A 64320-nucleotide genomic window follows, 5' to 3' on the forward strand; every position below is an offset into this window, starting at 1 on the left:
AAATGCCAAGAGTTTTATTGGAAGTGGCGCCGGGTTGTTATGCAATCTTAGCTTCTCTCTCCAACACACTTTTTTTTTTTTGCACTGTTAATGTGTAACAAGATGTGTTTTCCTTCCCTGACATTCTCTCGGCGTCTACTCCCTCTCCTCACACTCCCTCTCTCAAGGTCATCAGCCAATTGTGCGCAAAAGCCCCTCCCTGGTTTAGGTGGGTGCCCTGATATAAAAGTTCTCGGACTGAGGAGGGTCCATCTGCCTGACTCTCATCTCCAGAGTCGTTCTACCCTCCTCGCATTCCCATCACTGCTGCAGACGACTATACCACGCAGAATGTCTGTGAGAGCCTTGAAGACCACCACCCTCTCCACCTCCTCATCTTCCAGGGGTCCATCTCAAGGCTTCAGCAGCCGCTCCTTCTCTGGGTATGGTAACAGAGGCGTGTGCGGGGGCCGCCAGAATTATGCTGTCCGCAGCTCCTATGGTGGGGTTGGCAGCAGTGGTGCTGCCATGGGTGCCGGGGGCTTCAAGGTGGTCGGTGGTTATGTAGCCGGAGGGTCCGGACAGAGAGGCGGCGGAGTAGAATTCGGCTACGTGGGCTTCGGCGGAGGAATGGCAGGTGGTATGAGCCATGACTCAGCGGCTCCCATCACGGCGGTGACGGTGAACAGGAGCCTACTGACCCCTCTGAACCTGGAGATTGACCCCAACATTCAGGAAATCAGGACTCAAGAGAAGGAGCAGATCAAGACCCTCAACAACCGCTTTGCATCGTTCATTGACAAGGTCAGACCATTAATCTTGTTTTTATGTGGAAATCTTTCCTAAAAGTAGCATTAGTACTTACGTTTACCAGCTGATGCTGAGACAGAAGAGTCATCGTCACCTTATTAAACATGCTTTTATAACAACATCGTTCTATAAACCTTCCAGACAGTAGATTTTTCTTAAAGGATGCAGTTTTTGACATGTTAGGAGCATGTCAATATTTACGATAGAAGAATTAGGGTCACAGAGGTGGTGGGCGTGTCCTTGTTATTCTTTTTAAAACAATGTACTGATCAATTAATCAGAAACAAAAACGAAAAATGAGACATCTTTAAAATTCAGGTGGTTATTTTAATCTGTATTTTCTCAAACACGTTGTCTTTTGACAGAATGAATTTGATAAGATCACAGTATGTAGTGGAAAAAAAGGTTAAATATAGTATATATATATATATATAAATATATATCTCAGAGAGTCAGGCATATATATATATATATATATATATATATATATATATATATATATATATATATATATATATATATATATATGTAATCAATGATAGTCAAACTAAAATAATTAAAAACACAAGTGTTTGTATTAGTTATGATTTGTATGTAATAGAAAAATTATACACAATTGTTATTGATATTGTTTTCGCCTTAACCATTATAGGTTTTGTTAACTACACAAAAACATTCCTTAAAAGTCAGTAACTCACTAAATCACCGTAACATGCTGCTGTGAGTGTAATAATGCCTCCATCAATCTTATCATCAGGCAGACATTTGCTTTTTTTCACATTATTGATCGGATGCTTATCGTTCATACTAGTGTAGGACTGAAGTTAACCTGCAGATCAACCTAAGCTGTAAAACAAAAACTCCACCTCTACATACCATGATGATACTGCAATCACACACGGCACACAGTGACCCCCCCCCCCCCCCGCCCCCATCCTATTTGCTGAGAGGTACCCCACCCAGCGTGAGCACACTGAATGGAGTGGTTGTAAATGGATGGAGTCAAGATTAGGAAACAATGTGATGTGGTGTTCAAAAGTTCCATCGTGGGTCAGAATTGATTGACTACACATTGATGGGACATCGAGAGTTCAACTGAGGGGAGAAGGTCAATAAATCTTTTTGTCCCTGACAGTTGATTCTCGTGTTTCTTTGTTCAAAGGCAAACACACTGAGTCCATTCATACCTCTAAAAAGACCGTCCTCTTAATCCCAATGTTGGCACTTCCTTTTTCAATTGATGTGACTGACATGATTTATGGACATTTTATGACAGAGTTTGTTTATTTTTATCTGCAGGTACGCTTCCTGGAGCAGCAGAACAAGATGCTGGAGACCAAGTACAAGCTAATTCAAGAGCAGACGCCCTCTCGGTCAAACATAGATGCCATGTTCGAAGCATACATCGCAAACCTGCGCAGGCAACTAGACAACCTGGGTCAGGAGAAACTCAAACTGGAGTCTGACCTTCTTCAGATGACAAATGTAGTCGAGGACTTCAAAACCAGGTGCGTACAGTTTAAAGGTGTCAAACTCAATAACCTTAATATTTTTTAGCTAGTCTAAATAAAGAGCCGAACAAAATGTATATCTAGCTTTTGGATTTGAGGGTCAATTCATCTTTACTATCTTCGTGTTTTTTCACCAAACACCATCAAATTCCTTTTCAACAACTTATCTGCTTGAAAGGCTTCGTTTGGTTTTTGACATCCATGATCTCTGAAGGTCACAACATCAACATCAACTTTGATTTTGAGACAAAATAATAAAATTACTTGGCAGGCCGAATTAGGCCCTCAGGCCAAGTGTTTAAATCGTGTGTTTGAAGATATTAACAGAATTTTAAAGTGAAACTACATGCATTGCAAAGTAAATGAAATAAAAAAACACAGACAAATTTTTAATTATTTCAGGTTTGTGATGCGCCTTTTATATCTGAATAAACATCTTTGATATAGATTAATTATAGGTTTCTAAAAATACTTTTTCAAGTCAACATTAACACTTAAAGGAAAGTAGATTTGGTTAAGTGACTCATTTCTAGTTTGTCTTTGTTAGTTGAAACAGCATGTTAGCAGCAGCGGTTAGAAGCCATACGGGTGAATGACCAAACTCTAAAAACATAGTCAATCTAGGAAAAAACACCACAAATCTAAGCACCTGTCCCTTGTCTTTTTAATCAACATTTCCTTTCTATTTTTCGAATAGACTCATTGGTTTTCTTTCTTCATCAGTTTTTGAGTTATTCTTGCCAACAGACAGACACACATGATGATCAGATTCCTCTGATGAGGTCAATATTAGATGTAGCTATTGTATAGTATTATTGTTTTTACAATACAATACTAATTACTATGGCCAGATTTAAACTAAGTCTCAACATTTTCCAGGTATGAAGACGAGATCAACAAGCGCAACGAGTGTGAAAACAACTTCGTCCTCATGAAGAAGGTTAGTTCATCTGATTCCTCACAATATCACGGTCAATTTGTCAGAAGAACAAGATGTTTCTCTCGTCAGGACACCGACGCGGCTTACATCATCAAAGTGGAGCTGGAGGCCCAACTGGATGGACTGTCGGATGAGATCGACTTCCTTCGACAGATCTATGATGCTGTAAGTAAAACACAAAAAGAAGAAAATGGAGAATACACTTAGATCTCTCACAATCTGCCACGTCTGTTTTAGGAAATCAACGAGCTTCAGTCCCAGATCAAAGACACATCTGTGGTGGTGGAGATGGACAACAGCCGAAACCTTGACATGGACAGTATCGTTGCTGAAGTACGTGCTCAGTACGAGGACATCGCAAACCGCAGCAGAGCTGAAGCAGAATCGTGGTACCAGAACAAGGTGAGGGTTCGAGGTGAACGGGTTGTGTTTATGTGTTTTCTTCTTGTTCTTGTATCACAATCAGTTACTTTGAGTTTGCCATGTGAACTTCTTTCCATTTATTTGATGGAATTATGTCTCACCTATTTTCAAAATACAAAACAACCAGAACTACTTGCATGTTAAGGTAGCTTGTCTTCCCTTATTTGGTTGACAATATCTTCCGGATATTTACAGAAATAGCCAGTAAAGATGACAAGGCAAACTCTTAGCCACAGCAAGTATCTTCATTTGTGCAGACCAATTAAATAGTAAGTAAAGTAAGTGAGTATAGTAAAGGTTATTTGTAAAGCGTCTTTCTAGACCAGGGTCACAAAGTGCTTTAACAATAAAAAAAAAAGCACAGTTAAAATATATACTTTAAAAAATCAAGACACATAAGACAAACACAGGAAAAGTCTGCACAAATAAAACGTCTTAAGATGTTTCTTGAAGGAGTCAGTAGATCATCAAACACAGAGGGAGAGGAAGATCGTTCCAAAGCTTAGGAGCAACAGCCTGGAAGGATTTCTCTCCTCTGGTCCAGAAGCGTGTTCAGGAACCATCAGTAGATTCTGATCCACAGACCTCAGAGCCCGAGCTGGGGTGTAAGGCTGGATCAGATCACAGAAGCCTGACCATGAATAGTTCTGAAAGTAAGAACCAGAATTTAAAAAATTGATCCTGAAAGAAACTGGCAGCCAGTGAAGAGTTTTAAAGATCAGGGAAATGTGAGTTCTCCTACTAGAGCGGGTCAGAATTCTCGCTGCAGAGTTTTGTAACAACTGCAGGCGAGACAGCTCCTTCTTGATTAGACACGAAAATAAACTGTTACAATAGTCCAGACGAGAAATCACAAACTCATGGATTACAAGCTCCAGATTGTGTTGTGACATAATTTTAATAAAGTTTAGAGATTTTTCAGACCAGTTTCTGGTCAGTTTTTGCAGTTACTGCAGTGTTGTACTATATTACTAAATACTGGCTTTTCTAGGATTTCAAGTCCTTTGATGTATGCAAAATGTACAAGTCGAAATCTCAGACCTCAATTTGTTTTCTTTGAGCACTTATTTCAAACGTATACCTCAATTGAAGTGGATCAAGGGATTCATGAGCTCGGATGATGATACTATGCACTGATCCGGAAACAAGTGAAGCATCTTTCTACTCTGCTATAATTCTGTCCAGTACGCAGAGATGGAACAGTCGGCGGGAAGATATGGAGACGATGTAAAGTCCACCAAGGCAGAGATTGCTGACATGAACCGCAGAATAATGAGGCTACAGTCTGAAATCGAAATGGTGAAAGCACAGGTGAGTGGACAGCATGTGCGAGCGACAATCTGAACGGTGGTGTCCCCTTTTATGAATTCATTTTTTCGTTCTTTTCAGAGGAACAATCTGGAGGCTCAGATCACAGAGGCGGAGGAACGAGGCGAGATGGCGGTGAAGGACGCTAAGCTCAGAATCCGGGACCTGGAGGAGGCTCTCCAGCGGGCCAAGCAGGACATGGCACTGCAAGTCCGACAATATCAAGAGTTGATGAACGTGAAACTCGCCCTGGACATTGAGATCGCCACCTACAGGAAACTTCTGGAGGGGGAGGAGGACCGGTAGGAAATTCAATAATCAATCGTGTATTTGATGAAGGAGTACACAATAACTTTGTTCCATTAAAAAAAATGATTTTGTCTTTACAGGTGGGCAACAGGAATCAAGACAAACATCTGCAAGAGCACATGTAAGTATGAGAAAGCAGAAGTTTGGATGAAAGATGATTTCCTGATGCTATAAACATCCATCAAATGGACAAAGAGCTTAATATTAAAGTTAAAAAAGGAGACCAATTTAAGCATTTGTGTCCTTAAGGTTGTTACGCCTGAAAACACAGCGGAAAAAATCAGAATAAACTCTAAAATCTTAAATTTAAACAACCAAACTTTGGTTAAAGAAATGACTACTTAAGTTTAAAACAAAGCGTTCACGTGTCTTGTACGTTGTTTAGGAACTAGAAAACAACAACATTAATCTGGGTGGAAGAAAAATGCAGTTTTGCTTTTGTAAAAAACACAAACTCAACTATAGACCTAAAAGCGAGTATATTATACAGTATTATATCATAAGAAAATCCTGTATTTGTTCCAGAGTGGCGACATCGTGAATACGTTTTAACAAAATGTATTCATAAAAATCAATAATTATTACAATTTAAAGTGAATATTGTAACACATTTAATATAATAGATCTGCTTAAACTGATTTTTTAAATGGGAAAGTATGATATACGTGTTTCTTTTCTATCAATGACAGTTCCAATATCGTTCTTCGTCTTTGGCTAGAGCATCAATATTTGATTTAAAATACAAGAATATAAACTTAATAATAATAATAAAAAAGAGACTTTTGCTTTACACAAATACGTATTAATGATTTTGGCCACATGGGGGCAGACAAGTTAAAGGTACAATATTTCCTCCACCACACTGCTATCCAAGAATACGATTTCATGCATTTACTTTCTTTTTTTCTCAAATTAATATTGAAGCTATGAACTAGAAAACAACGACATTAATCTGGGTGGAAGAAAAATGCAGTTTTGCTTTTGTAAAAAACACAAACTCAACTATAGACCTTAAAGCGAGTATATTATACAGTATCATATCATAAGAAAATCCTGTGTTTGTTCCAGAGTGGCGACATCGTGAATACGTTTTAACAAAATGTATTCATAAAATCAATAATTATTACAATTTAAAGTGAATATTGTAACACATTAAATATTTGAAAATAAATAAAAATGTATAGATTATTATACTTAAAGTAATTTTTTAAATGGAAAAGTATGTAAGTAAGTAAGTAAGTCATTTTTATTTATATAGCGCTTTTCCAGACCAGGGTCACAAAGCGCTTAAACAATCAAAACAATATTCAATAAAGTATATACTTTAAAGATCAAGATAAAACTGAGAACACAACAGGAGTTCCAGAAAATCAAGGGAAAGCCTGAACAGTCTTAAGATGTTTCTTAAAGGAGTCAGTAGAATTTAGGTCTTTTTTTCTATCAATGATCGTTCCAATATCCTTCTTCGTCTTTGGCTAGAGTATCAATATTTGATATACAATACAAGAATAAAAACTTAAGAATAATAATAAAAAAAAAGAGAAATACAGTTTTGCTTTAACCAAATACGTATTGATGATTTTGGCCACATGGGGGCGGTCAAGTTAAAGGTACAATATTTCCTCCACCACACTGCTATCCAAGAATACGATTACATTCATGCATTTACTTTCTTTTTTCTCAACTTAATATTGAAGCTATGAGCTTCAACACCTACGGACTGGAGAGCTCCCGAACCCCTGCCTCCTACGTCAGCGCCTCCTACGGCGGCGTCCAGGTGGTGTCGCTCCCAGAGGCCGCAGACATCAAGAGCTCCACCACCACCATCACCAAAACTGAAGCTGTGGTCGTCAGCAGTGAGGAGAAGAAGAAGGCGGATGAAGGAGAGCAGGTAGCGACGGAAGAACCTGCCGCAGAAGAGGAGGTGAAGGAGCAGGAGCAGGTGGCGACGGAACCGGTGCTGGAGGAGTAACGTCAGAGATGGAAAAGTTCAACGATCACTGCACTTCTCGAGTTTGGCGGAAGGTGGCGCACAGGATCCATTTTCTGAGAGCCTGACAATAAAACCAAATTCAATGGAACGACAGAATTATTTTATACTGGTCATTTCTTCAATGGAGTGTGGGGGCCACATTTATACAGCCTTATTCATATCATGGAAACACAAAGATCTTGAAGAAAAACAACTTTAAAAACTAATGAAGCTAAAATTATAACGTCATTGTATTTATTTTCCAACATACAACGTTGTTTATTTGAGAGTAAATATATAGAAAACAGATGGAGGACAAAGGTGCTAAAACAAAAAGCATACAATCGTATTTAGAGTTGAACTAGTATAAATAATAAAAATAAATACAACATTAAATTAGTTTGTGAACTTTCTTTGGTACTCACAATTTGCTCAGGGCTAATAAAGATGTAAAAACAACATCTGAAATTTCCATATACTGATGATAATCAGTTGGTTTTTTTTAACTTAGGGAGGAACCATGAGCGCTTGTGTGAAACTCACAAAGGCATGGTTAGAATTTAGACAGAAAGGTGCGGCTGCACTTCTTTGTTCATTGTAAAAGTGCAACCATTTTTTTTCAATTGGAAATTTCTTTCAACCATTTGACTTTGTTTGCATGTATGATGAAGAACAAATTTGGATGAGTCCAATAACCTGTTGAACTGGTTGGAGACCAGTTTTTTACCCTGAGGGCGTTTTAATGTCCTGTTGTGTCATCTTACACACAGACATGACGAGAGAGACATTTGACTTTTTTTTTTTTTATTTGGCCGAGGAAGCGAACATTTACTTCACATGCACTGAGAAACACAACAAAAATGTAACACATTGATCGGAGAAGTCACACAATGATCATCTTTTCTTTTTTTAATTTGGTTTTTACTAGTCATCATAGGGAGAAGTCTTTGTCATGCTGGGAGTCTCAAAAGAACAATTGTTGTATTTGTGTACACATTAAAGAAGAGGATTACTTCACTCAGTATATTTTGGCTCCAGAGAGACACGTCTGAACGTGAGTTTGGGTGGGGGCGCCGCGCCCAAGGCTAAACACCGACTGCTGAATAAAAATAAGGAAAACGCACGAATCACGTCATACCACCCACAGCTTTACCGGCTTCTCATCCGGGTTAATGGAAGTCAAAAGAAAACAATCGATTGATTATATAAATGGATATATAAAAAAGGAACGAATATTGTTACCGAGTAGAAAACACCTGGAATGTCAGGAGTGGACTCCAACATGCATGTTGCTTCATGTTTAAATGCTTGGCTCAGACCTTAGTGTCGAACAATCTGGTGGCTTTTTTTTTCCTGCAACGTTGTTAACCCGGGCCGATGAAATAAGTGACTCACATGAACTTTCGTTTCGCGAGAAAGCGAAAAGGAAACGACTCGTAAGATATAAAGCAAACATCATTTGTCAGTTAAGAAAGTTATATTTTGTAGTTTGTATACTGGTTAACACTTTCTTTTGTTTGTGCTGAATGCATTGTGTTTAATTCACCCTCAGTAGAAACTCACAAGCTCGTGTCAAACTCGTAGAACGACACCGGTCATCTGAAGGGTAGGATTTAATGACCACCAATTTAATGGATTTGCCACATTCATGAAATCGCTGGGACACGAAACTGACAATTTTCTTCTTTTAAGAGATAAAGCAAACAGTTTTTACATATTTTGTCCTGATTAGTGAGTTAAGCCTGTTTATTTTAGGGATAACTCCTAAAACACGTGAAGCACAAACAGACCTGGTGTTTATTATGAGTCTTGATCTTTATCTTTAAAACGTAACATAATCAGAGAGTCTAGGGTTATAACTATTTGTAAAGTTTGAAGTCCATTGTCACCGTTTCTAAGGAAAACAAACACAGATATGAGCTGCATATTTTCTTAATCTCACTTCTTTAAACTTAAACACATGTATGTCTGTAGTTTGTGTGTTGCTAGATCCCAATCATCACTTTGTAACACATTATTCTACTTTCTCTGTGCGTGAAAGGTTTTGGACCACTAATAAAATCTTACATATTTTTAGTTAATGTCAGTTTAATGAACTTGTCTCTCCAGCTGAAGCAATGCTTCCAGCAAATTAACCAGACAAACCAAACTGGTTAGTCCTGGTCAGTCGACCTCAGACTTGATGTCGGCCAACTTACAAAAAATGCTAAAGGTGGCTGTAAAGTTTCTGCTTACAATTTAAGCTGAACATATGTTATAAACCTTCACTTGAAAAACATTATTTTTGTTGAGTTTAAAAAGAATTAACATTCTGCAGCTTTACTTTGATCAAACGTGATGTTGTTTCACAAGAACATCTGTGACTTTTGTAGAGAAGCGATCAGACACTGATCATTTTGTTCGTTATATTATTAAAACAAGCTCATAATTCCTTTATATCTTCTCTGAATTGCGTGAAATAGTGGATTAAAATATTCAGTATAAAACGATCAATGTTGTCTTAATAAATACAGATAATGAGTTTAGTGAATGAGAACATATTTATGCAATTGTGAATAATTTAATATCCACTCGTGTAACTGCGAACACATGTGTGTGTGTTAACTTTTGATCAATATTGATTGTTAATGTAACTATGATGTGATGCATATGGACTTTGGCGTAGAAAGGCTCCAGGTTATTTTCCTACACTCTATTTAAGGATCTACAAATAACCACAATTGTAGTAATATATTAATGCATTCATCAGCCAACATTTTTCTAATTTACTAAGGGCCAAACATTTCTCCTGAGGAGTTGTTGTTCCAACACCCATTGGAGGAATCCAGTCACAACAACTTCATGCTAAGATAGTTTCTCTGGCTGGTTTTTATTAGATTCCATGGGCCGAGCATTCTTAAACCCTCATAATCAACGATCTTGAAATACCTTTGTAAGCCTTGATAGTGTCACGATGGCCTGATGTTGAGTCTGATAGAAGACTGAAGGGCATTCCTTCAAACATGATGAAAAGTGAAAATGTCAAAGACATATTTGGCATTTCATTTTAGTGATTGATGTTTCCTCTCGTGGTGTTCTATGACAAGAGAAATGTGTGTACTGTTATGCAAGTCCCAAAATACAGTAATTCTTCTGTTTAGATGTCTGGAGAGCAAGTATGTCAAAGCAGTGAGTGGAGTTTTTTTATTTTGCCTGCAGCAAATAGTTGTAATGTCATAAGAAAAAAGAACAAAAAATACGACAGTTTACATATCAAAATAGCTTTGGAAAACCTTTGTATGAATCATGTAAGCTCAGACACACAAGGTTGCCAACACGGATTATTAGAAAATGCTGCCTTTTGAAGCCTTTCCAAAACAATTAAACCAAGTGTGTAAACTGTCAGATTTTATAGTTTGACTACTAAACAAAAAGAAAATGTATCGCCGGCGGCTATCTCGTTAATCATGTCAAAAAGGGATGTGTTTTTACACGGCTCGGCTTAGTAAAAGGGAAGACAAGTGAATAGATTGACAAGGTCTGTAAAGCCCTAAAATAAATTACTAAGGTGTAGCTGCAGGTGTAGTTTGAGCAGTGACTCGTGACAGGTGCAAGATGGAAACGTTTAGAAAAGTCGAGCATTTGACAGCAAAGATGCCTGGATGGGGTGTGTTCTGCTCTTTTATATATCTTATGTATATCTTATATATATGTATATATTTTATTTGATTCTTGTTGAAGTACCAATATTTCTTACCCCTAAAAATGGATAGAAAAAACATGCAACAATAACTAAACGTTTCATCCACAGTCTTTTTATGATATACATTGAGAACCTTCCAATAAAATAAATATATATAAACACACAATGAAATAATTGGCAAACAACAAATGCAGCTTAGCTTTGCTAATTTGTGTCATATTGACAATTTTCTTCATCTGAAACTTTCTTTCGTATTTTTGTCGTTGTTAAATTTATTTATTAGTCTAATTATATAACTGTCAGTAACTTTGTTGTAAAATAAAATGCCCTGATCTGTTCTAGAGCCACAAAAACCTTAAACTATCAATGGAAACATTTTAATAAATACACTGCAAAGGCACACATAGTCTGAGTTACTTTATATAGGCTTTACATTAGCATTTACATGTTTAATATAACAAAAAATGTTCTAGCCTTTAAACACTCTTAGTTTGTAATACTGTACATTCACTTTTCCCTTTTGTTTTACTAAAGCAGCAATATTTGTGAAGTTGGGCGTTTCCCACTTAGCAACATTCCATGACAACGTGTGAAAACGTGTGAAAAACCTAACAAAGAGAAGGGAGATTTGATCTCAGGACCTTCTTGTTTCAACAGTAGAATAGAATATATATATATATATATATATATATATATATATAACCACTTGAAAATAAGTAGGGGCTGTCAGATAAATCTAGATAAGCTCCAAAAGACTTAGTTACTTGAATAAAATAATTGATAATGTGTAATCAGAAAGCATCATTTGTCAGAATAGAATGGCTGTTCTAGTAAAATTAAATTTAAAAAAGGAATTCACTAAAAGCACCTGATTATTCATGTCAGAATTGGACAGCACTTTACACAAAAACATCTACTCAACAAATCTTAAATGGGTCATAAATTATGCTCTTAAAAGTCATTGTGAAATAACATAAACATATATAGCCTATACACTATACTTTAAAATACATATAAATGAAGTTAAAAAGAAAACATTTTTACATCTTTTTCAACCCTCTGCTGTTACACCTCTCCCAACCATTCTAGGTATTTGTGTTTGCTAGTTAACCTTTCACTCACTAGCCGGAGTCATAATGCAATTGTCATTCCACACTGACACTGACTGACAGGGTTGAGACAACCACTGTGGTTGAAATACTCACTGACCCAGAAGTTCACCGACATCTAACCTGGCGTCAAATTCATATCTAAGCTACGATCTGACAAGTGCATGCTAAGATTTCGAGAGTGCCATGTCTAGGTGGGTGTGTATTGTAAAAGACTAACTCATGTGTGGCCAAAGTGCTGCCTGTCTTTTTTCCAGGTGACATTTCGATTTCCCAAATGCTTTCAGAGGATGATATGCTAACTGAGAAACAAAGGCTTTCTAAATAAAATAGATTAAATCAATTCCAAAGATGAAGGATTGAACTCCCTTTGCGTTCACAAATTCAAATGCGTTTCCCCTATGTGGCCACTAGGAGTGAGCAAGAGCCATCTTGACGCTTGTGATGCAAAAGCAAACAATTCTAACCAGAAATAATTATTGTGTGATAGTTTTGCAAACAACCAACCCAAGTGTTGTTTTTTAAATCATTCTGACAGACCTGTCACAACAACGTTGAGAGTTAAATATCCTCCATAGCCATGTATTACATATTTTTCTTCTAGTTACTGTCTGAAAGGGTATATTTATAATGCTATAATGTTCTTCTTTGACTGATAAACAACGACTTTATACCCTGCTAGTGTTTCCAAGGACCATTCCTGTGTATTAATACAGTCCAGACCCGTGTGATTTATATCGAAACCAACAGGTTGGCATCCTGTCGCCCCACCCTGGACCACAAATGTAAGTTAATGATCGTCTACTATCAAAAGCCTTGATGTCTTGGGTGGGGCTCGCAGAGCAAATGTCTCTCACTTTTCATTGTTTCAGTCGGCGAGGCTGCAGGTATGATTGAAGCTAGTTAATAGTCTCTGTCCTAAGTACAGCTCAGAAAGCGAGTTTTACACACACACACATACTTCTCCACCCACCTACGCTTGCACATTCAGGTGGCTGGAGATAGGGGTTGCTAGGGGCAACATAACAAAAACATGAGCTGGCTCAAGGGGTGGTGTTATGAATCGTGGGAATATATGTGCCGGATGGTGAGTCCCTGAATTCTCTTTCCAAACTTTTGCAACATTCTTTATGCATCTGAAATCTGCCTTTTTTCTACTCTCAGATGCTACTTGAGACTTATCTGGTGTACTCCACAGACGTCACAGTGACCGGGAGGGCACGCCCAATATCCGCCCCAAAGGCAAACTCATTCATTTGCGGAACATTTAATCAATTATTGATTATAGATTTGAGATACAGCCATCTTAAGTAGGCCACCATAAAATGTTTTCAAGGTTTAAACGTGCAATGGGAGTTTGAAGCTGCAGTTGTAGTGAAGGGTCTCCATGTGACCCGGAACTATCCCGAAGAGGAGTCCAAATCTTTTATTCATGTGCAGGAAATGCCAGAGTCAATGTGGGGACATCCAGAGGAAATCACTCAGGTTACAAATCTACACTAGAAGTAATAGCATAAAAAATAAAACAAATAAAAATACCCAGAGAATACAGAGGACATACTGGAGTCCTTGGCCAAATGGAGAGTTTCTACTTGGGACAGGATTTCTGTTAACATGAGATTTGGTCATGGTTTGAAAAGAAAAAAAGAAACAATACTTCTTTGTTTCACAGTACATCCAAACTATCAGTCATTGTTTTCCTTTCAAATAGATCTTTATCCTGTTTCTAAAAAAGAGCATTTAAGAAGAACAATTTCAGGTTCTCCTTTTTGTTCCAGGCTGTTCAGGTTTATGGTATAATCATAAATACCAGGCTGTTGGATTCTAATCAGTATATAAAACAACAGCAAAGAGGTGTTGTTAATTCAAAGAAAATGAAAAGGACTTAAAGCAGTGTCGCTACAGTAGGTCTCAAAAGTCAGTGACAGAGTAAGTAAAGAGTAACAGCAGAAGTATTTTAAAGAAAGAGTTAATACAATATTGGGCTAAATTCTAAATACAGTAATTAAAACAAAATAAAACATATCATGACTTTTATTATACACAGCGTTACTTAACAATATTTCTGGTGCCATTGCTGGTCATCAGGACCACAAACTAAACCAACGTTGATTGATCATGTTATTCATCCACTCAAGGAAACCCAAGAGCACTTTTCAAAAACCCATCCTTACCCAGTAGAACAGTGAACCCATTCATACAAACACGAACAAAACCAAGTTTTGAAATACAACTACTCGGCTCCGGAGGTTTACTACGCTTGAGCACAACTAGCAGCACAAGCCAAACAAACTCTTCTGTGCAGGGTGTGGTGCGGATGTAAAGTCTGCTGACCTACAGCAGAAGGTTAAGCTGATGAAACCCCAAAGGCTTTTTGTCACAGTAAGTCTTAAACTAAAGAAAGAGTACACAAAAAACAGTAAAACTAAAAATGATACATTTCATTCTTGCATTCAAAATGAATAAATAAAACTCCAAAAGTGTGATTCAAGACACATAAATAGTCTTCCATGATCACATTTGCTAAACACTCTTCAACAAGTGAATCTGTTATCGTGTTGCTAGGTTGCCTAGACAGACATCTATCGTTGCTACCACTGTCTGAACCAGTGTGAGTCATCAACTGTTCCAGAAGTTCCCATGTCTGATCGTGTCTCATATTTACAGCACAGCAACCATGAGTAAGTGTGTGTGGCTAAGCACAAAGTGTCAAAGTCCAGAACAGTAAACCGATATATCATCGGAATAGTCATGAAAATAGTTTGTAGATGTGTATTGGAATGTGAACTGCATGTTGACTTTACGACTCAGTGCAACCTCAGTAAATACTCACACCTTAGCTACCAGGACGAGCTTGTTAGCATTCTGGGAGTGAGTTATAAAAAGGAAAAACGCTTGTCTTACATTTTACAAATCAATGCAGAGGAACCACATTCTCTCTGGTCGCTCACACAGACTCGTTCATGGCAGGACTTGGCCTTGGTGTTTCAAGGGTGTGTCTACCTGTGGCAGGTGGTGAAACTACTCAGATTAATGTCCAAACCAACAACACTCCCTCGTGTACACGCCCCTGACTCTGACTCTTCAACAGCAGATCAGGGTGCGTCAGTTTATTTAACTGTTCCGATTTACTCTTCAAGTATAAGCCTGTCTGTTCTCTTTTTTAATAATTAAGTTAATTCTTTAATGATCGCACTATTGTGCACATTATTTTTGATCTACTATATAATTACACATCTTAGTAATGTTGAGCACTTGTATTGTATTTTTGATTTGCTAGAATAAATAACCCAAGACTGCCAAATATATTTTTTCATTTGATTTCTATGACTAATAAAGGAGCACATGAATGGTAGTAAGTGCTTGTGCTTAGGAATGTATGAGTACTATAATAAAAGTCTAATCTTATCTTCTTTAGACTTTTTTGAACACTAACAGGAGCTGCTATACATCAAACCTCAGAGATATGGAGACGCCCACTTTGATTAGCTGGTATTTTTCATCTGTTAATAGATGCTGTTTCGAAACCAAAATAAGGTAAGGTAAGGTAAGGCAGAACGAAATTGTTTTTTTTCCAAATTATCCACAGCAAATACAGCAATTTTCATAAAAAACAATAAAAATAAAATAAGAACAAGAACAAAGGGAAAAAAAGAAAGAACAAGATGATACCATTTAAGTCCAAACAACTATTGAACAATAAAAAAGTACAATGAATGTAATGCTTGTAAGTATAAAAAGATTTATTCTCTCACTGTTAAGTAAAAATAAGGTTAGAAATGGTTAAATCAGGTGCTGCAATGATTTATTTATGTAGATATGCTCTAAAACAGAAAAGAAAGCACATTAGCGATTAAAGATTTGAGTTAACTAACGCATTTTATACAAAATATTACGTTTATTTCCTGTTCGACAAAGGGGTCATTGTGCTTACAGATTCATAGGAGCTAACCGTTCTGAGCCTGTGGCTTATTTCGGCAAGAATGTGCTCCACCCTGAAAGGATGCACATTAGATAAGGAGTCAACTGAAAAGGATTTGCAAGAGTTATATTCTCAGGAAATTCATGCTGCTGACCAGATATTATGCTTCAGAGAATATTAGTTTGAGATGCATCAGTAGTAACAGAGGGGTAGAGTCATATGCTCTGGTTTACCATGATGTATCAATGCGTTTCGTCATCAAATTAAAAAAAATCAAACTAGAAAACAATATTTTGAGATGCAGGAATTCAAAATGTTGCTAAAAGTCGGAACATCTATTTACCTTTTTTTTTACAAGATGGTTTGTATTTAACAAGAATTCTTCCAATTGCTGCAGAGGGAAGGATACAGCATCTATGATTAAAACAAATATATACAATAACAATGAAATATTATTTGTAACCGGACAACTGATGACACTACTTTACAGCTGCATGTTGTCTATGAGTAAGTGAGGACGGATTCATAAAACAAAGTGACGACAGAGACCTGGATTAGAGAATACATGATGACAAAGTCTAATTGAAGCATTATTAAAAAAAACAGAGGCGACAATGAATTAACCGTCGTCAAGTGTTGAACTCATATTCCAGAATATGCTACCTCTGTGTCTTATAAAGGTTAGTCAGCATAACTGTGCATGTGTGACTCACTATGCTGTCTTTTTGACATAAAATCCTATATATACCAATTAAGCATCATGACAAATCTAACATTTTTTTTGTATGGCAGAAGCTGTTAGTTTACAATATACTTGAGAAGGTTTTTACTAAAATGATTGATGACTGGAGAGACTTTAGTTTGTTCTATCATGGTGATAATTTACTTCTGCATATACAACAATGCAACAAAAAACAACTGGAGCTGGTTCAACAACCAATCGTTCATCACGGCTGGGACTCGCCCTAAAGGATCAGGTGTTGAGTGTCTCTCTCATGTCGTGTTGAGAGGACATGACAGCAAAGGAAAAAGACCTGGGTCACTTGCTCTGCCCACTAACCAACTATCTCATTCTGCCATCTGGTAGTCCTTTGTTTTTGATCGCCTCTGAAATCCTACCTAAAACAGTCCACAGAGTCCACTGATTTTATCCACAACAGAAGATGCCGTATGATAAATGGTGATCCAGAGTGACCACCTTTTGGTAGGATGAGAAAAAAAGCACTAATAGAAAGTGTTCCCATTTGGTATTTGACGCAATGATTGACGCATTTTAATATTCTCAGGGAATTACTTTTTCCCTGACCCTCATAACTGCTCAGCATGAACATTTGAAGTAGTATGATAAAATAAACAATACCAATAACATAATTTATGGCACTAAAAAAGAGTTTTAAACATTATACAAGGAGCAGTTCAATCTAAGGCTATTTCTTTCTTCATCTTGAAGTTCTCCTAAAGACTCACAAAGGCTATTATGCAACGGTATTTGTTCAACGTTGTTGCTCAAGTTGCTTTTTTTTAACTGAACAGCCTAATTTATGAGGTAAGACTGGTGGTATTTTAAACAAGCTCAGACAAAGACCTGCTTCTAGCTCATGTTACAACAAAGTTCAACTACTCATTTTATTTTCTAACCAGCTCCTATGGATTCCAAGCTCTTTAGCTAACTGATGTTATTGTGATTTATGATTCCCAAGTTGCACTCAAATATTTACTCATAGGACTGTTAAAATAAGGTGCTAAACTAACAGGGGCAGATGTTCAGTGGCTGTTGTGAACCGTCACACAATGAAATCACAGTTACTCTTTGTATTTTGTGTATCCCTTTAAAGATTCTCAGAAGCCAATGTCGCACATATATTTGCCTGAAATCCCTGATGGACAGCAAAGATTTGAGCTTTAGGGTAAAGTTCCACACCATGGTAGAAATGAAAGGCATGTGCTTGTGAAAAGTTGGGGAATGAAAAAAAAGAATGCAGGCCTCAACTACAGCAAAGGTGAAGGAAAAAAATAACAACCGAGCAACGAGTGCAGTAAACTCATGCACACAGACGGTTAATGTGCACAGTTTCATGTGTGCAAGATTGATTGTTTCAGTGTAATAAACAGAATATTCTTTCAAGACTATAAATACAGAATTATCACAAATACTTTGATATCAAAATAGTTGAATCAGATATTTTAGATAAGTGCTACATGTCTCTAATGCCACCCCTTCCTGATTAAAACTTCAAATTAATTAGGATATATTTTTATATTTTTGAAAATGGGATTAATGTCATTGATCCCAATAATCATAATAGACACACATTTGTTTTGTTCTTCTGGAGATCTGAGCACATTTGAGACTCCATCTTGAAATATATTGGTGCAAAAATGTATTGATGTTGTATTGATTGATGTTGGAGACAATCTTCTGTTCATAATTTTGCAATCTTGATTGTTCCACAAGACAATTTCAAGTGGGACACAGAACCCTGGATGAAGGACTTCAAGTTGCTTAGGTCTACTTACCGATTGATAGGAAAGATTTATCCTTACATTAACCGATGTCTCTGTGTGGGATTTTCAGTAATGCATCTGTTGGTGTGAACTAAGCACAGGTTAGGTATTTATAGAACAAACAACATCATATACCTTGGCTTTGAGGGACAGAAAAATAGCAGTTAAAAATGGGGCTGTACTTATTGGATTCTCTTGGATCTCCCCAGGAGGTACGAAAAAAGTTTTCCTGCTGATTTAAATTGAGGTAGCTCAAGCCTTTACCTGCCATTTTAACTGGGAGGATGCCCAGGGCGTGATGAAATCCTTGGTGTCCTAAAGAAAACTGGAGAAAGGATGACAGTGGTTCCATGTATTAATTGTTGCCCTTGTAACCAGACAAGGATATGAACATGGACTGGTCTGGGTTTAGAAATCTATATATAAACCAATTATTGTTTTTGGTGTCTGTTTTCTAACACTTGTGTTATCTCAGGATCAAGGTGACCCAAAGGCCCGAAAACAAATGTGTTTGTGGTATCCGTTGTTGTTGTGTTCGGGCCTCAGGGTCACCTTGACCCTGAGATAACACAAGGGTTAATATTGAACATCTAGTCGTGTTGCTGACCTGTAAACCTCTTCAAGGTATCGGAGTAAACATAATAACGTGGGATAGAAGTCTGTAATCTGGTGAATGAGCTTGAGGTATATATTTCGGTATTAAATTCACTTTTTTTTACACACTCAATGAGAAAATATACATCTGAGGAAAGCATCAAAATGAGGAGACATTACGTAACCACAACCCTTACTCATCTGCCTTGTCTCTTCACGTCTGTGCCAGTGCAGGGTGTGTCACGGCTTACGTACAACTTGGCTGTCTTTCCCTACCTGTTGAAAGGGATTGGCTGCTCCTGTTCCCCGCTACATTTTAGGGAGGAAAAGGGAGATGACAGGTAAAAAGTAGGAGGACACAAATTGGACAAAGCTATAAAAGTTTGTGTTTGCAGGAAAACACTCTGAGGGACTTCGCTTGCCTTTTGAATCATCCTTCACATCACATCTTCAATTCTCTGCAAACAGCTTTCATCTTTAGCAAAGATGATCAGGTCCTACAAATCCTACTCTGTCTCCAGTGCTCCCAGGATTCAAATGTCAAGCAGCAGCGTAAGGTTAGGGTCTGGTTTTGGTTCAGGTTCAGGTTCAGGTTCAGGTTCAGGTTTTGGTTCAGGTTTTGGTTCAGGTTCAGGTTCAGGTTCAGGTTTTGGTTTTGGTTCATGTTCAGGTTCAGGTTCTGGTTCAGGTTCAGCCTTTAATCGCACATATAGCCAAAGAAATAATGCTGGCTTCGGAACGGGTCTCTCCAGCATGGGCGGTATGGCCAGAGATTATGGCGATTGTTTTATTGCCCCAATCAAAGCTGTTACAGTGAACACCAGCCTCCTGGCACCCCTAAACGTCGAGATTGACCCCAGCATCCAGTCCGTCAAAACACAGGAGAAGGACCAAATAAAGACCCTCAACAACCGGTTTGCATCTTTCATCGACAAGGTTGGTTTTATTACCCATATCACCTTTCAAGTGTACTGTGAATATATATTACCCTGTAGTAAATATGTGGTTTCCTAAGACGTTGTATATGTAACTGTATAAAGATGTACAAATCTTTTTCACTACTATATCTACAATACATTTGTAAAGGAATGCTATTTTTGTTGCTGTCATTGTTCTGTGCACAAATACTAGGTACTGTAAATAACGGAGAATATGGAAATCCATCACTTCTTTCAGGTGTTTGCTCAGTGCTCCTGATGCTTCTTGACCTGATCAACCAATAAAATGAAACACACTTTTGTAATCCTAAATTCATCCATCGTTTTCACACATTATTTGTATTATAAGTTACATTATTTTTTACAATCTACTGAAATGAATGTGTTATCAAAGCTAACGTTGAGCAAAAGATTGTGTAATCCTGCCAAAAGCCATCCCTGGATCATCGGCCACACCTAGTCTGGATGGCAGGACTGACTCATAGATTAACATCGCAAGCAACAAATAACAAGAGACTGCAATGAGCAATAACTAAAAATAATATATTTGGTACAAAGTCTTTGTTTTGAGTGTAGGAGATTCTTTAAAAAACAAGACTTCCATGAAAAGGTTTCATTTAAGGATAGCAGAGAGACTTAATTATGAAGAGAAAACAATTGAATATCTTTATATCACTTTGATAAATCATATAAATCCACACATCATATACTCTGGCTATGTTTATCCGCAGGTGCGGTTCCTGGAGCAGCAGAACAAGATGCTGGAGACCAAATGGAATTTTCTCCAAGGTCAGACCGAAGCTAAGTCAAACATCAACGGCATGTTCGAGGCCTATATTGCCAACCTGCGCAGACAGCTGGATGGTTTGGGTAATGAAAACATAAGGCTCGACGGAGAGCTGAGGAACATGCAAGGCCATGTTGAGGACTTCAAGAATAAGTAAGTGGATAAAACATGACAAGATGTTATTAAGTCTTTAATAAATTAATATAAGTGGACTTCTCCAGGTATGAAGATGAGATCAACAGACGTGCAGCTGCAGAGAATGATTTTGTGCTTCTGAAAAAGGTAACTAAAAATAACAATGAAAGATAGAATACATTAGGTTTCATTATGGAAATGTTTATCATTTCTACAAAACAGGATGTAGATGGTGCATACTTGAACAAGGTGGAGCTGGAAGCAAAGGTTGATGGTCTTCAGGATGAAATCAACTTCCTCAGATCTCTCTATGAGGCTGTAAGTATGGCCACATTTTTTCCCACCAGGAATGAAATACTGATGATTTAAGATATTTAATGAAATGCACATATGATCCAGGAGCTTTTTGAGCTTCAGTCCCAGATCAAAGACACATCGGTCATTGTGGAGATGGACAACAGCCGCAACCTGGACATGGACTCTATTGTTGCCGAAGTGCGTGCTCAGTACGAGGAAGTCGCCAACCGCAACAAGGCTGATGCTGAGTCCTGGTACAAACAGCAGGTGAGTAACTGTTGAGATTTTTTTTTATCTTTGAATGCCTTTGTAACTCTGGCCGACGTTTTCTAATGCAGTATGAGGAGATGCAGTCCTCAGCTGGACACTATGGCGATGACATTCGCAACACCAAGAATGAGATTGCTGACCTCAACCGCATGATCCAACGTCTTCAGAACGAGATTGACTCTGTCAAAGGCCAGGTATAGTTCATTCACATCTCAGGTTAACCTACTAAAGGACAATAAACAAATCATCTACCATGCAGAGGGCCAACCTGGAGGCTCAGATCGCTGAGGCTGAGGAGCGTGGGGAGCTGGCAGTGAAGGATGCCAAGATGCGTATCAAGGACCTGGAAGACGCTCTTCAGAGAGCCAAGCAGGACATGGCTCGCCAGGTCCGGGAATACCAGGAGCTGATGAACGTCAAGCTTGCTCTGGACATTGAGATCGCCACCTACAGGAAACTGCTGGAAGGAGAAGAGAGCAGGTTTGTGGAATTATAAAACATTAACTGATACTACTGACACATAACAATAACAAATTCTCCAATATTAGACTGGAAAGTGGAGGAGGCAGCGCAACAATCCACGTGCAGCAGATCTCAGGAGGCTGTAAGAATATTTTCTGACTCTTAACTTGTGGATGTAGACTGTAACACTTGCTCTTCTTTTTACAGCATTGTCTTCTGGATATGGCTATGGTGGTGGCAGCGGCATGGGTGGTGGCAGCGGCATGGGTGGTGGCAGCGGCATGGGTGGTGGCAGCATCATGGGTGGTGGCAGCGGCATGGGTGGTGGTCCTGGCTCAACCATCACTATGTCCAAAGTCTCGTCAACCAACAGCAGGAGATTTTATTAAAAGGAAGAGCAGTCCCTCCAACCTTCAAACTCTTCAACTTGATCTCGACCAGTTTATTCCTTCTTGGTGCAACATCATTAACAGGGCAACATATATCACAAAAATATTGCCAAATGGTATATAATGGTAAAAAACCTGGTGTTTTTCTTTATATCTGTACTCTGTTCAGTTCAACATTAACGAGTTTCTGCAAGTAAAAATGACCTTAGAACATCGAGAGGTCTGATGTGCAACAACCAATGACCACAACTGCCTGCACTGACAACCAAGAAAATTTGTAACAGCACAAGCAACACAATTGATATCAAAACTTCAGAAAACTATATTATTTTCAGGTATTTACGGAATTTTTGCCATAAAGAGGACAAGACACAATCAAACATAAAATATAAATAGCAATCATTGTCTTGTTTTTCTTTTGCGATATTCATGTTCAGTTTCATATTCCATAAGCCCAAAATGATAGACAATTTATTTGACATTAAATAAATCTTTACTTGGAATATACCTTGTGCTTTCGTCTTTTCAAAACCAACTTGTGACCTTTCTTTGTGGAGATTTTCATGTTATGTTTATGTTTTTTTGTGTCGCATTGGTTTCCTCCCACAGTCCCAAAAATTACAGAGATTGATTGGGAACTTGGGGAAATTGTTTGTACATATGAGTGTGTGTGTTAATGGTTGTCTGTCTTTGTGTGCCCTGCGTCAGACTGGCGTAATAAGCGTATAATACTGGGGAGAGGTGGATCCCCGTGACCCCCATAAGGGATTAAGCCAGGGGTGGGAAATTAAAATTCTTTAAGGGCCACATTAAATTCTGTGAATGTTGTTAGGGGCTGTCAAGCAAAAAGAAAGACTAAAAACTCCCTAAAAAAAGGACATGCATCATTAGGCCGTGACATTTATTAAGCTAAATAAGCTTCAATTTTATTCTTGTATATATGAGTTTTTTTCAAAACATTTCGTCAATTTACTTAAAAAAAACAGGGAGAATTAATATACACTCAAAATATTACACTCAAAAAGGAGGGAAGTGTTAATAAATTATATTTAGAACCATTTATACATGATCATACTTTGCGAGGGCCGCATGTGGCCCCAGGGCTGCACTTTGCCCAGGTCTGGATTAAGCGGTAAAGAAAATAAATGAATGAATAGACAGTAAAGACTAACCTTACATCAAAACATTATCATCTTAATTTAGAGTCGCTGCGTATATTTTGGACTGTGGCAGGAGAACAGTGGTGATGACCATAAGGATGATGAAAATGACCATGATGATGGAGATGACAATGATGATTATGGTGACCATGATGACCATGATGAAAATGATGATAATGATGATAAAGATTATTATGATGACCATGATGACAATGATGATGATTATGATGATTATGATGACCATGATGATGATTATGATGACCATGATGACAATGATGATGATTATGATGACCATGATGATGATTATGATGACCATGATGACAATGATGATGATTATGATGATTATGATGACCATGATGATGATTATGATGACCATGATGACAATGATGATGATTATGATGATTATGATGACCCTGATGACCATGAAGACCATGAAGACCATGATGACAATGATGATTATAATGATTATGATGACCATGATGACAATGATGATTATGATGATTATGATGACCATGATGACCATGAAGACCATGATGACAATGATGATTATGATGATTATGATGACCATGATGACCATGAAGACCATGATGACCATGATGATTATGATGATTATGATGTTGATGATGTTGATGATGATGATTATGATGACCATGATGACCATGAAGGCCATGATGACAATGATGATTATGATGATTATGATGACCATGATGACCATGAAGACCATGAAGACCATGATGACAATGATGATTATGATGATGATGATGATGATTATGATGACCATGAAGACAATGATGATGATTATGATGAACATGATGACAATGATGATGATGATGATTATGATGACCATGATGACGATTATGACAAAGACGAAGATGATGTTGACACCAATTACAACTTGGATGATGGTGGCGATGATTAGGATGATGATGCCTGCAAACCAATTCAGGAAAATCTTGAATCTGGCACACAGGATACCTAATTTCCCGAAAGAGATCTGCAGAGGGATTGATGAAGTCCATCCAATTTAACGGGTCTTGACTCAGGTGGTTGAGGTTGGTGTCTTGATTGCTGATGAGACCCAGCCTGGTGCCATTAGTTGACTGAGAGGTATGTGAACAGGACGTGAGAGAACAAAATATGAAACCAAATAAAAAAAAACCAATTGTATTACTAAATAACTTAGTGTTGTTTATTATGCTATCAACACAAGGTTTCAAATATAACTTCACTCAATTTGTAGTTAATGGAATGATCAGAAAAGACAGTAAAAATTGTTTTAGATAAGAAGAACTGTTCATGTGGAGCAGTCATCTGGAAGAGCTGGTAAGTCCTTCGCTAACAGGATTAATCTCCTACTATACCAGAACAAATAGCTAACATTCATGATCTTTTCCTGAAGAGGGATGATCCAGCTCTTCAGGCTATGGCTTTTCTGGGAGCAGCTTGGTTATGGAGCATCTGTTACCAGGTCATCATCAGCATCAACCCGTTCAATGAGAATGTATTAAAAATTAAAATAGTCCTCATCATTAGGATCCAACAATGTCAATAAGTGTTAAAAAATATTATAATGTAAACTAAATTTGAACTCACGCAAACAACTTGCTTAGTATTTTTTTGTATTTCTGGAGACAAGAACCATATGATACCATTTGAGATCATTATGATAAAATATAATGTTCAAGATGATACCATATTTAAATTCTCTTCATTTTTGGACGTATCATTTTGCAAGCATTACGTTAAGTGAGAATGAAGGCAAGTGAGCAAATAACATAAACCATTCTGCCTGTATGTTCTTAAATTGTACATGCATGAGGAAGACTCAACAAACGGCAACAGCATTTAAGAAGAAAAAAAAATTCAATCAAGTGCAAAGGTTTTGAGACACATAGGCAAATCGGTTGATAACTAGACTTGGAATCTGATATCCTAAATATTTTGAAATTAGATTTTTGTAAGAATCTCTCGAATGCTATAGTAATGCTTTCGTTTTGCATATGAAGCAGGATTACCTTTGCTACAACCATAACCATCAGTAATCATCAGTAGGGTAAAACTACACTGTATCACAATGGTCTCATCCCAGATCACTGTCCCTATTAGTGGTGGAAACCACAAGGACGTAGCTCATTAGGCAGACTTCCTGTTGAGTAAACACATCACAAAAGAGGAGAAATATAACCGTTGTATGTCATGTGAAGGTGTTAGGTTGAAGAAAATGTAGTCCACATGCATGTGACGTCAGACGCCAGCTTTCTTATGTCCTGATTAGCAGGTGGCTAATAAATAATGGTGGGCTGTTCAAGAACACTTCGAGTGCTCTTTTAGCCTGACAACGTCACATGGTGTCAGAACTAAAAACCTACTATGGGCAGACAAATGGAAACTGAGTGACAGAGAAGTTCATCGCCATGGCGAAGTTTAATCCGCTGTAGCAGTTTGACTTTCTGAAGCCCGATGCGTTGCCGGACGGGAGACAGAAGTTTGTAAAATATTGAGTAGCATCCCAGCTGATGGATGACGATAAAGTGGTGCAGGTAAATGCCCTAATCTACTCGATGTGAGCAGAAGCTGAGCATACGTAACAAAAGACTCATGGTGGTCCTGGAGACAGTGAAAGCTACTGGTTTAAGGATAAATAAGGAACAATGTAGGTTGAGCCAGTCAGAAGGGAACTTCCTTGGATGGGTAGTGACCAAAGGTGGAATATCCCAAAGCCCACAGTGTATCAAAGCTATTACATCATTGGATCCACCCCGAAACATCAGTGAACTGAGGAAGCTTCTGGGGATGGTTAATTATCTTGGGAGCTACCTATTAGATCCGTCCATAGTCCTGCCACATCTAAACAAATTACTCAAAACATGGAGCAATTAATTTCGTCAGCCCCAGTTTAAGGGTTCTTCGATCCAGCTAAACCAATAGTAGTCAACGCAGATGCTAACAGCTATGGCCTCAAAGGAGCTCTCATGCAGAGCCACACTGTAAAGGAGAAGCATGTTAGCTTGTGTTCACGTACAGTGATGACGCAGAAAGCAGGTATGCTCAGATTGAAATAGAATGTCTTGCTGGAGTATGGGCATCTGAGTGTTTCTACCCATATTTGTGTGGCCTTGAGGCTTAGAAGCTGCTCATGGATCATAAGCCCCTAGTGACTCTCATCAACGCAGAAGACATTGATACCACCATCCTCCGTCGTCAAAGGCTTCTTATTCGGCTAATGAAGTTCAAACCAAATATCGACTATATTCCTGGAAAAGATCAGATGCTCTGACTACACAACCTATCTCTGACACAAACCCTGGTAATACAAAAGCAGAAGTTAAGCGTACAAGGACTCAGTCAAAGAGAACTTAAGAGTGAGGAAGCCGATCATTTAAAAAATATAAGAAATGAGGAGGAAGGATGAAGAACTCCAGTGCATCCAAACCATGTACATAATGAGCCTGATCATCATCAAAGTAAAACACACATTTTTTAACTTAACTGCTATTATTCTACAAAGAAGAATGTCCAATTAAATCTGGCCTATGCTTAAAAGTGAGGTGACATTAATTGCTTCACATCCCAACAAAGTCATTTGATAATTTTAATAAATCATGGTACCTGCAATATGCTATGAAGCTGTTTTTTGTCCTTGCAGAATACACACATTTGCAGACTAGAAATACACCCAAAGATAAGCTTCTCTTTGTATGTTCGGTTGCTTGTATGACCAGTTTAGCGCCTTAAAAGGCATTCCCTTACCTTTAGAATGGGACTATAAGGTGAAATGTAGACTTTCTATTAACTTAAAAAATGCAACCAATTCTGACGGACAGGGTCTTCTGGCTATACTGGATTGACACTTGAAAGAGGAGGAGTACAGGTGAGGGGGCCTTTTTGGGGAGGACCTCCCACCAACACAACAAACATTTAAAAGCCAGCAGAAATCAGCTAAACGATGAGTGGGACTTCATTCTCAGCATCACATCTTCACCTCTGTTGTCAACAGCCGCATCCTTCAAGAGCTTCAAGATGATGTCAGTCAGGAAGTCGTACTCTGTCTCTGGTGGCAACACCAGAAGTTCTATTGCCGGACCAGTGGGCAACTTCTCTGTCAAGAGCAGATCAAGCTATGGCGTTGGTTCTGGCTTCAGTGGAGGATCAAGCTATGGTTCAAGCTATGGTTCAAGCTCTGGCTCTGGCTCTGGCCTGGGCTTTGGCTCTGGCTTTGGCGCCGGTTCCGGTTTCAGTGTGTCGTCTGGCGCAGGTGGATTTGGTAATGCAGGAGCTGGATTTGTCGGCCCCCGAATTACTGCTGTCCAAGTAAACCAGAGCCTCCTGGCACCCCTCAACCTGAGTGTTGACCCCCACATCCAGGTTGTCAGGACCCAGGAGAAAGACCAGATCAAGACTTTGAACAACCGCTTTGCATCTTTCATTGACAAGGTTGGTGCACAAATATTTTATCTCGAATAGAAAAAAATCACAATTCTCATAATAAGTGATTAATAATACGTGTAGTTTCAAAGTGAACCACAGTCTGTCTTACAGAATTGACCATTAATATGTTATTTATGACTTTTGTTGTTTTTTAATCACCTTCTTCGATTGTGTTTTCAAAGGTGCGTTTCCTGGAGCAGCAGAACAAAATGCTGGAAACCAAATGGAATCTTCTTCAGCAGCAGACAACCCCCCACTCCAACGTTGATGCCATGTTCGAGGCCTATATTGCCAACCTGCGTATGCAGCTTGATGGTTTGGGCAATGAGAAGGTGAAGCTGGACGGAGAGCTGAGGAACATGCAAGTACTCGTTGAGGACTTCAAGACAAAGTGAGCATGAAAGGATTTGAACAAAAAATCTTATTTGTTTTTTTTAACATGTCTCAAAATGAAGATCGGTGCTAAGAATGTCTATTGCCACCAGGTATGAATATGAGATCAACAAACGTGCAGCTGCTGAGAATGAATTTGTGCTTTTGAAGAAGGTAAGATTCAAATTGTGACTGGATTACAATAGCTACAGATGAATTATCCTTTAAAATATCTTTTCTCTTCAGGATGTGGATGCAGCTTTCATAAACAAGGTGGAGCTGGAAGCCAAGGCTGATGCTCTTCAGGATGAAATCAACTTCCTCAGAGCTGTCTACGAGGCTGTAAGTACCGAGTTCAACACTTGTTTTTAAATTTTCAAACTGTAATATTAACACCCTCTATGACTCCAGGAGCTCCTTGAGCTTCAGTCCCAGATCAAAGACACCTCTGCTGTCGTGGAGATGGACAACAGCCGCGACCTTGACATGGACTCTATTGTTGCCGAAGTGCGTGCTCAGTACGAGGACATCGCCAGCCGCAGCAAGGCTGATGCAGAGACCTGGTATAAACAGAAGGTAAGCTGTTGATTGTAGTTGGAAAGGATTTGGATGAGGACCTGCTGTGAGACTTAAATCAATGTGTTTGACCTGCAGTTTGAGGAGATGCAGTCGTCTGCTGGACAGTATGGTGATGACCTCCGCAACAGCAAGATTGAGATTTCTGAGATCAACCGAATGATCGCCCGTCTGATGAACGAGATTGAATCCATCAAAGGACAGGTACAGCAGGACGACTCAACCTCGGCATTTTAGTTGAGTATTGTTGATGACTGAAACTTGTTTCACACGTTGTTTTCAGAGGGTCAGTCTTGAGGCTCAGATCGCTGAGGCTGAGGATCGTGGGGAGCTGGCAGTGAGGGATGCCAAGCTGCGTATCAAGGACCTGGAAGACGCTCTTCAGAGAGCCAAGCAGGACATGGCCCGCCAGGTCCGGGAATACCAGGAGCTGATGAACGTCAAGCTTGCTCTGGACATTGAAATCGCCACCTACAGGAAACTGCTGGAAGGAGAAGAGACAAGGTTCGTGAAATTATGTTTTTTTTACTGAACTTACTGGCATATAAGACACAAATTAAACTAACAATTGCTTTGACATTAGACTGGCAAGTGGAGGAGCCAGCGCAACCGTTCATGTGCAGCAGTCATCTGGAAGAGCTGGTAAGTCTTTCGCTAACAGGATTAATCTCCTACTATACCTGGATCTAGAAACAAGAGCTAACATTCATGTGCTTTTTCTGAAGCAGGATCATCATCCAGCTCTTCTGGCTATGGCTTTTCTGGGAGCAGCTTGGGAGGAGGTTCTGGTTATGGATCGTCTGTTACCAGGTCCTCATCCGCATCAACCCGTTCAATGAGAATGTATTAAAAGAATGAGATAGTCCTCATCATTAAGAGCCAACAATGTCAATAAATACAGTGAATTCACACAAACAAGCTTCTGAGTCTTTTCTTCTGGAGACATTATAATACCCATATAATACCATTTCAGTGAAATAATTACGAAGAATGGAAAATAAACATATTTAACATTCCAAATGGAAACATGCTATAGTATTCAATATTTTTTATATTAAAATAATCTATTATTCCATCATGTAGGACCTCAGACAACAATCCCTAGTAGTATTTAGAAATTACAATTTAGGGAATAGACATCGACCTATCATCCATCCTGGCTATAGCATTTGTCAATGTGGTTTATCATTAAATTGATATCCCTATTAACTACTAACTATGTGCTCTCTAGATAGATAGATAGATAGATAGATAGATAGATACTTTATTCATCTCCTTAGAGAAATTCACGAGTTTGATATATTTGTTCCAGTAACCTGAATCAGTTTACATTGCATTATCACCACAAAAAGCCGAAAGATTAGACACGACTGCTTCATTATTTTTGGAAGGCAAAGTACAGAACATTCTCTCAGAATTCAAGATTTGTTATGCGATGCACTCTGACAAATCTACAGTGATGTTCCTGAGATCACCAGACGTTTTATGCCTTTTAAGATAATAAGTCTTAACTCCTCTTAACAAACTAAGGTGTCCTAGCCAGGGTTTATCAGACCCTGGCCTGTGTTCAGGTAGCATTGTTCGTCCTGATCCAAAGCCTTCAGAAAATTATCTCAGCTGCCTTCATGGTGGACTTGATGGATGCGCGTTCTGCAGCCCCAGGTAATACCAAGTAGTGCAAACACTTTCCATAGAGAGTGGCGAGCAAAACCCAGACACCCACTTCAATTGGCTTGAAACGTGCCTTCCAGCCTCCTCTTTGGTATTGCTCAACCAGCTCCTTCTTCTTTAACCGCTTTCACTTGTTTGCCTCCTCTTAGTGATCCTCCAAGGGAACGTTCAGTTCTACAAGCAGGATGATCATCTGTGCCCCACTGATGTAAATTAGACTAGGCCTCTCCATTCTCTACCCCTGCTCAATGCTCCTTTTAGGACTAGCTGTTGTTTGTCCTCGCCAAATGAAGGCACTGAGTGTCCCAAAGGGCTACTATCAGTGTGTGGCAGATTTCTAAACAAATGTTAAATAAATTATATTGGATGTAAATTAAAGTTTCTATAATACCATAATTACACTATTGTTTCTTCTAATGATAAATGTTGCCTTTCTGAGCCGACATAACGTTCGCCCAGAATTCAACCAGGGTAGAATTTTATAAAGTAGCACAGGAAGAGAACAACATTTAAAAGATATAAGTGAGTCAGGAGAGTTGGGTTTTCACATTAGTTGCCCTTGAGAAGCTTTCTTTTTTTTTTTTTTTAAGAATCCAAACATCTTTTTCCATGATGTTTTAAAAGACAGTAAACAGTGGCAGTGGAAAGTTGATTTTATTTTATATAATGAGATTGTTGGATCCTGATGATAAGGACTATCTCACTCTTTTAATACATTCTCATTGAACGGGTTGATGCTGATGATGACCTGGTAACAGATGATCCATAACCAGAACCTCCTCCCAAGCTGCTCCCAGAAAAGCCATAGCCAGAAGAGCTGGATGATCCTCCTTTAAAAAAAGATCATGAAGGTTACCTTTTGGTTCTGGTATAGAAAGAGATTCATCCTGTTAGTGAAGGACTTACCAGCTCTTCCAGATGACTGCTGCACATGAACAGTTGCGCTGGCTCCTCCACTTGCCAGTCTAATATCAAAGCAATTGTTAGTTTAATTTGTGTCTTATATGCTGGTAAATTCAGTAAAGAAATCTTAATTCCACAAACCTGCTCTCTTCTCCTTCCAACAGTTTCTTGTAGGTGGCGATCTCAATGTCCAGAGCAAGCTTGACGTTCATCAGCTCCTGGTATTCCCGGACCTGGCGGGCCATGTCCTGCTTGGCTCTCTGAAGAGCGTCTTCCAGGTCCTTGATACGCAGCTTGGCATCCCTCACTGCCAGCTCCCCACGATCCTCAGCCTCAGCGATCTGAGCCTCAAGACCGACTCTCTGTAAACGACGTGTGAAACAAGTTTCAGTCATCAACAATACTCAACTAAAATGCCAAGGTTGAGTCGTCCTGCTGTACCTGTCCTTTAATGGCTTTAATCTCGTTCATAAGACGGGCGATCATTCGGTTGATCTCAGCAATCTCAATCTTGCTGTTGCGGAGGTCATCACCATACTGTCCAGCAGACGACTGCATCTCCTCAAACTGCAGGTCAAACAGATTGATTTAAGTCTCACAGCAGGTCCTCATCCAAATCCTTTCCAACTATACTCAACAGCTTACCTTCTGTTTGTACCAGTTCTCTGCATCAGCCTTGCTGCGGTTGGCGATGTCCTCGTACTGAGCACGCACTTCGGCAACAATAGAGTCCATGTCCAGGTCGCGGCTGTTGTCCATCTCCACAACAGCAGAGGTGTCTTTGATCTGGGACTGAAGCTCAAGAAGCTCCTGGAGTCATAGAGGGTGTTAATAAGGAAATCCACTAGGATGAGCAAACATTTGAGCATGTACAGACCAGGAATGAATAAATGTACTAATTAGAGTTTTAAAGTTTGAAAACAAGTGTTGAACTTTGTACTTACAGCCTCGTAGACAGCTCTGAGGAAGTTGATTTCATCCTGAAGAGCATCAGCCTTGGCTTCCAGCTCCACCTTGTTTATGAAAGCTGCATCCACATCCTGAAGAGAAAAGATATTTGTAATGATAATTCATCTGCAACTATTGTAATCCAGTCACAATTTGAATCTTACCTTCTTCAAAAGCACAAATTCATTCTCAGCAGCTGCACGTTTGTTGATCTCATCTTCATACCTGGTGGCAATAGACATTCTTAGCACCGATCTTCAATTTGTGAGATGTTAAAAAAAAACAAATAAGCATTTTTGTTCAAATCCTTTCAATGCTCACTTTCTCTTGAAGTCCTCAACGAGTACTTGCATGTTCCTCAGCTCTCCGTCCAGCTTCACCTTCTCATTGCCCAAACCATCAAGCTGCATACGCAGGTTGGCAATATAGGCCTCGAACATGGCATCAACGTTGGAGTGGGGGGTTGTCTGCTCCTGAAGAAGCTTCCATTTGGTTTCCAGCATTTTGTTCTGCTGCTCCAGGAAACGCACCTTTGAAAACACAATCAAAGAAGGTGATTAAAAAAGAACAAAAGTCATAAATAACATATGAATGGTCCATTCTGTACAACATGCTGCGGTTCACTGTGAAATTACACGTATTATTAATCACTTATTATGAGAATTATGATTTTTTCTTCTATTCGAGATAAAATATTTGTGCACCAACCTTGTCAATGAAAGATGCGAAGCGGTTGTTCAAAGTCTTGATCTGGTCTTTCTCCTGGGTCCTGACAACCTGGATGTGGGGGTCAACACTCAGGTTGAGGGGTGCCAAGAGGCTCTGGTTTACTTGGACAGCAGTAATTCGGGGGCCGACAAATCCAGCTCCTGCATTACCAAATCCACCTGCACCAGACGACACACTGAAACCGGAACTGGCGCCAAAGCCAGAGCCAAAGCCCAGGCCAGAGCCAGAGCCAGAACCATAGCTTGATCCTCCACTGAAGCCAGAACCAACGCCATAGCTTGATCTGCTCTTGACAGAGAAGTTGCCCACTGGTCCGGCAATAGAACTTCTGGTGTTGCCACCAGAGACAGAGTACGACTTCCTCGACATCATCTTGAAGCTCTTGAAGGATGCGGCTGTTGACTGCAAAGGTGAAGATGTGTTGCTGAGATTGAAGTCCCACTCATCGTTTAGCTGATTTCTGCTGGCTTTTAAATGTTTGTTGTGTTGGTGGGAGGTCCTCCCCAAAAAGGCCCCCTCACTTGTACTCCTCCTTTTTCAAGTGTCAATCCAGTATAGCCAGAAGACCCTGTCAGTCAGAATCTGTTGAAAGCCATTCCTCTATAATATGTAAATATCTTCAGTGTTTAATCTATTATTGACAGTTTGGTTAGATGTTAAGTCCCACTGTTGTGCCGGTTTCAAGGGCTGCCAGAAGAATATGCAACTTTTATGTCTTTGATTGACATATCCATCATGAACAACACTACTCACAGATCATTAAATAGTGATTTTTAAAAATAAAATAAAAAACTCTCTATACGATGGTTTGATCAGGTCTTATTCAAAAAGTATTGGAGATTATTCACAAGACATATACATGATTAGGATAAATGATGTGTGAGCTTTAGGCTAGTTTGCACCATAGCTAAAACTAGCTTCAACAGCCGTGTCCTTAGAATACTGTTTTCACCAATAAATCACTATATAAGTAATAATGCCATACTTTTTAAGAACATATAACCTAAAAGTTTGATAATAAAACCCTGTGTTTACTACAGATGGGATTTCAATATCCAAACAAATTGTGTCCACGACTCTAGATGTGTTGTGCAGCGTGGTAGGTTTAATTCAAATAATTTTTTTAATTTCATCTTCTGTGTTTGATTTTCTTTAAAACTTTGTTTCATAAATGGCTGACTTCAACCACTAACATTTGTAGTAGCGGGAGAGTCCTTACCAAAAATGCCCCCTTAGCTGTACCACTCCTTTTCCACTGGCCCAGCCAGTAAAGCCAGGTAACCCGGTCTGTCAGAATCTGTTGAAGGCCATTCCTTTTAAAATATGTTAAAATGTCTTTCATTCTCAATCATTCATCTTTGATGAACCTTTTCTTTTATATAAAAGTTTAAAATATTTATATATTAATGTCACCCAAAATTTTGAACAGTAGACATAGTAGATGTTTTACAATTAACTATGAGCAAAATGGTTTGTTGTTGATATACAGAATTTTTGGACATGTACAAAGAAGTGAATTTATCAAATCATTCTACTATCAAATATAAAGTGTTATGTTTCTGTTACTACACAGGCGATTGAAAAAGAAGGATGATGAATGACTTTGACGTGTGTTGTTGTGTTATGAAATATGGTTAGATAGATTTTTTTTATATTGTGTGGTGCCTTCCGTGGTTGGTTGGATTTAGACACAGAGGACCAAGGTGTATTATCATGAAAAGATAGAGTATTGAATGAGTAAATATTAGCCTAAGAAAAATCAAGTGTGGCCTTTACAAATAACCTTTACTTACTTACTTACTGAATTACTCTGGTATGAGGATGGGTCATGGCTGCCACACTCAAAGCTGGAGAGGTTTCTTTCGTCTGTGCCTGAAAAAAACATTAGCTCAATATCGGCAGAGACCGTTTAAGGTGTTTAAAGGGTGTTACATACAGTACTATTGGTAAAAAAAAACGAATCAACGCCATCCTTCCATTCTTGCTATTGATGAAACTAAAAACTGTGCTTCGATTACAGAAGTAGATCAGTTCCATTAAAATATTTAATGGTTACATTTAATAATTTCTATATAGAAAGGTTTCATTTGTTTTTGTTGAATAATTGAATTCAATAAATTGAAGTTTTAACATTTTAAATGTTAAACTATTCGATATTCTGATGGCACTGATATACTTACATGCTTAATAGATGAACTGCATCTGAATTCTCTACTTAAAACGTTATTTGCGTAACATCTGGCTCACTACAGCTATTTAGAATGATTAGTCTGGCCATCAGATTCTGGTCTTAGTTTTCCTTATGGTGTTTTACCAGTTAGTGTTGTCAATAAGCCCTCCCTTTACGCCTCTGCAAATCAGTTTAATTTTAAGACATATTATCTTTCTAGCTATTCCTAACTAGTGAAATCTCAACAGTTCATATTTAACTTGATATTTTATTTTAAAGTGTATGTGCTTGTTAATACATATAATTTATATACCCTTTATAAATAATTGCGAAAGATCAAGAGCTTTAACTAATCAATTAATTCTGCTATTTTTTTTAATTAATTAAGTCTCTCAAAACACAAATAACTCCAAAATATGGATGCGGCGAATCTCAAGAGCACAAAACGTCCAAACAGGAAAACCAAAATTGAAGGTGAACAAAGGAGTCCAGACTGCAGGCGATCTAAAATAAAAATAAACAAATACAAAAAAGGTACAACAAGGTACTGATCTCCCTGACCTCGGCGATTAACATCCAGAATTTTCTTTACCCGGATTGCAGGGTGCTTGTCGATCAGCAGGGAGGGTGGCGGGAGGTCTGAAATAGGGTTGAGGTTGCTGGTGGTGACAAGTTTCAGGAGGTAGACATGGAAGGTTGGGTGTACCTTGAGCGAGGCGGGAAGTTTGAGTCTGACGGCAGAGGGTTTTCTGATTCTCTGGTGGACAACCAGACCCTCTCACCAGGCCGGTACACAGGACTGGAGACCCTGTGTTTGTCTGCCAGTAGATGTTTGCGAGCTGCGGTGCGTGAGAGGGAATCGAAGGTGGGCCCGGAACAATGGAGGTTGTATCCATAGGCGACCATAGACGGGGACATACCAGTGGCAGAGGACATCAGGGAGTTATGGGCATACTCCACCCAAGTCAGATGGAGGCTCCAGGAGGCAGGATGTCGGGTGGATACACAGCGGAGAGCTGATTCCAGGTCCTGGTTGGCTCTTTCCGACTGTCTGTTCGACTGGGGGTGGTAGCCCGAAGTGAGGCTGGAGGTGGAACCAAGTGCCTTACAAAATGCCTGCCAGACCTGGGAGGTTAATTGGGGCCCTCGGTTGGAAACAATGTCATTAAGTATCCCGTGCGATTTAAAAACATGGGTGACCAAGAGGTCGGCAGTCTCTAGGGCTAATGGGAGTTTGACCAGGGGGACAAAGTCTATGGAAAAGTGGGACCAAGGACGAGTAGGATGGGGAAGTTGTTGAAGGAGCCCCGCACGAGGGCGATGTGATGACTTTCCCCCTTGAACAGACCTGCCACAAAGTCCTTTACGTCCTTGCCCATGTCAGACCACCAGAAGTGGCGCTTGAGAAAGCAGATAGTACGGGTAGTGCCAGGACATAGGTGACCTGAGAACCCACATTGGAGGAGCTGGGAACGAGCAGACTCAGTTACGAACAGTCTGCCTGGTGGAGTGTTCTTCGGTGGTTGGTGTTCCCTCTGAGCCTCCAAGACCACTATCTTGATGTCCCATACAGCAGCCTGAATGAAGCGGGAAGGAGAAAGTAATGTTTGTACCCTGGCTCTTTGGGGGCTTGGAACTGGAGAGAGAGTGCGTCAGGCTTTGTGTTCTTGCTTCCAGGTTTGTAGGAGAGGGTGAAGTTGAAGCGAGTAAGGAATAGGGCCCAACGAGCCTGTCGAGAGTTCAACCGCCTAGCCTCCCTCAGGTACGTCAGGTTCTTGTGATCGGTGATGACCTGGAAAGGTACTTCAGATCTTTTCAACCAATGTCTCCACACCTGAAGAGCCGCGATCACAGCCAGGAGCCCCGGTTGACGATGTCATAGTTCCTCTCTGCCGATGTCAACTTGCGGGAGTAGAATGCGCAGGGGTGTACCTTGTTGTAATCTGGAAACCTCTGGGAAAGTACTGCTCCTCCAATGTCTGAGGCGTCAACCTCCACGATGAATTGCAGAGAGGTGTCTGGATGACAGAGAATGGGGGCAGAGGAAAAGAGTTGGTGGAGCCAAGTGAAGGCAGAGTCGGCTTCAGTTCTGTAGTTTGCGACGAGTGGGGGCCTGCCACTTGGCTACCGCTTAATTCTTAGCAGGATCTGGTTGGAGCTGGCCCTGACCTAAAATAAAACCTAAAAAACGTAAAGAACTGACCCCAAACAAACACTTCTCTGCCTCAATAAACAGTCTATTCTCTAGAGGACGTTGGAGAACTAGTCGTACATGTTGATGTTGAATGTTCATCATGGAAAAGATGAGAAAGTAATCTAAAAAGACATAAACAAAAATGTTATTAAAATCACAAAGCAGGTCATTGATCAGGGCTTTGAAGGTAGCAGAAGCGTTAGTCTGTCCGAAAGGCATCACTAAACATTCAAAGTGACCAAAGGGAGTCTTGAAGGCAGTCTTCCACTCGTCACGCTTTCTGACAAGTACAAGATGCGAGGCGTTTCGTAGGCCAGCTTGGTGAATATTGCGGCATTGTTAAGAGGTTCAAATAAGGGGTCAATAAGTGGGAAAGATTCTTAACAGTGAAGGCATTAAGGCCGCGATAGTCAATACAGGGTCGGAGAGACTTATCCTTCTTGTGAACAAAGAAGAAGCCTGCCCCGAGAGGAGAAGAGGATGGCCTAATGAGACCAGCAGCCAGCGAGTCCTGGATATAGGTCTCCATCGCCTCCCTCTCGTGACAGGCCAAGTTAAAAAGACGGCTACTGGGATATGAGGCCCAGGAAATAAGTTCAATGGCGCAATCGTAAGGCCGATGGGGCGGTAGGGAGAGCGCCTCATCCTTGCTATAGACCGTGCCAAGGTCTTGATACTCTGGCGGCACAGAAGTGAGATCAGGCGGAGCGATAGGAATCAGTGAAGGAGACTGAGAAGGAAACTTAGCAGACCGAAGGCAGTGAGAATGACAGAAAATACTCCATGCAGAGATGCAGGAATTAGCCCAGTCGATTGGTGGGTTGTGGAGACGAAGCCATGGAAGAGCCAGAACGACAGCAGAGGAAGGAGAGGGAATCACAAACAGTCTAATAGACTCAGAGTGGTTGCCAGAGACAGTCTTGGGTCGGAGAGGACAGGAGTGGAGGACGCAACCAGTGTGTCCGCAGTACAAACAGAGGCCCTGAGTTAGTCTGTGGGACCTCTCCGTCTGGGTTAGCCTAGTCCTGCCTAGTTGCATAGGCTCAGCAGTTTCTGAGTCAGTCATCTAAAAAAAACTAGCTCACATTGAAAAAGGACTATTGAAGGTTGGCGTTGGAGTGTGACTCGCAGCAGAAGCAGCAGGAGAAGGAGAAAACACGGCTGCAGCGAGAGGAGTGAAGTTAATAAGTAAGTTAGTCATTTGTATTTATATAGCGCTTTTCCAGACCAGGGTCACAAAGCGCTTAAACAATCAAAACAAGTATATACTTTAAAGGTCAAGATAATACTGAGAACAAAACAGGAGTTCCAGAAAATCAAAGAAAAGCCTGCACGAATAAAAACGTCTTAAGATGTTTCTTGAAAGAGTCAGTAGACTCCATCAAGCACAAAGAGAGGGGAAGATCATTCCAAAGCTTAGGAGCAACAGCCTGGAAGGATTTCTCTCCTCTAGTCCTGAACCTATGCGTGGAACCATCAGTAGATTCTGATCCACAGACCTCAGAGCCCGAGCATGGGTGTAATGCTGGATCAGATCAGTGACGTAAGGAGGAGCTTGACCATGAATAGCTCTGAAAGTAAGCACCAGAATTAAAGTTGATCCTGAAAGAAACTGGAAGCCAGTGAAGAGTTTTAAGGATCGGAGAAATGTGAGTTCTTCTACTTGAGTGGGTCAGAATTCTCGCTGCAGAGTTCTGAATCAACTGTAGGCGAGACAGCTCCTTCTTGTTAAGACATGACAACAAACTGTTGCAATAGTCCAGACGAGAAGACACACATTTATGGATTATAAGCTCCAGATCATGTGTGACAACATTTTCCGAAGTTTAGAGATTTTTCTCAGTTGAAGGAAACAGTTTCTGGTGAGTTTTCTATAGTGTCTTTGTCGATTACAACACCCAGGTTTCTCAGGCTCAGTTTGACAGACTGACCTAAGTCACCCAAGTACTGACTCAACCCTGGAACCTTATCATCAGGAGCAATCACCAGAGTTTCAGTTTTGTCCACATTTAGCTGTAAAGTGTTTTCACTCAGCCATTGTTTGATTTCTAGCAAACAATTGACTAAGCTGTTCAGCCTCTGGGGCTCATTTGGATCAAACTAGCAGAAGAGCTGGATGTCATCAGCAAAAATGTGATAAGAAACATCAGGAAATCTATGAATGATTTTACCCAGGGGAATCAAGTACAGCAAAAACAATAAAAGGACCCAGAACAGAACCTTGAGGGACTCCACACAACAGATCTGCCGATTCAGAAGAAGCGCTGTGCTGGGACTTCATGGGGTTCATAGCGACGGCAAAGTCTAGATTGAAGCGCTCAGTTCTCCAGTTATTTTCTACAGCGCCGACATGCGGTTGGCCTGGACTCTAAGAGCGTGGCGAATATACTTTAAATCCGCTGGATCCATGCTGTGGCCAGAAGATACTATAAATATTGAGGTAGCGACGGAACGATCTGGAACAAAATGTATGTTCATGTGTCGAGAAGCGTTCTTCTGGCGATGCTTTCACGGACCGTCGGACCTTTGAGCTTCGCTCCTTGATTGCCCAATCACCTGCAGCTGGTGATTCCTCCTCTGCAACAATAAGCATGAGAACATACCACGGTAAAAATAAACATAGAACTTTGACAATATGAATAAAACTGATAACGTGGATTAATTTGTTTTGTCAAGAAGAAACACTGAAAAAATATTGCAGATAATTGGAGTTTCAAATAATGAAAACAAAATAACGATTTGGTTGGTGCGGTCTCTGGGAACAGCTGATGCCATGTCATGTAACAGTTGAAGGGCGACAAAAGATGGCCCTCTCAGTGGAAATTATACCATGTTTATTAGGAGGGTCCCATCTAGTGGCCTATCAAAATAATGACAGTGTATCATGAGGCCTCATCAACCCATCACTAGTTAATACACATTTTCTTTGGCCAATTATTTGGATTGCTTTAAAGATTTTTGCCCTTTGTGTGATTAAGTTTGACATCAATGCTCTACAAAATCCAGTTCCCTTTCGAAGTGTAGATTGTTTGTATATATTGTATATTTTTGGAAATTATTTTATCCTTTTTTTCAATGGTGCCACTTTTGGTTTGGAACATTCATTTCTGGGGTGAACAGCTGAATGAAGTATCTGGGTTGTGCCATTGAAAAATGTTTCAAACAGCTTATTCTGCTGTTTCTTTGACTCTTTATTGCAACATTTGACTGATTTGGATAGACTCTCTGTGATAAGGGGACTTTAAGCTGATGTTTCACAAATCTTAGTTGCTTTATTGTTTGTAGTAAACCAGAGTATCATCTCCAAACTAAAGTACAAGTTCTGTATAACGGGGGAAGTTCTAGCAAGGCCTTGAAGCGTCACTAGATGATGACATCCCAAAGAAGACCATTTCCTCACCCTGTCAACACTGGTTGACTGTCTTCTACAGATTTGAAAGTTGTTTCTTCTCACGCTACTAAATAATTTAACGGAGTAATTTCAGATTATTGTTACTGTGAGAACTTTAATGCAGTTGTCGGCCATTGCCCGCTGGGGCTTCTAAAGATTCTTGTGAATGCATTACATGGAGCTAGACAAAACTAGACCCTTGACAATCGCCATCTAATAAACCAGCTCAGGCTCAAACCTATACTGTCCAAATAATATCTTAATTGTTTTTCAGTTTCAGTATAATTCTGACATGAAAAAAAGACTCAGAATCTTTTTTGTGTGACTTCAAATGTATTTATTGACATTGTTGAATCTTGATGATGAGGACTTTCTCATTCTTTTAATACATTCTCATTGAACGGGTTGATGCGGATGATGACCTGGTAACAGATGATCCATAACCAGAACCTGCTCCCAAGCTGCTCCCAGAAAAGCCATAGCCAGAAGAGCTTGATGATGATCCTGCTTCAGAAAAAGATCATGAATGTTAGCTCTTGTTTCTAGATCCAGGTATAGTAGGAGATTAATTCTTTTAATGAAGGACTTACCAGCTCTTCCAGATGACTGCTGCACATGAACAGTTGCGCTGGCTCCTCCATTTGCCAGTCTAATATCAAAGCAATTGTTAGTTTAATTTGTGTCTTATATGCCGGCAAGTTCAATAAAGAAAGCATGAATCCACAAACCTGCTCTCTTCTCCTTCCAACAGTTTCCTGTAGGTGGCGATTTCAATGTCCAGAGCAAGCTTGACGTTCATCAGCTCCTGGTATTCCCGGACCTGGCGGGCCATGTCCTGCTTGGCTCTCTGAAGAGCGTCTTCCAGGTCCTTGATACGCAGCTTGGCATCCCTCACTGCCAGCTCCCCACGATCCTCAGCCTCAGCGATCTGAGCCTCAAGACCGACTCTCTGTAAACGACGTGTGAAACAAGTTTCAGTCATCAACAATACTCATCTTAAATGGCCAAGGTTTAGTCGTCCTGCTGTACCTGTCCTTTGATGGCTTTAATCTCGTTCATAAGACGGGCGATCATTCGGTTGATCTCAGCAATCTCAATCTTGCTGTTGCGGAGGTCATCACCATACTGTCCAGCAGAGGACTGCATCTCCTCAAACTTCAAGTCAAACACATTGATTTAAGTCTCACAGCAGATCCTCGTCCAAATCCTTTCCAACTATACTCAACAGCTTACCTTCTGTTTGTACCAGGTCTCTGCATCAGCCTTGCTGCGGTTGGCGATGTCCTCGTACTGAGCACGCACTTCGGCAACAATAGAATCCATGTCCAGGTCGCGGCTGTTGTCCATCTCCACGACAGCAGAGGTGTCTTTGATCTGGGACTGAAGCTCAAGAAGCTCCTGGAGTCATAGAGGTTGTTAATAAAGAAATCCACTAGGATGAGCAAACATTTGAGCATGTAGAGACCAGGAATGAATAAATGTTAGAGTTTTAAAGTTTGAAAACAAGTGTTCAACTTTGTACTTACAGCCTCGTAGACAGCTCTGAGGAAGTTGATTTCATCCTGAAGAGCATCAGCCTTGGCTTCCAGCTCCACCTTGTATATGAAAGCTGCATCCACATCCTGAAGAGAAAAGATATTTTAAAGGATAATTCATCTATAACTATTGTAATCCAGTCACAATTTGAATCTAACCTTCTTCAAAAGCACAAATTCATTCTCAGCAGCTGCACGTTTGTTGATCTCATCTTCATACCTGGTGGCAATAGACATTCTTAGCACCGATCTTCATTTTGAGACATGTTAAAAAAAACAAATAAGATTTTTTTTTCAAATCCTTTCAATGCTCACTTTCTCTTGAAGTCCTCAACGAGTACTTGCATGTTCCTCAGCTCTCCGTCCAGCTTCACCTTCTCATTGCCCAAACCATCAAGCTGCATACGCAGGTTGGCAATATAGGCCTCGAACATGGCATCAACGTTGGAGTGGGGGGTTGTCTGCTCCTGAAGAAGCTTCCATTTGGTTTCCAGCATTTTGTTCTGCTGCTCCAGGAAACGCACCTTTGAAAACACAATCAAAGAAGGTGATTAAAAAAAAAAAAAAAAGTCATAAATAACATATGAATGGTCCATTCTGTAAAACATGCTACAGTTCACTGTGAAATTACACGTATTATTAATCACTTATTATGAGAATTATGATTTTTTTTTCTATTCGAGATAAAATATTTGTGCACCAACCTTGTCAATGAAAGATGCGAAGCGGTTGTTCAAAGTCTTGATCTGGTCTTTCTCCTGGGTCCTGACAACCTGGATGTGGGGGTCAACACTCAGGTTGAGGGGTGTCAGGAGGCTCTGGTTTACTTGGACAGCAGTAATTCGGGGGCCGACAAATCCAGCTCCTGCATTACCAAATCCACCTGCACCAGACGACACACTGAAACCGGAACCGGCGCCAAAGCCAGAGCCAAAGCCCAGGCCAGAGCCAGAGCCAGAGCCTGAACCATAGCTTGAACCATAGCTTGATCCTCCACTGAAGCCAGAACCAACGCCATAGCTTGATCTGCTCTTGACAGAGAAGTTGCCCACTGGTCCGGCAATAGAACTTCTGGTGCTGCCACCAGAGACAGAGTACGACTTCCTGACTGACATTATCTTGAAGCTCTTGAAGTTTGCGGCTGTTGACTACAGAGGTGAAGATGTGTTGCTGAGATTGAAGTCCCACTCATCGTTTAGCTGATTTCTGCTGGTTTTTAAATGTTTGTTGTGTTGGTGGGAGGTCCTCCCAAAAAAGGCCCCCTCACTTGTACTCCTCCTTTTTCAAGTGTCAATCCAGTGTAGCCAGAAGACCCTGTCAGTCAGAATCTGTTGAAAGCCATTCCTCTATAATATGTAAATATCTTCAGTGTTTAATCTATTATTGACAGTTTGGTTAGATGTTAAGTCCCACTGTTGTGCCGGTTTCAAGGGCTGCCAGAAGAATATGCAACTTTTTATGTCTTTGATTGACATATCCATCATGAATGACACAGATCATTAAATAGTGATTTCTAAAAACAAAAAAAACTCTCAATATGATGGTTTGATCAGGTTTGGATTAAAAAATATTGGAGATTATTCACAAGACATATACATGATTAGGATAAGTGATGTGTGAGCTTTAGGCTAGTTTGCACCATAGCTAAAACTAGCTTCAACAGCCGTGTCCTTAGAATACTGTTTTCACCAATAAATCACTATATAAGTAATAATGCCATACTTTTTAAGAACATATAAACTAAAAGTTTGATAATAAAACCCTGTGTTTACTACAGATGGGATTTCAATATCCAAACAAATTGTGTCCACGACTCTAGATGTGTTGTGCAGCGTGGTAGGTTTAATTCAAATTTTTTAAAATTCATCTTCTGTGTTTGATTTTCTTTAAAACTTTGTTTCATAAATGGCTGACTTCAACCACTAACATTTGTAGTAGCGGGAGAGTCCTTACCAAAAATGCCCCCTTAGCTGTACCACTCCTTTTCCACTGGCCCAGCCAGTAAAGCCAGGTAACCTGGTCTGTCAGAATCTGTTGAAGGCCATTCCTTTTAAAATATGTTAAAATGTCTTTCATTCTCAATCATTCATCTTTGATGAATCTTTTCTATTATATAAAAGTTTAAAATATTTATATATTAATGTCACCCAAAACTTTGAACAGTAGACATAGTAGATGTTTTACAATTAACTATGAGCAAAATGTTTTATTGTTAATATACAGAATTTTTGGACATGTACAAAGAAGTGAATTTATCAAATCATTCTACTATCAAATATAAAGTGTTATGTTTCTGTTACTACGCAGGCGATTGAAAAAGAAGGATGATGAATGACTTTGACGTGTGTTGTTGTGTTATGAAATATGGTTAGATAGATTTTTTTTATTTTGTGGGGCCTTCCGTGGTTGGTTGGATTTAGACACAGAGGACCAAGGTGTATTATCATGAAAAGATAGAGTATTGAATGAGTAAATATTAGCGTAAGAAAAATCAAGTGTGGCCTTTAAAAATAACCTTTACTTACTTACTTACTTACTGAATTACTCTGGTATGAGGATGGGTCATGGCTGCCACACTCAAAGCTGGAGAGGTTTCTTTCGTATGTGCCTGAAAAAAACATTAGCTAAATATCGGCAGAGACTGTTTAAGGTGTTTAAAGGGTGTTACATACAGTACTATTGGTAAAAAAAAACGAATCAACGCCATCCTTCCATTCTTGCTATTGATGAAACTAAAAACTGTGCTTCGATTATAGAAGTAGATCAGTTCCATTAAAATATTTAATGGCTACATTTAATAATTTCTATATAGATAGGTTTAATTTGTTTTTGTTGAATAATTGAATTCAATAAATTGAAGTTTCAACATTTTAAATGTTAAACTATTCGATATTCTGATGGCACTGATATCCTTACATGCTTAATAGATGAACTGCATCTGTATTCTCTACTTAAAACGTTATTTGCGTAAAATCTGGCTCACTACATCTATTTAGAATGATTAGTCTGGCCATCAGATTCTGGTCTTAGTTTTCCTTATGGTGTTTTACCAGTTAGTGTTGTCAATAAGCATATTATCTTTCTAGCTTTTCCTAACTAGTGAAATCTCAACAGTTCATATTAAACCTGATATTTTATTTTAAAGTGTATGTGCTTGTTAATACATATAATTTATATACCCTTTATAAATAATTGCGAAAGATCAAGAGCTTTAACTAATCAATTAATTCTGCTATTTTTTACAACTTGACTAATTCTCGTAACATCATGACTGGGAAGAGGCTGTATTTCTTCACACATCCATTCCTATCGAGTGGTAAAGGTTGACTTTAAACTGACCAACCAAGTCTATTTATCAGGCCCCCAAATGGTTGTGCCAAACATCAAAATGTATTAAAGCTTATCTTAACATTGTGACTTATAGAGATTTCAGTGTTTCAGTGCGGAAATAAAAAGTCTTCTTTAAAAGTTAAGTTCTTTAATTAAGTCTCTCAAAACACAAATAACTCCAAAATATGGATGCGGCGAATCTCAAGAGCACAACACGTCCAAACAGGAAAACCAAAATTGAAGGTGAACAAAGGAGTCCAGACTGCAGGCGATCTAAAATAAAAATAAACAAATACAAAAACCTCTCCTCCTGTCGTATCCCCCACAAGGTACTGATCTCCCTGACCTCGGCGACTAACATCCAGAATTTTCTTTACCCGGATTGCAGGGTGCTTGTCGGCAGGGAGGGGTGGCGGGAGGTCGGAAATAGGGTTGAGGTTGCTGGTGGTGACAAGTTTCAGGAGGTAGACATGGAAGGTTGGGTGTACCTTGAGCGAGGCGGGAAGTTTGAGTCTGACGGCAGAGGGTTTTCTGATTCTCTGGTGGACAACCAGACCCTCTCACCAGGCCGGTACACAGGACTGGAGACCCTGTGTTTGTCTGCCAGTAGATGTTTGCGAGCTGCGGTGCGTGAGAGGGCATCGAAGGTGGGCCCGGAACAATGGAGGTTGTATCCATAGGCGACCATAAACGGGGACATACCAGTGGCAGAGGACATCAGGGAGTTATGGGCATACTCCACCCAAGTCAGATGGAGGCTCCAGGAGGCAGGATGTCGGGTGGATACACAGCGGAGAGCTGATTCCAGGTCCTGGTTGGCTCTTTCCGACTATCTGTTCGACTGGGGGTGGTAGCCCGAAGCGAGGCTGGAGGTGGAACCAAGTGCCTTACAGAATGCCTGCCAGACCTGGGAGGTTAATTGGGGCCCTCGGTTGGAAACAATGTCATTAAGTATCCCGTGCGATTTAAAAACATGGGTGACCAACAGGTCGGCAGTCTCTATGGCTAATGGGAGTTTGACCAGGGGGACAAAGTCTATGGAAAAGTGGGACCAAGGACGAGTAGGACGGGGAAGTTGTTGAAGGAGACCCGCACGAGGGCGATGTGATGACTTTCCCCCTTGAACAGACCTGCCACAAAGTCCTTTACGTCCTTGCCCATGTCAGACCACCAGAAGTGGCGCTTGAGAAAGCAGATAGTACGGGTAGTGCCAGGACATAGGTGACCCGAGAACCCACGTTGGAGGAGCTGGGAACGAGCAGACTCAGTTACGAACAGTCTGCCTGGTGGAGTGTTCTTCGGTGGTTGGTGTTCCCTCTGAGCCTCCAAGACCATTCTCTTGATGTCCCATACAGCAGCCTGAATGAAGCGGGAAAGAGAAAGGAATGTCTGTTCCCTGGCTCTTTGGGGGCTTGGAACTGGAGAGAGAGTGCGTCAGGCTTTGTGTTCTTGCTTCCAGGTTTGTAGGAGAGGGTGAAGTTGAAGCGAGTAAGGAATAGGGCCCAACGAGCCTGTCGAGAGTTCAACCGCCTAGCCTCCCTCAGGTACGTCAGGTTCTTGTGGTCGGTGATGACCTGGAAAGGTACTTCAGATCTTTCCAACCAATGTCTCCACTCCTGAAGAGCCGCGATCACAGCCAGGAGCCCCGGTTGACGATGTCATAGTTCCTCTCTGCCGATGTCAACTTGCGGGAGTAGTGGGTGAGGGGAGCAGCGACCTTGCTATAACCCCTAATGAATTTCCTGTAAGAATTTGCGAATCCCAGAGACTTCTGTAGCAGTTTGCGACGAGTGGGGGCCTGCCACTTGGCTACCGCTTATTTCTTATCATCACTAAATATTCAAAGTGACCAAAGGGAGTCTTGAAGGCAGTCTTCCACTCGTCACGCTTTCTGACAAGTACAAGATGCGAGGCGTTTCGTAGGTCCAGCTTGGTGAATATTGCGGCATTGTTAAGAGGTTCAAATGAGGGGTCAATAAGTGGGAGAGATTCTTAACAGTGAAGGCATTAAGGCCGCGATAGTCAATACAGGGTCGGAGAGACTTATCCTTCTTCTGAAGAGAGAGGAGAAGAGGATGGCCTAATGAGACCAGCAGCCAGCGAGTCCCGGATATAGGTCTCCATCGCCTCCCTCTCGTGACAGGCCAAGTTAAAAAGACGGCCCAGGAAATAAGTTCAATGGCGCAATCGTAAGGCCGATGGGGCGGTAGGGAGAGCGCCTCATCCTTGCTATAGACCGTGCCAAGGTCTTGATACTCTGGCGGCACAAAAGTGAGATCAGGCGGAGCGATAAGAATCAGTGAAGGAGACTGAGAAGGAAACTTAGCAGACCGAAGGCAGTGAGAATGACAGAAAATACTCCATGCAGAGATGCAGGAATTAGCCCAGTCGATTTGTGGGTTGTGGAGACGAAGCCATGGAAGAGCCAGAACGACAGCAGAGGAAGGAGAGGGAATCACAAACAGTCTAATAGACTCAGAGTGGTTGCCAGAGACAGTCTTGGGTCGGAGAGGACAGGAGTGGAGGACGCAACCAGTGTGTCCGCAGTACAAACAGAGGCCCTGAGTTAGTCTGTGGGACCTCTCCTCCTGGGTTAGCCTAGTCCTGCCTAGTTGCATAGGCTCAGCAGTTTCTGAGTCAGTCATCTAAAAAAAACTAGCTCACATTGAAAAAGGACTATTGAAGGTTGGCGTTGGAGTGTGACTCGCAGCAGAAGCAGCAGGAGAAAACACGGCTGCGGCGAGAGGAGTGAAGTTAGTAAGTAAGTAAGTAATTTGTATTTATATAGCGCTTTTCCAGACCAGGGTCACAAAGCGCTTAAACAATCAAAACAAGTATATACTTTAAAGGTCAAGATAATACTGAGAACAAAACAGGAGTTCCAGAAAATCAAAGAAAAGCCTGCACGAATAAAAACATCTTAAGATGTTTCTTGAAAGAGTCAGTAGACTCCATCAAGCACGAAGAGAGGGGAAGATCGTTCCAAAGCTTAGGAGCAACAGCCTGGAAGGATTTCTCTCCTCTAGTCCTGAACCTATGCGTGGAACCATCAGTAGATTCTGATCCACAGACCTCAGAGCCCGAGCATGGGTGTAATGCTGGATCAGATCAGTGACGTAAGGAGGAGCTTGACCATGAATAGCTCTGAAAGTAAGCACCAGAATTAAAGTTGATCCTGAAAGAAACTGGAAGCCAGTGAAGAGTTTTAAGGATCGGAGAAATGTGAGTTCTTCTACTTGAGTGGGTCAGAATTCTCGCCGAGACAGCTCCTTCTTGTTAAGACATGACAACAAACTGTTGCAATAGTCCAGACGAGAAGACACACATTCATGGATTATAAGCTCCAGATCATGTGTGACAACATTTTCCGAAGTTCAGAGATTTTTCTCAGTTGAAGGAAACAGTTTCTGGTGAGTTTTCTATAGTGTCTTTGTCGATTACAACACGCAGGTTTCTCAGGCTCAGTTTGACAGACTGACCTAAGTCACCCAAGTACTGACTCAACCCTGGAACCTTATCATCAGGAGCAATCACCAGAGTTTCAGTTTTGTCCACATTTAGCTGTAAAGTGTTTTCACTCAGCCATTGTTTGATTTCTAGCAAACAATTGACTAAGCTGTTCAGCCTCTGGGGCTCATTTGGATCAAACTAGCAGAAGAGCTGGATGTCATCAGCAAAAATGTGATAAGAAACATCAGGAAATCTATGAATGATTTTACCCAGGGGAATCAAGTACAGCAAAAACAATAAAAGGACCCAGAACAGAACCTTGAGGGACTCCACACAACAGATCTGCCAATTCAGAAGAAGCGCTGTGGTGCTAGGACTTGTTCATAGCGACGGCGAAGTCTAGATTGAAGCGCTCAGTTCTCCAGTTATTTTCTACAGCGCCGATATGCGGTTGGCCTGGACTCTAAGAGCGTGGCGAATATCCTTTAAATCCGCTGGATCCATGCTGTGGCCAGAAGATACTATAAATATTGGTAGCGACTGAACGATCTGGAACAAAATGTATGTTCATGTGTCGAGAAGCGTTCTTCTGGCGATGCTTTCACGGACCGTCGGACCTTTGAGCTTCGCTCCTTGATTGCCCAATCACCTGCAGCTTGTGATTCCTCCTCTGCAACAATAAGCATGAGAACATACCACGGTAAAAATAAACATAGAACTTTGACAATATAAATAAAATTGATTAGGTGGATTAATTTGTTTTGTCAAGAAGAAACAATGAAAAAATAATGCAGATAATTGGAGTTTCAAATAATGAAAACAAAATAACGATTTGGTTGGTGCGGTCTCTGGGAACAGCTGATGCCATGTCATGTAAGTAAGTAATATTTATTTATATAGCACTTTTCGAGACCAGGGTCACAAAGCGCTTAAACAATCAAAACTATACTCAAAAAAGTACATACTTTAAAGATCAAGATAATACTGAGAACAACACAGGAGTTCGAGAAATTCAAGGAAAAGCCTGAACAAATAGAAACGTCTTAAGATGTTTCTTAAAGGAGTCAGTAGACTCCATCAAGCGCAAAGAGAGAGGAAGATCGTTCCAAAGCTTAGGAGCAACAGCCTGAAAAGATTTCTCTCCTCTGGTCCTGAGCCGTGTGCGTGGAACCATAAGTAGATTCTGATCCACAGACCTCAGAGCCCGAGCTGGGGTGTAATGCTGGATCAGATCAGTGATGTAAGGAGGAGCCTGACCATGAATAGCTCTGAAAGTAAGAACCAGAATTTTAAAGTTGATCCTGAAAGAAACTGGAAGCCAGTGAAGAGTTTTAAGGACCGGAGAGATGTGAGTTCTTCTACTTGAGCGGGTCAGAATTCTCGCTGCAGAGTTCTGAATCAACTGCAGACGAGACACATCCTTCTTGTTAAGACATGAAAAAAAACTGTTGCAATAGTCCAGACGAGAAGAAACAAACGCATGGATTACAAGCTCCAGATCATGTTCCGACAACATTTTCCTAAGTTTAGAGATTTTTCTCAGTTGAAGGAAACAGTTTCTGGTCAGTTTTCTGCAGTGTCGAACAAGAGACATGTCTTTATCAAATACAACACCCAGGTTTCTCAGGCTCAGTTTGACAGACCGACCTAAGTCACCCAAGTACTGACTCAACCCTGGAATCTTATCATCAGGAGCAATCACCAGTGTTTCAGTTTTGTCCACATTTAGCTGTAGAGTGTTTTCACTCAGCCATTGTTTGATTTCTAGCAAACAATTGACTAAGCTGTTCAGCCTCTGGGGCTCAGTTGGATCAAAAGAGCAGTAGAGCTGGATGTCATCAGCAAAAATGTGATAAGAAACATCTGGAAATCTCTGAATGATTTTACCCAGGGGAAGTACAGCAAAAACAATAAAGGACCCAGAACAGAACCTTGAGGGACTCCACACAACAGATCTGCCGATTCAGACCTCATTTGATTGGCAGATACACTGAAACTGCGCCCAGAAAGGTAAGATGAGAACCATTCTAACACAGACCCAGACAGTCCCACTTCATCCCTCAGTCTTCTCAGCAGGATCTGGTGATCAACTGTGTCAACGGCTGAGGACAGATCCAAGAGAACCAGAACAGTGAATTTACCAGAGTCAGCCGACATCATGATGTCACTGGACACTTTCAATAAAGCTGTCTCCGTAGAGTGATGTTTACGGAAGCCAGACTGAAACTTCTCATTGATGTCGCTCTGATCCAGGAACAAAGACAGCTGCTCAGACACTACCTTCTCCAAGATCTTGGACAAGAAAGGGAGCTTAGAAATAGGCCTGAAATTACTGAGGTCAGTTGGGTCTAAGCCTGGTTTTTTGAGCAGAGGCTCCACAATGGTATGTTTAAATGCATTGGGAAAAACCCCTGTGGAAAGGGAAAGGTTCACCATATTGGTAACCCAGGGGCCAATTACATCAAATACTTTGATAAAAAGCCTACAAGGAAGGACGTCATCTGAGCAAGAGGAGGGTTTCATCTTGTTCACTAGTGCCGGAATATCACCCAAAGATACAGCAGTGAAGGAGGACCAAGAGGAGGAGAGGGGCTCAGAGACAGTAGGGGTTTCAAACAAAGGGGGAGAGATTTTCTCTTTGATCAATTTAATTATGTCAATGAAAAATCTCAACAATGCATTGCTGTCAGCTTCGCAGAAGACAGGCGTGATTTGAGGAGCAGGAGACACGAGAGAATTAATCGTGTCAAACAAAACTTTGGGGTTTTTCCTATTTGCTACCAGTTTTCTGATGTAATCAGATCTAGCAGTTTCTACCATCTCATTGTAAGAAGTCATCAGATCCCTGAGGTGAAGTCTATGCACCTCAAGTTTAGTGGACTTCCAGAGACGCTCAGTCTTTCGACAAAGTCTCTTCAGACTCAGGAGATCTTCATTTGTCCAAGGACACCGTTTTTTCTGAATTTTCAAGTTCGATTTAACAGGTGCCACTTGATCCAGTATTTCAACACAATGATCAGTGAAACAGTGAATCAAACTGTCCACGTCTGGGCAGTCATCAAAGGAAAGACGGTCAAACATAGCAGAAAAACTGTGCAGTATCGGCTGAGATGACACGCCTCTGAGACCTAACTTTCAAAGGCTTAGGTTCAGGGATGAAGTCCAGGTTAAACAATACAAGAGAATGATCACTCAGATGGACATCATGTACAGATACATTAGAAATGTCCAGGCCAAGAGTAAAAACTAAGTCTAAAATGTGGCCTTTTTGATGAGTGGGTTCAGAAACATGTTGCTCAAAATTAAAGGCTTCGGTTAAAGTTAAAAGTTCTTTAGCAGAACAAGATGTGCCGTCATCAACATGAAGATTAAAGTCTCCAAGAATAAGGACAGATTCCATTTGAATAATAGAAGATAAGAAGTCACTAAAGTCTTTCGAGAACACCGCTGCCGGACCAGGCGGACGGTAGATTGACACACAATAGAAAGATCTTGTAGAACCAACCAAGATCATCTGAGATTCAAAAGAAGTGAATTCCTGTGTCTGAATCACTTTGCAAGAACAACTCTCCCTAAAAACAGTAGCAAGACCTCCTCCACGACCAGAGAGGCGAGGCTTCCCCAGGACAGCGCTCCCTACCGGACAGAGTTCGTTCAGATGAATAAACTCTTCCTCTCTCTGCCAAGTCTCAGAAAGACATAATAAATCCAAATTAACTCTTGTGAAAAGATCATTAAGAATAAAGGATTTATTGGTAATGGAGCGAACATTAAGAAGTCCCACATTCAGCACCGATGACGTCACTGACGACGCCGCGTCACTGACAGGCGCGCAGAGCGGGATCTTTTGAAGCGAACAGCGGTCACGTGGGTACCAGCTGTCACTGAAGTTCAACTCGGTAGTAAAAGCCGAATTAAAGAGAGGAAATGAAAAAATCTTACCACCTTTCGTTGAGGTCTGGACAGACGGCAGCGCTGATGTGTCGTCATACTCAGCAGTGAGAGGAATGTCGATCAAACATCGATGACGTCCGATGACGTCAGAGTTGTTCCGAGCGATCGCGACTGCACGTCTCATTCTGACCTGAACTCCAGACCGACTCGATCGCTTGTGGAAATCGCCCGGTACCCGAGAGATCAAACGATATTCCACAGAGTCCGAGTCGATGAGAAGCGGAGCCGGAAACATATTCACTGGACGTTGGTAACGGTCGCGGTTATAATCTTCCATCGACTCTCTGATGTTGAAAAGAGCATCACGATCATAGATCCGAGATGCTTGAGACATATCTTTAGTGATATGAGCATAATATCCGGACAAGTAGTCGTTAAAACGACTGTTTTTGGCAATTATTGCAGGAGCTGTTGAAGGGCGACAAAAGATGGCCCTCTCAGTGGAAATTATAGCATGTTTATTAGGAGGGTCCCATCTAGTGGCCTATCAAAATAATGACAGTGTATCATGAGGCCTCATCAACCCATCACTAGTTAATACACATTTTCTTTTTCCAATTATTTGGATTGATTAAAAGATTTTTGCCCTTTTTGTGATTGAGTTTGACATCCATGCTCTACAAAACCCAGTTCCCTTTCGAAGTGTAGATTGTTTGTATATATTGTATATTTTTGGAAATGATTTTGTCCCTTTTTTTCAATGGTGCCACTTTTGGTTTGGAAAATTCATTTCTGGGTTGAACAGCTGAATGAAGTATCTGGGTTGTGCCATTGAAAAATGTTTCAAACAGCTTATTCTGCTGTTTTTTTTACTCTTTATTGCCACATTTGACTGATTTGGATAGACTCTCTGTGATAAGGGGCCTTTAAGCTGATCCTAGTTGCTTTATGGTTTGTAGTAAGCCAGAGTATCATCTCCAAACTAAAGTACAAGTTCCGTATAACGGGGGAAGTTCTAGCAAGGCCTTGAAGCGTCACTAGATGATGACATCCCAAAGAAGACCATTTCCTCACCCTGTCAACACTCGTTGACTGTGTTCTACAGATTTGAAGGTTGTTTCTTCTCACGCTTCTAAATAATTTAGTAGTGTAATTTCAGATTTTGTTACTGTGAGAACTTTAATGCAGTTGTCGGCCATTGCCCGCTGGGGCTTCTAAATATTCTTGTGAATGCAGTACATGGCGCTAGACAAAACTAGACCCTTGACAATCGCGATCTAATAAACCAGCTCAGGCTCAAACCTATACTGTCCAAAGAATCTTAATTGTTTTTCAATTTCAGTATAATTCTGAACTGAAAAAAAAACTCAGAAGCTTTTTTGTGTGACTTTAAATGTATTTATTGACATTGTTGGATCTTGATGATGAGGACTTTCTCATTCTTTTAATACATTCTCATTGAACGGGTTGATGCGGATGATGACCTGGTAACAGATGATCCATAACCAGAACCTGCTCCCAAGCTGCTCCCAGAAAAGCCATAGCCAGAAGAGCTTGATGATGATCCTGCTTCAGAAAAAGATCATGAATGTTAGCTCTTGTTTCTAGATCCAGGTATAGTAGGAGATTAATCCTTTTAGTGAAGGACTTACCAGCTCTTCCAGATGACTGCTGCACATGAACGGTTGCGCTGGCTCCTCCACTTGCCAGTCTAATATCAAAGTAATTGTTAGTTTAATTTGTGTCTTATATGCCGGCAAGTTCAATAAAGAAAGCATAAATCCACAAACCTGCTCTCTTCTCCTTCCAACAGTTTCCTGTAGGTGGCGATTTCAATGTCCAGAGCAAGCTTGACGTTCATTAGCTCCTGGTATTCCCGGACCTGGCGAGCCATGTCCTGCTTGGCTCTCTGAAGAGCGTCTTCCAAGTCCTTGATACGCAGCTTGGCATCCCTCACTGCCAGCTCCCCACGATCCTCAGCCTCAGCGATCTGAGCCTCAAGACCGACTCTCTGAAAACGACGTGTAAAACAAGTTTCAGTCATCAACAATACTTAACTAAAATGCCAAGGTTGAGTCGTCCTGCTGTACCTGTCCTTTAATGGCTTTAATCTCGTTCATCAGGCGGGCGATCATTCGGTTAAGCTCAGAAATCTCAATCTTGCTGTTGCGGAGGTCATCACCATACTGTCCAGCAGAGGACTGCATCTCCTCAAACTTTAGGTCAAACACATTGATTTAAGTCTCACAGCAGGTCCTCATCCAAATCCTTTCCGACTATACTCAACAGCTTACCTTCTGTTTGTACCAGGTCTCTGCATCAGCCTTGCTGCGGTTGGCGATGTCCTCGTACTGAGCACGCACTTCGGCAACAATAGAGTCCATGTCCAGGTCGCGGCTGTTGTCCATCTCCACAACAGCAGAGGTGTCTTTGATCTGGGACTGAAGCTCAAGAAGCTCCTGGAGTCATAGAGGATGTTAATAAGGAAATCCACTAGGATGAGCAAACATTTGAGCATGTACAGACCAGGAATGAATAAATGTACTAATTAGAGTTTTAAAGTTTGAAAACAAGTGTTCAACTTGGTACTTACAGCCTCGTAGACAGCTCTGAGGAAGTTAATTTCATCCTGAAGAGCATCAGCCTTGGCTTCCAGCTCCACCTTGTATATGAAAGCTGCATCCACATCCTGAAGAGAAAAGATATTTGTAATGGTAATTCATCTGTAACTATTGTAATCCAGTCACAATTTGAATCTTACCTTCTTCAAAAGCACAAATTCATTCTCAGCAGCTGCACGTTTGTTGATCTCATCTTCATACCTGGTGGCAATAGACATTCTTAGCACCGATCTTCATTTTGAGACATGTTAAAAAAAACAAATACGATTTTTTGTTCAAATCCTTTCATGCTCACTTTCTCTTGAAGTCCTCAACGAGTACTTGCATGTTCCTCAGCTCTCCGTCCAGCTTCACCTTCTCATTGCCCAAACCATCAAGCTGCATACGCAGGTTGGCAATATAGGCCTCGAACATGGCATCAACGTTGGAGTGGGGGGTTGTCTGCTCCTGAAGAAGCTTCCATTTGGTTTCCAGCATTTTGTTCTGCTGCTCCAGGAAACGCACCTTGAACACAATCAAAGAAGGTGATTAAAAAAGAACAAAAGTCATAAATAACATATGAATGGTCCATTCTGTACAACATGCTGCGGTTCACTGTGAAACTACGTGATATTAATCACTTATTATGAGAATTGTGATTTTTTTCTATTCGAGATAAAATATTTGTGCACCAACCTTGTCAATGAAAGATGCGAAGCGGTTGTTCAAAGTCTTGATCTGGTCTTTCTCCTGGGTCCTGACAACCTGGATGTGGGGGTCAACACTCAGGTTGAGGGGTGCCAGGAGGCTCTGGTTTACTTGGACAGCAGTAATTCGGGGGCCGACAAATCCAGCTCCTGCATTACCAAATCCACCTGCGCCAGACGACACACTGAAACCGGAACCGGAACCGGCGCCAAAGCCAGAGCCAAAGCCCAGGCCAGAGCCAGAGCCAGAGCCTGAACCATAGCTTGATCCTCCACTGAAGCCAGAACCAACGCCATAGCTTGATCTGCTCTTGACAGAGAAGTTGCCCACTGGTCCGGCAATAGAACTTCTGGTGTTGCCACCAGAGACAGAGTACGACTTCCTGACTGACATCATCTTGAAGCTCTTGAAGGATGCGGCTGTTGACTGCAAAGGTGAAGATATGTTGCTGAGAATGAAGTCCCACTCATCGTTTAGCTGATTTCTGCTGGCTTTTAAATGTTTGTTGTGTTGGTGGGAGGTCCTCCCCAAAAATCCCCCCTCACCTGTACTTCTCCTCTCTCAAGTGTCAATCCAGTATAGCCAGAAGACCCTGTCCGTCAGAATCTGTTGACGGCCATTCCTCCAAAATATGTTAAACATCTGCAGTGGTTAATCTATTGTTGACCCTTTTATTTTTAAAATCATCAGAATAATACGTGAATAAACTTTCCAACGTAATAAACATGTCAATGAGGAATTGGCAATCGAACATAATTTATTTTTATGCTTCAGGAAGGACAGTTTGGAGATGTTAAGTCCCACTGTTGTGCCGGTTTCAAGGGCTGCCAGAAGAATATGCAACTTTTTATGTCTTTGATTGACATATCCATCATGAATGACACAGATCATTAAATAATGATTTCTAAAAATAAAAAAAACTCTCAAAATGATGGTTTGATCAGGTTTGGATTAAAAAGTATTGGAGATTATTCACAAGACATAAACATGATTAGGACAAGTGATGTGTGAGTGAGCTTTAGGCTATTTTGCGCCATAGCTAAAACTAGCTTCAACAGCCGTGTGCTTAGAATAATATTTTCACCAATAAATCACTATATAAGTCATAATGCCATACTTTTGAGAACACACAAAAACCTAAAAGTTTGTTAATAAAACCCTGTGTTTACTACAGCTGGGATTTCACTATCCAAACGAATTGTGTCCACGACTCTAGATATGTTGTGCAGCGTGGTAGGTTTAATTCAAAAATTTTAAATTTCATCTTCTGTGTTTAATTTTCTTTAAAACTTCTTTTCAGAAATGGCTGACTTTAAACACTAACATTTGTAGAAGCGGGAGAGTCCTTACCAAAAATGCCCCCTTAGCTGTACCACTCCTTTTCAACTGGCCCAGCCAGTAAAGCCAGGTAACCCTGTCTGTCAGAATCTATTGAAGGCCATTCCTTTTAAAATATGTTAAAATGTCTTTCATTCTCAATCTTTCATCTTTGATGAATCTTTTCTATTATATAAAAGTTTTCAATATTTATATACAAAAGTCACCCAAAACTCTGAATAGTAGACTTAGTAGAAGTTATACAATTAACTATGAGAAAAACGTTTTATTGTTGATATACAAAATTGCTTTTTTAGAACATGTACAAAGAAGTGAATTCATAAAATCATTGTACTATTTAGGAGTGAGGGCCATGCATTTGACACATAGGCCTTCAGTTGCGCACGTTTGAATGAATCCACCCCTCAATAACTACTTTAAGGTTCTTTATACACCATGCCATCAGATTCTGGTTTTAGTTTCCTTATGGTGTTTTACAGGTTAGTGTTGTCAATAAGCCCTCTCTCCAGGCCTCTGCAGATCAGTTTCATTTTAAGACATATTTTATTTCTAGTGTTCCTAACTAGTGAAATCTCAACAGCTCATATTAAACCTTATATTTTATTTTAAGTGTACATTCTTGTTAATACACATATAATTTATATACCCTTCATAAGAAATTAAGAAAGATCAAGCTTGAACTAATCAAGTAATTCTGCAATTTTTCAACAACTTCACCAATTCTCAAAACATCATGACTGGGAAGAGGCTGTATTTCTTCATACATTCATTCCTATCAAATGGTAAAAGGTTTCCCCAAACTCTGCACCAAATGTGTCAAACTTATTGCCCGTGGACTGACCAGCCAAGTCTATTTATCAGGCCCACCGAATGGTTGTGCCAAACATTAACGTGAGTTAAAGCTCCTGTTAATATCGTGATTTATAGAGATTTCAGTGTTTAAGATAAGATAAGGTACAGAGATTATGGATGTCAAATATATGAATAAAACTGATAAGGTGAATTCATTTGTTTAGTCAAGGAGAACCAATGAAAAAATAATGCAGATAATTGGAGTTTCAAACAATAAAAACCAAGTAACGATTTGGTTGATGCGGTCTCTTGAAACAGCTGATGCCGTGTCATAAAACAGTTGAAGGGCCACTAGATGGCCCTCTCAGTGGAAATTATACCAGGTTTGTGAGATTAGAGCCAAAGATAATAAAGCAGAGGGTCCCATCTAGTGGCCTATCAAAATAATGACACTGTATCATGAGGCCTCATCAACCCATTCGCTAGTTAATACAAATTTTGTTTGGCCAAATATTTGGGTTTCTTATAAGATTTTGCCCTTTGTGTGATTAAGTTTGACATCCATGCTCTACACAATCCAGTTCCCTTTTCGAAGTGTAGACTTTCATCTTACATTAAACACAAACAGTAATGAGATGTGTGTGTTTGGTAACTTATTCCTTTTTTATAACAAAGTTTCTTAAAAAATGAATAGTATATTTTTGGAAGTGTTTTTGTCCCTTTTTTTTCATTGTTGCCACTTTTGTATGGAACATTCATTTCTGGGGTGAACAGCTGAATGAAGTATCTGGGTTGTGCCATTGAAAAGTGTGTCAAACAGCTTATTCTGCTGTTTCTTTGACTCTTTATTGCCACATTTGACTGATTTGGATAGACTCTCTGTGATAAGGGAGTTTAAGCTGATGTTTCACAAATCTTAGTTGCTTTATTGTTTGTATTAAGCCAGAGTATCATCTCCAAACTAAAGTACAAGCTACGTATAACGGGGGATGTTCTAGCAAGGCCTCGAAGCGTCACTAGATGATGACATCCCAAAGAAGAACATTTCCTCACCCTGTCAACACTTGTTGACTGTGTTCTACAGATTTGAAGGTTGTTTCTTCTCACGCTACTAAAAAATAAAACTGACTTATTTCTGATTATTGTTACTGTGAGATATTTAATGCAGTTGTCGGCCATTTCCCGTTGGGATACTTTGTCCGGTCAGTTTCAGTACTTAAGCAACCTCTTCCCTCTTTCTGATAACTTCTGAAGGTTCTTGTGAATGCAGTAAATGGAGCTAGACAAAACTAGACCCTTGACAATCGCCATCTAATAAACCGGCTCAGGCTCAAACCTATACTGTCCAAAGCTGGTCATCTTATGTGTACCATTTGTTACCCTAACCCATGCATAGTTGAGTCCCATTGAAGTACTTTTATATGCAACAGTGATTTTAAATACCTAATTATATTACTAAAACTAGCATAACATAGGTATTTCAATGTTTTCAGAACAAAGTGTATCTTAATTGTTTTTCAGTTCCAGTTTAATTCTGACCTGAAAAGACTCTTTTCAAAAAGAAGCTTTTTTTGTAGGACTTTAAATGTATTTATTGACATTTTTGGATCTTGATGATGAGGACTTTCTCATTCTTTTAATACATTCTCATTGAACGGGTTGATGCGGATGATGACCTGGTAACAGATGATCCATAACCAGAACCTGCTCCCAAGCTGCTCCCAGAAAAGCCATAGCCAGAAGAGCTTGATGATGACCCTCCTTCAGAAAAAGATCATGAATGTTAGCTCTTGTTTCTGGATCCAGGTATAGTAGGAGATTAATCATGTTAGTGTAGGACTTACCAGCTCTTCCAGATGACTGCTGCACATGAACAGTTGCGCTGGCTCCTCCACTTGCCAGTCTAATATCAAAGCAATTGTTATTTTAATTTGTGTCTTATATGCCAGTTAGTTCAGTAAAGAAAGCATAATTCCACAAACCTGCTCTCTTCTCCTTCCAACAGTTTCCTGTAGGTGGCGATCTCAATGTCCAGAGCAAGCTTGACGTTCATCAGCTCCTGGTATTCCCGGACCTGGCGAGCCATGTCCTGCTTGGCTCTCTGCAGAGCGTCTTCCAGGTCCTTGATACGCAGCTTGGCATCCCTCACTGCCAGCTCCCCACGATCCTCAGCCTCAGCGATCTGAGCCTCAAGACTGACTCTCTGAAAACCACGTGTGAAACAAGTTTCAGTCATCAACAATACTTAACTAAAATGCCGAGGTTGAGTCGTCCTGCTGTACCTGTCCTTTGATGGATTCAATCTCGTTCATCAGACGGGCGATCATTCGGTTGATCTCAGAAATCTCAATCTTGCTGTTGCGGAGGTCATCACCATACTGTCCAGCAGAGGACTGCATCTCCTCAAACTGCAGGTCAAACAGATTGATTTAAGTCTCACAGCAGGTCCTCATCCAAACCCTTTCCAACTATACTCAACAGCTTACCTTCTGTTTGTACCAGGTCTCTGCATCAGCCTTGCTGCGGTTGGCGATGTCCTCGTACTGAGCACGCACTTCGGCAACAATAGAATCCATGTCCAGGTCGCGGCTGTTGTCCATCTCCACGACAGCAGAGGTGTCTTTGATCTGGGACTGAAGCTCAAGAAGTTCCTGGAGTCATAGAGGGTGTTAATAAAGAAATCCACTAGGATGAGCAAACATTTGAGCATGTAGAGACCAGGAATGAATAAATAAATAAATGTACTAATTACAGTTTTAATGTTTGAAAAAAAGTGTTGAACTTGGTACTTACAGCCTCGTAGACAGCTCTGAGGAAGTTGATTTCATCCTGAAGAGCATCAGCCTTGGCTTCCAGCTCCACCTTGTTTATGAAAGCTGCATCCACATCCTGAAGAGAAAAGATATTTTAAGTGATAATTCATCTATAACTATTGTAATCCAGTCACAATTTGAATCTTACCTTCTTCAAAAGCACAAATTCATTCTCAGCAGCTGCACGTTTGTTGATCTCATCTTCATACCTGGTGGCAATAGACATTCTTAGCACCGATCTTCATTTTGAGACATATTAAAAAAAACAAATACGATTTTTTGTTCAAATCCTTTCAATGCTCACTTTCTCTTGAAGTCCTCAACGAGTACTTGCATGTTCCTCAGCTCTCCGTCCAGCTTCACCTTCTCATTGCCCAAACCATCAAGCTGCATACGCAGGTTGGCAATATAGGCCTCGAACATGGCATCAACGTTGGAGTGGGGGGTTGTCTGCTGCTGAAGAAGATTCCATTTGGTTTCCAGCATTTTGTTCTGCTGCTCCAGGAAACGCACCTTTGAAAACACAATCAAAGAAGGTGATTAAAAAAGAACAAAAGTCATGAATAACATATGAATGGTCCATTCTGTAAAACATGCTGCGGTTCACTGTGAAATTACACGTATTATTAATCACTTATTATGAGAATTGGGATATTTTTTTTTTTTATTCAAGATAAACTATTTGTGCACCAACCTTGTCAATGAAAGATGCGAAGCGATTGTTCAAAGTCTTGATCTGGTCTTTCTCCTGGGTCCTGACAACCTGGATGTGGGGGTCAACACTCAGGTTGAGGGGTGCCAGGAGGCTCTGGTTTACTTGGACAGCAGTAATTCGGGGGCCGACAAATCCAGCTCCTGCATTACCAAATCCACCTGCGCCAGACGACACACTGAAACCGGAACCGGAACCGGCGCCAAAGCCAGAGCCAAAGCCCAGGCCAGAGCCAGAGCCAGAGCCTGAACCATAGCTTGATCCTCCACTGAAGCCAGAACCAACGCCATAGCTTGATCTGCTCTTGACAGAGAAGTTGCCCACTGGTCCGGCAATAGAACTTCTGGTGTTGCCACCAGAGACAGAGTACGACTTCCTGACTGACATCATCTTGAAGCTCTTGAAGGATGCGGCTGTTGACTGCAAAGGTGAAGATGTGTTGCTGAGAATGAAGTCCTACTCATCCTTTAGCTGATTTCTGCTGGCTTTTAAATGTTTGTTGTGTTGGTGGGAGGTCCTCCCCAAAAATGCCCCCTCACCTGTACTTCTCCTCTCTAAAGTGCCAATCCAGTTTAGCCAGAAGACCCTGTCAGTCAAAATCTGTAGAAAGCCATTCCTTTTAAAAATTGCAAAAATGTTTACATCATTCATATTCATAATTTATGTGTTTCAAATTGACCATTCACTGTCTTCTCATAGACCGCAATGTATTTATCAGAATTTGGTGTTAAGGTGTTGTGCTAAAAGTTAGCCTTTGGGATATTTGACAAATCAATTAAAGCTGTCCTTTCTGTGGATGGTGCAGCAGTATTTTGGCTTTCTTGACTACCAGGCAAAGGTAGTAAATGGCTTGAATATAGTAGTTGTTGTGCATTTAGTTTATCATTTTATCAGTCACTTATACAAAATTTGAATCTCTTCAAATTTGTGCAATCCAGCAAAATGTAACGTTTAACGTAAGATTCAGTACTAACTTTCAGGGTAACACAGCCAAAGTGTTCTTGAAAAGCAAAAATGTAAGCTTCTTATCTCATGTAGAACAAGAGTTCAACATTTAGACTGACCTATCTATCTTGCATGGATACCATTTGTTGGTCTGTTATCATTAAAATCACAAGACTTGCATTTGCCACCAAATGTAAAAAAAATGATATGGTTAAACATCGAAAATGGAATGTGGAGTCAAACATTAAGGCAAAACCTAGTTGGAGAATAAAAGTTAATAAACAATGGTTTGAAGTGCAATGAAAAAATTGAATTTAACTATCCTCAATTCATTCAGAGGTGTGTGTGTGTGTGTGTCCTTGGACGTGCATGGGTGTGTTCAAGGACCATTCGGTTATGTAATATTCTACTATAATTTCTGACAAATGAGTCTTCGACATTAAATAAATAACGAGAAAACACATGTTCACAAGACGGACAGCAATTACCGAGACTGAGAAATGACAAACTTAAACTTAAAGTTTCAACGGTTTGAACTTCAATTTGATGAAAGTGATAAACACTACTTAGGCTGCATGCCTCGTCCATCTTAAACATGCCGAACCAGTTTAACACATTCCTTACAAATCAGTAAAACCTTTTTTCTTTCCACCATAACTTCAGCAGTTATTATATAATTGCTTCTAATTTGCCTGCTGTTTCATTTTATAATGAATGATTTGTTTAGTATTGATGATGTGTTGTAACTACAAAGGTATGTGGCCCAAGGCTTATACATTTATAATATGTAGATATATTTGAAGCAGATGGAAAAACTACAGAGTTAGTTGTGACAAAGAATGTGGAAGAAAACAAAACCCTGTTTTTAGTGGATAAATCTTCTGATTTTGGTCTAAAATGCTGACTGACTGCTATGAATGGTTGTTGAATGTAGGTGGATTGACCAGGTAACACTCCCAATATACTTTGTCAAAGATATACATGTTGAGCAAACAGTCTGAGAAATTATTGGACAAACAATTAGGGAATTAGTCAAATTAGCATCCAACATAGCTTTAGGGGAAGAAGCTTGCATGTTTGTTTCACATATGTTACACACATAAAGTACTTGATTATTATTCAATGATTCAAAAATGTCCTGTATTTGTGTGAACACACATGCGTTGTTGTGTCAGTGAGGCTTTGCATTATATGCAGGGGTATGCTATTGACAACTTTTGAGCCAGTTGACATCTACTTTTCGTCACTTAGACTCACAACAGGAGAAACGGGTCCTATCAAAGAATAGCAAAGGGTGTGGCAAGAGACTCTCCACCTGG

General features: G+C 40.3%; 6 protein-coding genes and 1 pseudogene across 7 annotated transcripts; 3 read left to right on the top strand and 4 right to left on the bottom strand.

Moving 5' to 3' along the window:
* Positions 1-242: 242 nt before the first annotated feature.
* Positions 243-7648, top strand: LOC148070520 (keratin, type II cytoskeletal 8-like). Its single transcript, XM_087800656.1, has 9 exons — positions 243-783; positions 2089-2297; positions 3180-3240; positions 3310-3405; positions 3478-3642; positions 4849-4974; positions 5053-5273; positions 5361-5401; positions 6978-7648. The coding sequence occupies exons 1-9, from the start codon at positions 331-333 to the stop codon at positions 7250-7252; spliced, it is 1647 nt and encodes a 548-aa protein (XP_087656782.1). The 5' UTR covers positions 243-330; the 3' UTR covers positions 7253-7648.
* An 11812-nt stretch (positions 7649-19460) lies between these two features.
* LOC148070521 (keratin, type II cytoskeletal 8-like) lies at positions 19461-22845 on the top strand. Its single transcript, XM_087800657.1, has 9 exons — positions 19461-20000; positions 20734-20942; positions 21011-21071; positions 21147-21242; positions 21324-21488; positions 21560-21685; positions 21751-21971; positions 22040-22095; positions 22161-22845. The coding sequence occupies exons 1-9, from the start codon at positions 19551-19553 to the stop codon at positions 22340-22342; spliced, it is 1566 nt and encodes a 521-aa protein (XP_087656783.1). The 5' UTR covers positions 19461-19550; the 3' UTR covers positions 22343-22845.
* Positions 22846-27522: 4677 nt separating this feature from the next.
* LOC148070522 (keratin, type II cytoskeletal 8-like) lies at positions 27523-29728 on the top strand (annotated as a pseudogene). Its single transcript, XR_015712920.1, has 9 exons — positions 27523-27936; positions 28113-28321; positions 28416-28476; positions 28549-28644; positions 28714-28878; positions 28957-29082; positions 29162-29382; positions 29462-29524; positions 29578-29728. The product of XR_015712920.1 is annotated as a keratin, type II cytoskeletal 8-like (transcript).
* Positions 29729-31242: 1514 nt separating this feature from the next.
* LOC148070523 (keratin, type II cytoskeletal 8-like) lies at positions 31243-33501 on the bottom strand. The gene is made up of 9 exons (XM_087801511.1): positions 33109-33501; positions 32722-32930; positions 32565-32625; positions 32397-32492; positions 32098-32262; positions 31894-32019; positions 31594-31814; positions 31456-31514; positions 31243-31376 (listed from the first exon to the last, which is right to left on the bottom strand). Exons 1-9 carry the CDS (start codon positions 33499-33501, stop codon positions 31258-31260), a joined length of 1449 nt encoding a protein of 482 aa, XP_087657637.1. The 3' UTR covers positions 31243-31257.
* Positions 33502-34361: 860 nt separating this feature from the next.
* LOC148070524 (uncharacterized) lies at positions 34362-43534 on the bottom strand. Its single transcript, XM_087801085.1, has 16 exons — positions 43124-43534; positions 42735-42943; positions 42579-42639; positions 42411-42506; positions 42118-42282; positions 41914-42039; positions 41613-41833; positions 41475-41533; positions 37989-38171; positions 37232-37317; positions 36913-37133; positions 36756-36765; positions 36570-36699; positions 36006-36522; positions 35861-35958; positions 34362-34426 (listed from the first exon to the last, which is right to left on the bottom strand). Exons 1-16 carry the CDS (start codon positions 43532-43534, stop codon positions 34362-34364), a joined length of 2658 nt encoding a protein of 885 aa, XP_087657211.1.
* A 2940-nt stretch (positions 43535-46474) lies between these two features.
* On the bottom strand, positions 46475-56797 carry LOC148070525 (keratin, type II cytoskeletal 8-like). Its single transcript, XM_087801090.1, has 12 exons — positions 56390-56797; positions 56010-56218; positions 55855-55915; positions 55687-55782; positions 55388-55552; positions 55184-55309; positions 54884-55104; positions 54746-54804; positions 47022-47167; positions 46880-46931; positions 46657-46784; positions 46475-46615 (listed from the first exon to the last, which is right to left on the bottom strand). Exons 1-12 carry the CDS (start codon positions 56795-56797, stop codon positions 46475-46477), a joined length of 1812 nt encoding a protein of 603 aa, XP_087657216.1.
* A 3370-nt stretch (positions 56798-60167) lies between these two features.
* On the bottom strand, positions 60168-62446 carry LOC148070526 (keratin, type II cytoskeletal 8-like). The gene is made up of 9 exons (XM_087800792.1): positions 62039-62446; positions 61649-61857; positions 61493-61553; positions 61325-61420; positions 61018-61182; positions 60814-60939; positions 60514-60734; positions 60376-60434; positions 60168-60289 (listed from the first exon to the last, which is right to left on the bottom strand). Exons 1-9 carry the CDS (start codon positions 62444-62446, stop codon positions 60168-60170), a joined length of 1467 nt encoding a protein of 488 aa, XP_087656918.1.
* Positions 62447-64320: the final 1874 nt, after the last annotated feature.

Source organism: Callionymus lyra, chromosome 10 (assembly GCF_982586985.1).
Source record: "Callionymus lyra chromosome 10, fCalLyr1.hap1.1, whole genome shotgun sequence".
NCBI lineage: Eukaryota > Metazoa > Chordata > Actinopteri > Syngnathiformes > Callionymidae > Callionymus > Callionymus lyra.

Excerpts from the sequence above, each read along its gene's own strand:
- LOC148070526 (XM_087800792.1), bottom strand. The coding sequence starts at position 62,446 with ATGATGTCAGTCAGGAAGTCGTACTCTGTCTCTGGTGGCAACACCAGA. Across the intron at positions 61,183-61,324 it reads TCAGAGCTGTCTACGAGGCT|GAACTTCTTGAGCTTCAGTC; the intron begins GTAAGTACCAAG and ends CTATGACTCCAG. Across the intron at positions 60,290-60,375 it reads GCAGTCATCTGGAAGAGCTG|GGTCATCATCAAGCTCTTCT; the intron begins GTAAGTCCTACA and ends TTTCTGAAGGAG.
- LOC148070521 (XM_087800657.1), top strand. The coding sequence starts at position 19,551 with ATGATCAGGTCCTACAAATCCTACTCTGTCTCCAGTGCTCCCAGGATT. Across the intron at positions 20,943-21,010 it reads GTTGAGGACTTCAAGAATAA|GTATGAAGATGAGATCAACA; the intron begins GTAAGTGGATAA and ends GGACTTCTCCAG. Across the intron at positions 22,096-22,160 it reads GCAGCAGATCTCAGGAGGCT|CATTGTCTTCTGGATATGGC; the intron begins GTAAGAATATTT and ends TTCTTTTTACAG.
- LOC148070523 (XM_087801511.1), bottom strand. The coding sequence starts at position 33,501 with ATGATGTCGAGGAAGTCGTACTCTGTCTCTGGTGGCAACACCAGAAGT. Across the intron at positions 32,020-32,097 it reads AGAACTGGTACAAACAGAAG|TTTGAGGAGATGCAGTCGTC; the intron begins GTAAGCTGTTGA and ends TTTGACCTGCAG. Across the intron at positions 31,815-31,893 it reads TTAAAGCCATTAAAGGACAG|AGAGTCGGTCTTGAGGCTCA; the intron begins GTACAGCAGGAC and ends CGTCGTTTACAG.
- LOC148070524 (XM_087801085.1), bottom strand. The coding sequence starts at position 43,534 with ATGTCAGTCAGGAAGTCGTACTCTGTCTCTGGTGGCAGCACCAGAAGT. Across the intron at positions 42,640-42,734 it reads GTTGAGGACTTCAAGAGAAA|GTATGAAGATGAGATCAACA; the intron begins GTGAGCATTGAA and ends TATTGCCACCAG. Across the intron at positions 42,507-42,578 it reads AATTTGTGCTTTTGAAGAAG|GATGTGGATGCAGCTTTCAT; the intron begins GTTAGATTCAAA and ends TTTTCTCTTCAG.
- LOC148070525 (XM_087801090.1), bottom strand. The coding sequence starts at position 56,797 with ATGATGTCAGTCAGGAAGTCGTACTCTGTCTCTGGTGGCAACACCAGA. Across the intron at positions 55,916-56,009 it reads GTTGAGGACTTCAAGAGAAA|GTATGAAGATGAGATCAACA; the intron begins GTGAGCATGAAA and ends TATTGCCACCAG. Across the intron at positions 55,105-55,183 it reads TTAAAGCCATTAAAGGACAG|AGAGTCGGTCTTGAGGCTCA; the intron begins GTACAGCAGGAC and ends CGTCGTTTTCAG.
- LOC148070520 (XM_087800656.1), top strand. The coding sequence starts at position 331 with ATGTCTGTGAGAGCCTTGAAGACCACCACCCTCTCCACCTCCTCATCT. Across the intron at positions 784-2,088 it reads TTGCATCGTTCATTGACAAG|GTACGCTTCCTGGAGCAGCA; the intron begins GTCAGACCATTA and ends TTTTATCTGCAG. Across the intron at positions 4,975-5,052 it reads TCGAAATGGTGAAAGCACAG|AGGAACAATCTGGAGGCTCA; the intron begins GTGAGTGGACAG and ends CGTTCTTTTCAG.